Here is a 72,089-nt window from a genome sequence, read left to right as displayed (position 1 = left end):
GTCTCTGGGCTTGCACTACAAATGGCCACAAGCCTTTATCTGATGAGCCATCCCACCAATCCTTAAGAAAACTTTTTTGAAATAGGTATTTAAAATTGAAACTAAAGCTATTTTAGATATGACTAATATATGCAGTTCCTCTTTTTTTCCTGAAACAGGGTTTCTCCTTGCAGTCCAGGCTGTACTAGAACTCACTCTGTAGACATGGCAGGTCTTGAACAGAGATTCACCTGCCTCTGCCTCTTGAGTGATGGGATTAAAAGCATGTATCACCACTGCCTGACTACTTTCTTTTTTTTTTTAGTTGACTATACAGTGTTACCATTTTTTTTATTTAGGGCACTTAGGTGAACACTCCCAAGTTGAAGGTCATTGCAAAGTGAAGATTACAACAGAATTTGTTCCAGAATCTTTCCTACAGCCCTTGGACAGAAGCAACAACGCTGGAGTTGACTTGAAGATGGGCAGCAAGGAAAACAATACATGACCCTTTTTACTCACTATAGTATGGGTGAAACGAAACCAAAACAGATACTACTTCTGTATTACTGAAGAAGGACAGGGCATGCTTGGAAATGATCTGTGGACATCAAGGCAGTTGAGGATGATAAACAGGATTCTTCTACACACATTTCTTTGCTTTTCCCTCTCTAATGAGATTGATACACTTGCCTGGAGGATGTCACATTGTGTCCTCATCAACCATTCCCATACACTTATGCATGCTTCAGTGAGCTTCTGTTACTGAAAGAGACCTTGGCATGTTAGGAGGTAAAAAGGATGGGAACATCTGGACTAGAGGCTCTGGTATGGAAAACCACAAACCCTATCACAGAGGCCTCTCAGCCCTGGATGCACACTAGTTTTCAAAAGACAGCAGTGTTCATCTCCAACTCCTAGAAATTACAATTTAAATGATTTACATGGGCTCAGACTGGTGCCTATAAAAATTCTCTTTCGGCTCCTTTTTCGCATGTATGATAAGTGTCAACAATATTAACTCTTTTATTTTTGTTTGTTAGTCAGATTTTAAACAGAGGCTTTCCTAGTCCTCTTAGAATTGTTCTAAACAAGATCCTCTTGGATGCGTCTCACTCTCTGTTAGCCTTCTTCATAACAATCTATGCTAGACCAAAGAAAAGAATTAAGCAAAGCACTTGCAACTGCTGTGACCACTGCTATCACAACTGCTCCATTAGTCATTGCTGGAGGCTGAACAAGTGATGAGCCCATACACCACATCTCCCTTAATCTCACTGACAGGGCTGTCATGAAAGGCTTCATAATGCCAAACCACGTGGTCCCACTCCCGGCTGTTCTCAGAATGTTCTGGCCTTGCCAAGAGGCTATGTTTATTGAAGAAAGATTAAGTTTCTTTTGCTACAGCCTTAAAGGGCCTGGAAACTAGAGGTGGAGCTAGGCATGACTTGTACCTTACAAAGTATCCCTTAATGTTGATAGGATGTACATGAAGTAAAAACTAATTATGTCTTTAACATGCATCACCATATTATTAGTCAAATGAACTGAGTGTTGTGTAGCCTAATGAGATCGTCATGGAAGCCAGCACAGAGGGATGAGCATTGGGTTGCATAGGATGAGGCATGGGCCATATCTGGGCTGTCACAGCCGAAACTTGTGTCACTGAGTTCTCTGTCTTTGGCAGTTTTCTTTCATCATCTGAAGAGACCTGGATTAAGAAAAGATGAACGTAGGCTTTCACAACTCTATAATCCTTCACAACCTATTGATAAAGAGAGGCGAGACATTGGAGGAAACATACTTTCCCCAACCATTTAAAATTCTGTAGAACTCAGGTTTAATCAGTTGTGTGTGTGTGTAGTAAGCACCTACTTTGTGCAAAAGGTTGAACAAGAATTGAAGGCTGACCATCAAAAGAGGCCAATTATGGTCTCTCCCTTTCCAAGACTGTCATGGCATAAGAGTAGAGAAAATTGCAGCAATATTCAAGAGAAGACAATTCAGATGAATGCACTGAAAATAAGATGCATAGCTCAATGAGACCATCTCTGAGAGAGAATTCCATCATAGTGGCTAAGACTGCATTTACCCAATCTGGCTTACACCTTGGGAGATGATGTAAAGGAAGTTTGGTTGTGGTGGTGGACTTCTCTGGGAAGGTACTGTATTTTCTTTTTTTTGTAAGTCCTACTGTGTAGCCAGACACCTGCACTGGTAAAGTCCTTGCTCCATGGGGTTCTTAATGGATGGCAGGACAGAAGCTATTGTCAGTATTGTTTTCACATGTATCTGTCCAAGAGTAGCATTAGCCACGTCCTGCTGCCTGCCAAATAGATTTGTCATCGTGTTACAAGAAGCAGCGCCATTTGGCTGTGCCTCACGCCAGGGCTCTTTACTGTTCTGCACTGGATTCTCAAAGTGTAAGTGCGTTAGCATGCCAACGTGCTCAGATGGCACTTTCACAAGTCATCCGGGCTGTAATCAGATCCAGAGATCATCCGACTGGAGCCAGATGAGCAGCCTGCTGTACTTCCCACTGCATCCAGCTCTCCTCCCATAGTGCTAGCCACTGAACCCTGCCACGACGGGCCCCGCAGTGACAGCGCCAGCAAGGATTAGGAACAGAACGTACCCCAAGAAGCTGGCGGCACCGCGGGTGCCAAGAAGAACAGATTGTACTGCAGAGGGTGTTTAAGAAGGCCATTAGGACAACTTAAGTTATCAGAAGACTGACAGGAGATGTGTGACAAATGACAGAAACAGGCTTATGTAGTGAAAAGACAAAGAAAGGGAGTTGATACAAAGTCATAGTGAAGATAGCAAAGGATATATTTGATGTGTGTCATAAAGTCCAGAATGTAAAAACAAACAAACAAAAAACCTAATGCATGGTGTTTAAGGCCTATGCTTATGTTGGGAGCAAGGAGGAATGTAGACGAAATATTTTTTGTACAAGAAAGCCCTCTCACTGGCAAGAGTTGCTTAGCATTATTTGGCTACACAGGTACGGCTTGCCCGAGTGAGCTTGCCAAAAGTATGCAATAGTCTGTATAGAAAAGGAACTGTCTTAGCTTTCTTTGCTTCTTGACGCTGTCACCAGTGGAGAGCTAGTGTATTTTCACGCTTCAGCTAATGCCAGAAGCCCAGAGACCAGAGCAGAATGCCTGCATTTGTGGTGTTTGCACTGAGCGAGCAGAATCTACATTGTGTTGAGATTGTAAACCAGAAATCCACATGTGAATCTTGTAGAAATGAGAATTGGGCTCATTGTCCTCAAGGTCTCAGCTCATCTCTCAGCTTTGTAGCTGAAAGGCCCCGGTTACGGTGGGAGACTACAATGCTAGATAATGGCTCCATGGTACCGACAGACTCGGGTAACTGAGCTCTTTACGTGTAGCAGTGACAGTCGCCTTAGAGTAAGGAATTAAAGAATGTTCACACCTGAGAGTGAGCAAGCACAGATCCAGTAAGAAGCCATTACGAGTCAAGGCCTGTGTGAGGCCAAGTAGCCAAACACAAAAATGAGCCCCAAATCACACCTGTCTCTTCTCAACCTATGCCACCCAATGTTCGAGGCCCAAACAGCTAACAGAAGGCAAGATAGATAAATGATTTAGTAAAGGGAAAATGTCTGTGGGTAAAAGACAACAATCTAGGGTCAGATTCTTCAACTAGGTGATACAAAGGAGTGTCAAGTGGTCACAAAGGGAGCTGATGGCAAAGCAGGGCCCGGACCCATCTCCTCCAGGAACATGTGTTAACGTCACCATCACCATTGGCCTCTGGATGGCAGGACACTTTAAGATGCTGCAATCATTTATGAAGTTGCATCTTAATTTTTATTGAGGCACTCATCCTAATTGAAAATCTCTGTGGTTGAGTAAAAACGTGTAGTCTTCCCAAGTCACCATAGTGTAAGTTAAACAGAATGGAAGCCACAAGATAAGCTATATTATGCTTTGACTGTCTACATCTTCAGATGTGAGAATTCCTGTCTGAACTGGTTATCCCTCATGTTGGCTGGAGCCTTGCTAGTCAAAGTATTGTTTTGGGGCCAACACCACGGTTACCATCTGAAAACAAGGAGAGACGAATTGCTAGTCTTAACAATGACTTACTGAATCGGCACCTTCATTTTAACAAGAACCTATAATGACCTCTGTACTCACTGAAGCTCTCAAAGCTCTAGCTTAGAGTTTCCTAGACCCCGCATTTGTAGTTCTGTAGGTTCCTCAGACTTCTTATGCAAAAAGGGGCATTATCGTTATTTATCCAAATGGATTTTCTTATATCTTGAACTGGTGATGAACATCGATGGTAACAGATGTGTGCTCAATCCTAACCTTCCCATATCACAGCCATTTACAGCTTTGTGCTTTTATCGGGACAATTTATAACCATCACATCCTAATAGAATTTGTCACATCCCCAAATTGCCTCCCTAACCCATCATAGCATCCAGCCCCATCTCTTTTCCTTTGGTTAATAAAGTGTTCCCAAGAGCGAGGTCTCATTTTCAACAGCTCTACCATTCTCCCCCCTCCACCATGGCTAACTCACTTGATTTCCTTGGCATGTATTTTTCCAGACTGTGAGTCATCAACCAAAGCTCTTCCAGGTCTTTTGGAAAGCTGTGGTCATCGCTTGCTTCTTTCTAGCAGGATGTGTACACAGTTTTCCCCCACTGATTTTGCTCCTCATATGTGCGGACACTTCTCCCGCAACTTCAAATCCCAGTTACAGTAGAAAGGCAATGCCCAAATGGATCACATTAGAAACGATTGCGTGGTCTGTTTGCTTTAAAATCATCACAATGTTTCAGCTAAGGTTTCGCTATGATAGTGAAAGTGAGCCCTTTTTCATATCTGAGCTTGGAAGTTTTAGTGGAATTCTACATTTGACCATTTTAAAGTCCCTTCAACTGTCACTTTTATATACTTACCTTTTAAGAGAGAAGTTATTAAAAATTATTCAGGCTTTAACAGCATTTAAAAAACACAATACTTACTTAATACATTTTAGTGCTCACGTTTAAGGTGATGGCTTATTTCCAAAGGTGAAACGTTGCAAATTCCTCTTCGGTGGAAGTTTTGGTTGCATCTGTGACATTTATCCCTCCAATATTAACTTTAATGTACATTTGAAATTACTTGAAGGCAAAGCCAGCAATAGAGTGTCCATTGCAGTATCATGTGAGCCACTTGTATAAACAAAGCTCCGTCCTTGGCAGTGATTCACCTACAGTTTACAGTTGGAATTTCTTTTTGTTTAAAATACATATTGGAGGAAGTGCGTTGATTGCCTTGCAGGTTTCATGAGGAACAAAGACTCAGAAGTCATTTATTCCTGTGTATATCAGATATTTATTACCCCTCCACCCAGCGTGTCTGTGTTTTTCCTGTATGTTAGGCTTGGAATCCTTAGGTGTAGTATTATTGGTTTATTTCCTTTGCTATGTGATGCCCAATTTAAAATGGTGCTTTTACCACCCAATTTCAGTGTTCATTTATTTATTTAATGAAAATATGTACCCTGTACAGCAACATTCACACATGTTTAATGTTTAATGCAGTGAACATGAAAAATGTATCAAAGGTATCACTTGCAATAATATCGGAATCCAGGTCTGGTCTGCTCAGTGTGGGTGATAATGACCCCACGTGGTTCTGCAAGGCCAGAGTGCTTGTTTCACAAGGTTTTTAGCCCCAAGGTGAAAGCCATCGACAAATGATTTCACACCCCCCTCAGGAGTCTTGCATTAGGCTGGCTGACAGCTAGGTACATGGGGCAGGGAGGTGTGCTGGGGGACTTTGTTCAGACCAGAAAGGGTCCATTGTTCAAATGCAGCTCAGTGAAGCTACAGTCTCTCCACTTCATATCCCTCTCCCATGTCCATTCAGCTGGGCTTTATACCCAAGCAAAAATCCTAAATGCAGTTACACATTTATCATTTTCTAACAGAAAGCATACTCTTGCATTCTTTTCCTTTCACAATTCCATTTATTTATGTAGCTAGTTGTGATCTGCCCAGTTTCTACTTCCTTACCCCTTTTGGCCCTTACAGTAACCTTGGTGGTTATTGTCTTTTTGTTCTCATTCTTGTAGATTATGACGTGGCTCTGCACTTAAGTGATTGCCCAAGGTCACCGCGGTGATAATTGAAGTCAGGACTCAAACCCAGATCTTTCGACTCCAAGCACAGCCAAGGGCTCTTCTGACTATAGAACATCTCACAGCAGGGTCCTATGTCATAACCTCAGCAATTGTGAAAAGTTTTCAGAATTTCCGCTTAATGTGCACAGAAATACCATTTGTGTGGAGTGTCTGTGAGGGGGATTTTCTTTCAGCTAGAACCAAAAGTATGTCACTTCATTGTTTTCCCTGAGAGTATTCTCATTCATCATTCTCCGCACAAAACGCAGTGTTTGTCACATCTGACAGTACTTTGGGGAAACTTACTTTTAATATTAAATATTTCACTGGTGAATATTCAAGGGGCTTATGTCTGGCCTTGTTAATAGCCTGCTGTGTGACCTTGATAAGGTGACTTAACCTTTTTATGTCTCTGAAAATTTAGGGTAAAATCTTTCTCTTACTTGGCAACTGTAATGCATAATTAATTAATGCAACCTGGGTGAAATCAAAGGACTTGGCACTAAAAGCAAGGGAAATGCATCACACAGTATTACCCCAGATAATCACTGAGGCTAACTGCCCTGAGCCTGAACCTATGGCTACAAACTTGGGGCTGAGAAGCTTTTGCTGTCCCTGAGGATAGAAGGAATGCAAGGCAGGATTTAGACTGTTTTTACTACTGTCTGCCCCCACCCTCAAGACCTCAGGGAACTTGAAAACAGGACAAGAAGGAATATGAAATTCCCCTTTGTTCTTATCACCCCGCCTCTCATGCACGGTGCTTGTATTTAGAGCATTGCTTATGACAAACTCCATCTTCTCAGAGGGGTGTAACCCAACTTTTGATGTATGGTTATTTCTTCCTACTTCTTATTTTGGTAGCTTATATTTTTATATTAGTGGTATTGATATAATGATGGGTATTGAAATGGTTTAATTAAAAGCCTCTCTGTTGATAGGGTCTGTTCTGCTATGGAAAACATCTGGAGGTATCTTTTCTGTCCACACTACATCATTATGTTGTCATAGGCAAGACTTTCCAGAAAGGGTAGCAATGGAGATAGAGTCTAAGAAACGATGTGCTACTGTCCAGATGTTATAGAGGAGGAGACATAAACTAAAAGGTGAAACAATAGATAGAAGTGATTTAAATTAATTAAATTAAATATTAATTAAATTAATTTAAAAAATTAAATTAATTTTTGTCCAATCTTTAAGAAGACCTGAAATAAAACAGCACAAAACTTTGAGATACTGTAGGGAATTGGGAGATAAAGTGATTTACCTGTGTTAACAGCTGAGAGGAGATGTAAGACTCATGGAGGAGTCACAACTGGAGCTCCTCAAGGAACGGAAACTGGAGCTGGGCCTAAGCAGTACTGAAATATCGGTAGGCCATGATCAGGGAGACTCTGTTGTCGGTAGCGCTGGAGGAACACACAATGGTCCCGAGATGTGGCAGCAATTAGAAGACTGGAGGCGAGATTGTGGGGACTTCAGGGTCCAGGCTGAGTTTCCTTTGACCTTGCAGATGACTGTGACCTTGATCCTGCAATAAGCTCCTGCAGGTGACATCCTGTTTCATATTCAAAGGATCACTCTATGGTTGACATGAAGAATGGAATGGATAGTAGGCCAGAGATAAGCAGGGTTATGGTTTGAATTTGAAATGTTTCCACAGGTTCATGTTTCCAACACTTGTTTTCCAGCTTTTAGTACTGTTTTGAGAGACTGTGGAGCCTTTGGGAGGTGGGGCCTGGTGGTGGAAGTAGATCTTTGGTGGGGGTCTGTGAACAGGGTAACGCAGTCCTTGTTTCCAGCTTCTTATTGCCTTCTGGTTTACCTTGGTGTGGATGGTTTTCTACCTCATGCTCCTGCCACCCAGATAGACTCACTTTACCTTCCTTGCCTCGATGAATGGAAATTACTGAAGCTATAAGCCAAAAGAAATCCTTCCTCCTGTAAGTTTCTTTCTTCCTCTGTTGTATATTTTAGTTATAGCGACATGAAAGTAACTAACACAAATATTATTCATGGAAGTGGAATCCAGGTCCGAGAGAAGGTAAGATTAGAAGGTGGATCACTAAGACAGGATTGGAGGCAGGGTAGAGAGGCAAACTCTTGTGCCTAATGAGATGTGGGGGGGGGTGTGGTGCTGGAAGCTGGGGTTGGAGGGAGGAGTGAGAACTTATGTCTCACAGAGCCATAGCCTTCTTAGCCTCAGTACTAGCATCAGAGATAGTGGTTTCCGGTTTTTAGCTCCCCAGCAGCCTCTACAGTGGAACTTTTGGTTACTGGGAAAACATATGCCTAGATTTAAGGGACAGTGCTTCACAGCTCTCTGTGGGGTGTGCACTGATCCACACTCTGCTAGGAACATATTTGGCAGGTTCTGTCCCTTTCTTTTATTTGGGCCATTTTAGCTCAAATATAATGTTAACATGGTTTTGATTTGTGTTAAATGCCATTTCATAAATTTAATTTACCATTGGTTAAATGCTTTTATTTTCTACTTTGTGAGTGCCTATTTTTATCTATTTTTTTTTAATTTTAAATTGCACTGTCTCTCCCCTAATTTGTAAGTGGTTTCATATGTTAAAAATGCAAAGCCTTTGATTGTGTGTACTGAAAATTTCTTCTACTTTGTTGTAATTTCTTCTTAAATTACTGTATATCAGTTGTACGAAATAATGTTTTACTGTGTCATTTATCCATGCACATATGTATTTTAAACATATTCATCCATATGGCCTTTTATTTTAAAATTTTGTTACATTTTCTATTCATTTTGTGTATGTATGTGTGGGCATGTGTGGATGCCAGAGTCTCTATGAAGGTCAGAGGACAAGCTTTAGAAGTCAGTGTTCTCCTTCCTCCCTGTGAGTTCTGGGAATCACACTTGGGTCCTCAGCTTTGTTGGCAGGTGCCTTTACTCACTGACCTCTGTTATCTTTTCTTGTCCCCACTCTCTTGGGTACCCTTTCTCTTCCTTAGTAACCACCATTCTGTTTTTGTGTCTTTATTTTTATTAATTTCTGGATTTTACATATGAGAGAAGATGTGCTACTTCTGTATTTCTGAGTCTATTTTTTCTTTAACATAAATATAGCCATTTTCTTTAGTTATCCAATTATTGTTGGATACCTCTGCTGACACCATCCTTCAGATGCTGTGAATAGCACTGCAATTAGCATTGCTATGCAGGTGTCCCTTGCAAGTAGGTTTGAGTCTTTTGGGTGCAGAATTAGGAGCAGTAGAACTAGATGACGAGGCGGTTCTATATTTAGGACATTCCACCCTGATTTCCATAGTGTCTGCACTGATTTTATGTCTTCCCCAGCAGTGTTTAGGGCCTTGTTCTTTCCCCGAATCCTCAGCAGCATCTGTGTTCTGTTTTCTTGATGATAGCCATTTTGAGTGGGGTGAGATGGAATCTCAAAGTGGATTTGATTTGCATTTCCCTCTCAGTTGAGATACTAGACATTAAAAAGTGTATTTAGTGCAACTTTAGTGAAAGAATGTCTGTGCAGTTCATTGGCCCCCATGTTGATTGGATCGTACGTTATGTGGTATTTGACATTTGAATTCTTATTTTGTGGTTATTAATTTCATGTTGTATGAATCTGTGACAAGTATCTTTTCTCATCTGTAGGCTGTCTCTTTTCTCTGGCGATTGCCTCCTTTGCAGGAAGATGTTCTCCCTGCTTGTTGTTGCTTTTGTTTCTTCTAATGTCCTCTCATTTGTCAATGCTTGCTAATCTTTCTGGAGCTATTAGTCTTATTCAGAAGACCATTGCCTATGCCTGGAAAGGGAATTTTTTCTCCTCTCGCTTCCCTCAGTAGTTTCAGATTATTGGGTCTTACATGAAGGCTTATGACCTATCTTAAGTGGATATTTATACTGACTAAGAGACAAGTGTTAGTTTCAATATCCTATGTATGGATATCTACTTCTCCCTGGACCATTTGTTGAAGAAACTGTCATTTCCTCACTGTATTTTTTTTTGGTACCTTGTCCCAAATCAGATCACCACAGTTGTGTGGGTTTATTTCTGGGTCTTTTGTTATACTCCCTGGTCTATGTTTCTTTCTTTTCTCTTTCTCTTTCTTTCTTTCTTTCTTTCTTTCTTTCTTTCTTTCTTTCTTTCTTTCTTTCTTTCTTTCTTTCTTTCTTTCTTTCTTTCTTTCTTCTTTTTTTTGTGCCAGTCCCTGGCCATTTTTGTCACTGTGGTTCTGAAACTTCAAATCAGCTACTGTGTTACCTCCAGCATGGTTCCTTTTGCTTGTGATTGCCTTGGCTATTAGTAGTTATTTGTTCTGTAATATTGGATTATATGTTATGTTTCTGGGGATAATGGTTTTGCCATTTTGATGGAGCTGGCATTGATTCTGTGGATCACTTTTGGCAATATGGTTATCACAATGTTTTTTTCTGCTGGTGTGTGAACACAGGGACTCTTTCCAATTCAGCCTTTGCTCTTAGTCCCCACTTCTTCTCATTGTAACTCTTGATGAACAGAAGCTCTTAATGCAGATTGATTTTTCTCCTCATGTGTGCTTTATGTTTTATGTATAGTCACCTTCCCTTCTTTAATGTCATGGAGTTGTGTTCCTCCAGAAACTTAGGATCCACACATAGACCTCTAACATATCTAGAAATAACTTGTTGATGCTTGCATCTAGGATATATATATATATATATATATACTTTATAGATAAAATATACTTATTCTAAGTTCCACTTATTGGAAATATAACCATGATACATTTCACTGAACTGTTAACTTTTAACTAAAAGCTGAACCCATTCTCCCTATGGGATTATTTTTGCTCTTTCCATTCTGATTCATTAGCTAAGTTCTCTGTCCTTGTGTTCAATCACACACAATGCTAACTAATAGAACTTCATTATACATATTGTTGATGTGTAGTGTTTTCCCCTGGTTAAGCTTGAGTTTCAGAATGCATTTCTAAATCACTTCCGTTTCAACTGTTGTGCTTCCATGCTCCGCCCCCAATTCCATGCATACACAGAAACAATTATACATTCACACAGACAAATTTACTAGCATTCCGACTGACCTCAGTTTGAATCTTTAAATTAGTTTTAGGTTAGGAGGCTTGCTTCAGTAGCACATATAGTAAGATTTGCTTGTGGGGAAGTAATGTCTTTTGAACACCGAATCATAAAATTCATGTTCATGGCATATTCTTGCCACTTAACAGTGCTTCGATATTTCTCAATAATGTTTCACAGTCTTCAGTTTCTTGTGCAGTTTTCGTTCTTTCTTTCTTACAAATTGTACCTTTGGTTAAAGACTCTTCTTATGAATTCTTAAGCCAGCTCCTTCTCATGCCCCTTCTGTGTTCTGTGCTCTGTGCTCACAAACGTTAGGTACACTCTCAGGAGTTCCATGTTCACACTGGCTCTTTTTATTTTATTGTTGGGATTATATTGTAATCATATCATTTCTCCCTTCCCTTTGATCCTCCTAAAACCATTCATATACCCCTCCTTGCTTCCTTTCAATTTATAGTTGCTTTTTAAATTGTTAGATGTTTGCACACGCACACGCGTGCACACACACACTCCTGATAAAAGCTGCTCAGTTTGTATAATGGTAATTCTATACATCTTTTCAGGGTTGACTAGTTGATATTGGATAATCACTTAGTGTGTTAGTCCCTGGAGATTTCTCCCATACTTAGCATTTCTCGGTAGTTCTTCATGTAAAGTTGATAACTTGTGGTCTTTTCTCCTGTCCACTGTTGCTATCTATTGTCATTGTTACTGTTCAGCTCATGTTTAGGAAATCATGTTGTGGAGACTTTGTATGTTTAGCTTCTGACACACAATTTTATACTAAATTTCTGGATCCTCTGGTTCTTACAGTTTTTCTGTGTACTCTTCTGCAGTATTTCATGATCCTCAAGTGCAAGTGTGTTTTGTAGACTGGGAGTGGGCTTCACAACTCTGAACACACACACACACACACACACACACACACACACACACACACACACACACACACACACACACACTATGGCAGAACTGCTTGCTAAGAAGTCTGCCCATCTCTGAATTTCCATAGCTCTGAAACTGACTCTGACTGTAAGATACTAATTGTCACTTAGATGCAAACTGAAGTTTGCAGCATTTCAATTGTCTCAGATCTGCTTTTGCTATTCACTGCAGGTATTTTACTTTCTCCCACCCCCCTCTCTCTCTCAATCAGTATGGATTTAGATTGAAAACTGAAAGATTCTGAGTTTTGCATTCACTATTGCTCTATACGGAACCAGCATCTCTATTCAGTTCATATCCCATCCCATCCAATCCCTTCCCTTCCCACCCCACCCCACCCCACCCCACCCCACCTCACCTCACCTCACCTCATCTCTTCTAATCTCACCTCTTCTCATCCCACTCCATCTCATCTCATCTTATTCCATTCCATTCCCTCCCATTCCATTCCACTCAGTTCCATTCTTTCTTTGTGAACCTCCAATACTTAATGTGTGTTGTTATCCTACTTCACAATCTTCAATTCTTTATCACTATTAAGCTATTAATAACATCCCGTTCTCTTATTATTGAGAAGTTGCAGGAACATTCTACCAAATATTCTAATTGGTTCCAAACATTTTCATTTCCTCCCTGTTATAAGGGGTGAGCATTTGTAATACTAAAGCCATGACATGAAATTGTTTATTATGTTTACTTTCTAAATCAGCTACTTTAGAGCACCTCTATTTATTTCTCCATTTTTGCATGATTTGTTTTTCCTAAAAGTTATGAGTTGAAGTGGGACTGTCCTCCAAAGCCATGCGATAAAGATTTTCTCACCAATGTGACACTACTGTGATGAGGTAGATCTCTGGTGATGAGCCTAGTGGAAGTCAGCTCATGGGGTGCTGCAAGTTGCAAAAATATACAAAGTAGGATTTTGGCTGATCATAACAAGCTAATACCTGGAAGAAGCCAAGGGCCTTCCAGAGGTCAAGTCTTGGTGATATTGGTTTTTAATTATTAGTCGTTTCCTACTATGAATTTCTCATGTGCTATTGTAGTTTTTCCATCATTCTTTGGGCACAATTTCCCCTCTTCTAATGGAATATTTATATAACCTTCTGAGCAGTATCACAGCCAGGATCCCTAATTTCAGGCCTTTCTATAATTATTGTTATTGGCAGCATCTGGTCAGGACCATGCCCGGAGGGATGAAAGTATCTTATCAGAGATACCTCTGCACTCTCTAAGAACAAACTTAAGCACCCAGACTATCTGTTTGAGAAGGCCTGGCAGATGTGCTAATTAAGCTTAACTTTTTCCTTTCTGAAGTCTTATCTCTAGTTTTAGATCCACCCTTAACAATTAACTCAGAACTAAAGGGTTCCAACTTGCTGGTACATCCAGCTGTAGGAAGTTGCCTAGCCAAGTTGCCTACTGACCAAGCACACTTGCCAGAAACAGTGGGAGCAGAGATAGCTTGGAGAGATAAGGGCCAAAAGGATAAAAAGGCAGTTTTATTTTCAGAGAATGAGGAGACAGAGAAGAAAGAGGAGAACAGGAGAACTAGATGGAGAACTTGAGGATGAGATGGAAGATGAGGAAGAGCCAGATGGGGAAGTACTAGATGGAGAAGAAACAGATGAGAAGAACCTAGCTGAGGCAGAATTAAGATGAGAGAATTAAGATAGAACTTAGAGGGGACTGTAGATAAATATAGAGAGAAATCAGGCAAGAAAGGAGCTAGGCATGAGAACACAACTGTAGCTGTGTAGGTAGGATTTTATCCCAGAGGAATAAAGTAGATGGACAAAAAGCTTGGTGTACTTAGATTCTTTTCCATTCATAGTTTCTCTTCTGGGCCCCTGGGAAGTGTATTATTAAGGCTGGCCCTATAATAATATACAAGAATGGGGCATTGCATCAAAGACAATTTTGAGACCCTGGCCGCTTCTTTTCTGTTTGCTCTCTGGCTGCGGGGAGGGACTAGCTTCCTCTATCAAGCACTCCTGCTCCTCTGAGCAGGCCCAGAGTTACTGTGCTATCCATGCACTGAAACCTCAGAAACAGAGAACAAAAATAAACCCTTGTTTTATTTATACACTATTTACCAAAGGAATTTTTTCACAGCAATGAAAAAACTAACACATATATTAATTGGAACTTAACTGTTACAAGGCAAACATACTCCCCTTTTATAAGAAATTAACTGAAAGCAAGCCAATAAAGCAAAGTGTTTTGGGAACTCACTTTCTAATTACTACATTTTTTTTTTTTTTAGTTAAACTCTACGCAACATGTCTGTATTCCCTTACACTCCTCTTATCTCACATAAGGCTTTGATTTTCCTCTTCCTCCAAACTTGCCGTCTTCACAGATCTAGACTGCTGCTCAGTTGCAAATCCAATAGCCGTGCTTTGGTGCTCACCAGGGCACTGGTGCTCAACCATTCAGCAGGCATTGGCACAGTTGGTCGCTCCCCACTTCCTAAGCAATGACTTCACCTGCTCCTCTGCACAGGTGTCTCTTGGCTCTTCTCACACTTTGGGGGAGGGGTGCTCCATTGTTAACTCTTTTATTATTTGTCATTTATATTTAGTTTTTCCTACGATTTTCCATTCTAGCTTGTGGAAGGCCATAGTGACCAGTCCTGGAATCCTCTCTTCCAAACCTGGAAATGCTAAATTCACAGTTCCTATCTTGTCCCATGATTCCAAAACGACACATAAAATGCTACAATTCTCAATGTTTTAGATTTGTGAATTCCAGACTCTCATATTTGGTTATCTAATTTTCCCCTGAAATCAACAATTAACATATCAAGCTAGCATTCCAAATAATTACAAAATCCTTCCACAGACTCCACTGTAGTCTTCCCTGAGTCGGCGTGATAAGTCCATCTGAGCTAATGATGCTTCTCACAGAGCTTTGGGTTTGTCACTCACCGCTTTGTTTTCTCACAGCCCATCTATCATCAGTTTATTTGTTCTGTCTTTGAAATATGTCCACAAGCGGTGTGATTGCTTCTCCCACAGTACCCCAGCAACTTACATCTCTTTCCTTAATTATTGAGGGAGACTGTCACTGACCTGCCTGTTTCACTTTTGTCTCTTACCATCCATTGTCTACAGCTGCCTGATGGATGCTTTAATAAAAAGTCACCCTGGACAATTTCTCATTCCAAGACCCTCTGAAGGCTTTTGTCCCATTTCCGGAAAAGGCCAGGAGCGTCCCATAACCGACAGTGTTTATCCTTTGCTATGTCCCGATGTTTTTCTACTTCACTGCCATCCCAGCTTCATGTTCAGGTCATGCTGACTTTTCGGTTGTGCTTCGGCCATAGCAGACACACCTGGCCTCAGGGCCCTTTCACTTGCTCCTCCCACGGATTCTTGTGCAGGTCTCAGCTTGTCATTCCTGTCTTCCCTACATTCCTGTTCTCGAACTAAGGGCCAAAGAGACGTTCTTTGTCATCCTCAGCACTTTATCTAATACAGAGCTTGTCACACATGCTCCTATCAGCCTTTATCTGTCCATAGAGTGGGTTATTGTTATGCGTTCATGTGTGTGCCTACCTGAGGCCCCTATCCCCTGTGTGTGTGTGTGTGTGTGTGTGTGTGTGTGTGTGTGTGTGTGTGTGTTTGTAAGCAAGAGAAATTCTGGAAAATAATAAGACACTAGTGAATACTCATTAGATGAATAAAATTGCTTCATTGAAATGGATATATTTTCACAAAATTTCAAAATGTCCTATGAAAAGACACATCTGCCAAGCTCGGCGTGTTGAACTGTGATCTAGATTCATTTTCATTTTGTCTGTACTGAGCACAATTCTGAGCAATGGGAAGCTGCATTGGTTTCTTCGGAACACCTTTCGCCCTCTATCCAGATGGCACTTTAGGCTAACGTGAGGATTTGGGTCTGCATGGAAGGCATCTCATCTCACCACTTAGCTCAGAGTACCTGAGAGCATTAAACTTACTCCATTGGTACTAACAAGATTTTCAAAAGTACGGCTTCCTCTGAGAGAATAATATTCACACTAGAAGACTGTCAGCTTTGCCTCTAAGATAACAAGGTTCTGTCTGATAACTGAGTTGTGGATGTTGTAGAAATTCTATAATTTGGAAATACACTTGGTTTTTTTTCTTTTTTATTTATTTCTGATGAAACCTCTTACCTCATTATTTTTACCATAGCTTTATGATGACTACCTGGTTCTTGCTTTTACTTAACTTGAATCTCTCATTTCTCTTTCATCACCCTGCTTCATGGTTGTCCTGAAATGAGAAACGTTTTATGTTTTGTTGAATGTTGGTACTGTGGCAGGCTACTTCTACTGTGGATCATATATGTCAGAATGCTGCACATGGTAAAATATGTAATATATCAACACAGGTAGGCTATGATTGGCAGTATTATTACTGCTATGAACATAAACCTTCCTCAGTAAATTCAGGAGTTCAAAAATATTAATAGTGCATTTCTTCTTATTTTTTGAAAACCAATTTTAACTTATTTTGGTGCTCCTATTTTGCTTAGTGTGTAGGAAAAATAATTTGTATCATTGCTGCTCTTATCTATTCTCACTCAGAAGTGGTATCAAAATTCTCAGGTCTTCTGTGGGAACAGAGTATTGAGCTGGGCCCTTTGGTCAATGGCAGTTTTAGTCAGATTAATAATGGCTATTGGTGAAATGTTTGTCCTAGTCCATAGATTCCTTTCCACAGGTTTGGTAGCTTGCTTTTTAAAGACGTTCTTCAGTATCATTGTGTTATTTATTTAGTTAAAGAAAATATATTGAGCTGGCACATAGAAAAATAAAAATTATGCATAATCAAGGTGTAACTTAGTATTTGGACACATGGATGCCTTATATATTTAAATAGGCTTGGCCAAATGCATCTCTTCAGTCATTCGTCATTTCTTTATGGCTAAAAACTGTGAAAACCCTGTCTTCTCTAACGTGAAAATGCATAGCACACTATTATTACCTACAGTCACTCTAACTTAGACATGTGTAGCACACCATTGTTACCTACAGTCACTCTAATGTGCAGTAGCTCACCGGCACTTTTTGCTTTTGTCAGAGTCAGTGGAGCATAACTGTCTTTCTCCAATTTAAGTAAAACATGTACACATATGCAATAATGAGTCCAGAGGCTGAGATTACACTTTAGTATTATTGCCCTTGCTTAGCATTCTCAAACCCCAGTAAACACAAATAGGCAGACAGCCAGCCAGACAAAGACACAGTCCATGAGAAAGGTAGTCAGTCAGACACACACACACACACACACACACACACACACACACACACACACACACAGCCAGACATACAGATAGACAGACATAGAAACAGACACAGGCACACACACACATGTACATGCACACAAACACAGACAGATGACACAGACAGACACACACACAAACACAGCCAATATATATAGGTCAATAGACACACGGATAGACAGACAGACAGACAGACACACACACACACATACACACAGAGGATTATTCATAACCACAATAACAGCAACAACAAATTTACATAATCTCTCAAAAGGCCAGTAAACTATATTTGGATGCTTTGGAACCAGTAAGTGTACAACACAGCAGGACAGACAAACAGAGCTGGGCTATAGAAGTTTGTAATTTTAGACTTTTCTGAAGGCCCAATGTCATTTGAGGACAGAGACATATATACTCATTTAATAGGGAAATTTTCAATTAAAATGTCTTGCTTATTTGGCATCTAAGTAAATCAGTGAATGTTCAGTTGCACAGGTTTGAGGCTCTTTTCCCACAGACTTTTAGGGCAACCCCAGAAGAGGGTTTGATCTGTATCATCAAACATCACCACATTGTTGGAAGGGGAATAGAAAATTCTCTGAGAAATGTCATCTTGTTAAGAATAGTTAGTAATTTGCTTCAAGTCAGGCAGACTAAAGCCTTTAGTGTTAGCTTTGTTGATAAAAGCACAATGATTATTTTATGCAGGTGTTCTTTATCACTTTAGTGGACATTTCCAAATGACTCCATTTCATGGTTCAATTCATAGAATCATCTGAGGGAATATTTTTGTAACCAGTGTAATCTTGGTTGATCAACCAGCGGAGAGTCTGCTCAAGAATACATTTGCTACAGTAGCCATACTCAGACCTTTTAAAGGTTAAGGGCACTGATTCGTAGCTACTACAGCAATTTTTAGGTCAATATTTTCTTCTATGGAAACTCATAGCTTTAATGGTTTATATTTCCATATATTTAAGCAGAAGCAATGTTGCTTCCAAAGGGAAGTCTTAGCCTTATCCTCCTATATAACTAGAGTTTTAGTACTTAAAGGGAAAATGTCAATAACATTTTAGTCTTGAATTTTCTTTGAGAAAATATCAGCTTTTTGCTACTGAGAACTATCAGGTTAATAAACATCCTTTAAAATAATATAGAATAAGTATGATTATTTTTTGTCATTCACCCACAATGGTAATTCTATTTTGTGCTTTTGGTCTTTACTCTTCGGCACAGCATTAGAAACATTTTTGAATTGTCTGCTAAAACTTGAGCACTGGGATGTTTTGTGTGCAGTTCTAAACCTGGGTTTTCTCCTGAAAAGCTGGAGGCTCTGGCGGTGGCACAGAGGCCGCTTTGCCCTCTGACACTTGAAACAAGAACCAAGAAGTTCGAGCAGACACTGTGACGGTGGAGTTAGAGCTTGCCTGAACTTGAGTTTCACGCCTCCTCTTCCTATCTCCTCATCTCTTCTTGGTCCCTTTACTTTGAATTGGCTACCTCTAGTCTTGACCTGGTCTATTGACTTTCTTCAAGAGGTAATTTTGAGGAGACATTTTTCAAAATTAAGTTCATGTTCTTTTTACACTTTAATGTGAAAAAGTGTACACATGTGTTTTTCTTGAAAGAGAAGCCATCATTTTTATCAAAATTTTCTGAAAAGCTTAAGAACAACCATTTCCATGTTGCAACACTCTCCAAATGTCAACGGTATAATTATATTTATGTTTTGACACAGATGCTCCAGATCTTCTTTTGGAAGAAGACATGAATAATGTAATGGACATAATTTTAATTGTAATCATCAAGAGAAGAACACTGTTTAAAGCTAGCTTAACCTTAAAGCACATTCCACACTTTGACTCTCTAACTCTCTCAGACCTTAATTTAATCTTGGGACAGTGTTAGTGAATTGTAGAGCTCCAAATACAGCAACAATTACTTTTACTTATATTGACTCTTTGAGTGTAAAGATGACTAATCCTGTAGAACTTTTATCTAACAAACATCAAACCTCTGAGTAGATTAGCATCTCACTCTCATGGAGAACTCCCCATCAGGATATCCAGGTATAAATAAGGAACTTAAAAACAGAGAATTGAGGTATTAATATTGAATAAATATGTCAAAGGACACAGAGTGGAGGCGAGTCATAGGGAGTAGAATGTGATGGTCCGTGGCTGCTTTCAATTAGAGCTCCCTTGGGTCCTCTTTCCTCTTTCTCAGTGCTGTTCACGTTGTTTTTCAGAACACTTAAGTTGTGAGTCAGGCCCATTCACCTAGAATTTCTAAGAGTTAGATAAATCAGAACACGGTAATGACTTTTTTATTTAGTGATATACAGATCCTTTAGAATGCTTCTAGAACAAGTTGCGATTTATCCTAGGGGGAAAATGTCTTGACTTTCCTTCACCCCCTTTCGCGTATCAGAAGTGTAAGAGTGATTCATTTTTCCACATGAAGAAACACACGGAGTCTATGGTAAGTGACTTGGGATTTTGCCAAACTTCTGGTATGCATGCATCCCAGCATGCCACCAACCCAGCTTTTAGACCTGTGTTTATGCGTAGGAAGCTTACAGACTCATTCATAGACAGAATGAGCTGCCTTCCAGGATATTTCCAAAGAAGCATTCATTGTGCACGCAAAGAATTTTAGGATATTGCTTCACAAACACAGAGCAGGGAAAGAAAGAAGGATGATGCACTATATTTGCATAGGTTTGCGTATAACTAAATCATTGCTGTTTCTCAGCTTTGGTAAAGCTACTTTGTATTTCTGATGGGGGTCCTTAAATGACTTTAAAAATGTAGTGGTCACTGTGAAAGCAGTAAGCACCAGGAAAAGTGTTTCTTTGGTGATGGCTTATGCTGGAAAGTCAGTCATTCTATGTCAAAATTTCAGCACCATGCGAGCAGCTCTTGTTCTGAGAGCAGAAATGATTATTGATATGCATCATCAGCTGAAGGTTCTGCTCTCTCACAAGAAGGAAGAGCAGTGGGTGGGGCAACAAAGCCAGCATCCTTGGGAGAACAGAGGCTGCCACAAGACAAGAGGAACAAGATATAGGAGCTAGCATATGTCCTGGCTTAGGCTTGCCTACTAGGATAGGAGAGGGTGTAGTGGTTCCTGCTGTTTTTTTTCCTCTCTTATCCTTGTGCCTGGTACCAAGGAGCAAGAGTAAAGTTTCATCCCTCATACATAAAGACAGCACAGTACCCCCAGACCTAGTTCTAGGGCCAAGCTACTTCCACTGTAGTCCCAGTTGCAAATATTTTCATGAAACTGAATGTGGGATCATGCCAAGACTGGCAACACTAAAAAAGGTTTCTGGACCCACAATGACACAGATAAATTCACAATCAAATGCCTAGGTCTGTTCAGCGTGTTTCTGGAGGGTTCATCTGTGTTGTAAGGGCCACTTTACTGTCAGCCTTGTTTCCGAACATGCACAATGTGACCTCTGCACCACACAGTGCCAGGGAATGCAGCCCAAGGGCTGAGGTCGGAGTATTGCAGGCTAAGAGCTAAAGTGTTTTTACCATATGTTCAAAGGTTTTGTTTGTTTGTTTAATCTTATAGAAATATAGTCATTTAATTGTGGAAAATAAAGATGTAGCTGGTTTCTCTTGTCACTCGTCAGTATGTTAATATGAAGTTAGTATGTATTTGGATCATACTGTGTTAGACTGATTGATTTGAACTTTTATTTTGTTTGTTGTGAGTAAAAATTTAATAAAATTATAGTTGTCTTTGTCAGTGTTCTGTTGCTGTGAAGAGACACCATGACCATTGTAGGCTGAAGTTTCTCTCCCGCCTGCCTGTTCCCAAATACCTGGCAGCCGCTTTTTAAATAATTGACTCCAAGGCTTAATATTAATTATAAATGCTCACCTGGTAGCTCAGGCTTATTATTAACTAGCTCTTACACTTAAATTAACTCATAATTCTTATCTATGTTTAGCCACATGGCTTGGCTTCTTTTCTCAAAATGGCATTCTCATCTTGCTTCCTCTGCATCTGGCTGGCAACTCCTGACTCTGCCCTTCCTCTTCCCAGCATTCTTAGTTTGGTCACCCTGCCTACACTTCCTGCCTGGCTATTGACCTATCAGCATTTTATTAGACCAATTCCAGTGACAAATCTTTACAGTGTACAAGAGAATTATTCCACAGCATTTCCCCTTTCTTATCTAATTGAAAAGGAAGGTTTTAACTTTAACATAGTAAGATTATATACAGCAAAACTGTCATTAAGTAAGAATTAGAGTAACACTACCTAATCCATTTGTATTTGGCAAATGAGACAAAATACTTGGTAAGTCTAAAGTTTTGTATCTAATTTATCTTTTATTATCACTAAAGAAAACTATAACTATCTAGTTTTTTATTTCATCAAAGACTCCAGAAGGATGTAATGTTACCTAATTACAGAGACATCAGGCTGCCTGGACAGTCACCCAAAGTTCCTCTGCAATGTTAGGGCATCTATCTTTGGCCTATAGGCCTAGCATATCTGATAGACTTATCTCTGAAGCAAGATTTTTGAAGGACTTTCCAACCTTGTCTTGGCAAAGTTCTGCAGTCACTTTCTTTTGTGTCTTGCTTGTCCAATTTGGACAGTATACTGTCAGCATTTGAGGTAAGGGTACTTTCCTTGCCCATATAGCTAGCTTTTGCCATAAAGTAAACAAACTCCATGTGGAGTTTCTTTGATGCCCATTATTGTCTTTGAAGTAATTGGTACTGCCAGGAGCAGAAGTTTCTCACTGTCAAGAAAAATCTAAGTTCTTAAAACATTTTAAATACCATATTCTGTAGATCTTTCAAGTGTTTGAAGACTGCCTATCTATCTGAAATATATCTCTGTATGACCTTGAAAGCATACCTAACATGACTATAAGTTTGCTATTATAGATGACTATTTATCTGTATTTCTTAATTATATATTACATTTTTAAATGAGCTGCATAAGCATAATATCCTAAACAAGAGTAGAAGTATACACACAGTATAACAAAAGTAACTTTAAATTTGTATCAATAAACTAAAACCCACATGGATGTAAAATATGTAAGATTAACAGTTGTTTTTTTTAATTAAAGTAGATTCAATAATCGACCCTTTCCCCCCCATGATTTCTATATCATACCTCCATTTTTTCTTTTAGAAAGAGATTGACTATGACCAATAACAATTTGTAACCAACTCCCTTAAACCAAGACTGGGAGCCCACAGAGACTCCATCTTGTGGCTTGGTTCCATCTTGACTTAAGTTCAGAGAGTTCAAGCTAGTTTTTGCTCCTCAAGGCGGACTATTGGGATGTTTGGCCAAAGGTGTGGTTATTAGATGTTTTGCTCCTCAAGGCCATGTAACAGGATGTTTGGTCAAAGTGTGGTTACTAGATGTTTTGAGAATTAAGGAGATGCTTATGCTTGTTTATTCCTTGAACTATGGTAAGAATGATCTCCACACCTTCTTGCTTTGGATATAAAAAGACTATGAGCAATAAATTGGGGCTGCTGCAGTAGTTACTGAGAGCCTTCCTGAGTCTACCTTCTGTCTCTATCTTTTTTAATCTTTATTTCAAGTGCTATATGACAGGTCAGCTGGTCTTGACAAAAGACAATCATCCACAATCCACTTTTTGGGAATGTGGCCTTAGTTTTCTAGGCTACTTCCTGCTGATTGAGAGCACTGTTAATCCTATGGGGACACTGAAAAAAAATTAAGATCTTGGTCAAGTCCTGACTGGAGAGTTCTGTAAAGCTGGATCATCTCATCCAGCAGCCTTGAAGCCATTCTGGATGAAGAACTCAATAGAAACTTCAATGGAGGTGCTCAGAAATGTTGGATCATCTGGGTCATCCATTCTCATCAGAGATTTTTCAGGGAGTCTTCCTCAATCAAACTGGAATTTTTTTTTAACCCGGAATGAATCCAAAGCCTCTCATTTCCTGTGGCAATAAAAGTAGAGTTTCTTCTCCAAAGCAACATATCTTTTGACTTAAATTTTGAAGTCAAGGCATTGTCAAAATATATAGGCTGGATTAATCCAGCAACATTTATAATCAAGTGTCTCTTAGCAGCTCTTGCTCCTCTCTCAGCTGTCAAACAATTCAAAGACAACTCAATAACACACACTATCCAGACTCTCTGTGTATTTTGCATTTTATGTGGCTTTTTAAAAAATAGTACTTTATTCTCTTTTTAAGGATTTTACTTTATTATTTTAAAACTACATATTTCTTTTTTATGACTGTCTATACCTTATTTTTCTCTCCCAAGCTTATGTATAGCTTTAAACACACTGTGAACCATTTAGTGTGCTTAGAAACTCTTTTCAAGCTTTCTCAGATATCATGTGGAAATTCCCGCCAAATGTTTGGGCCCCACATGTGTTTAGAATCCTTTTTTTTTAAAGCTTTCTTTTTTATGATTGATCGATCGGTTGATTTATAAATGTTTGGCTAATGGCTCAGGCTCCAGGCAGATCAGTGTTTCATTAAACCAATTCAAGTGGTAAATCTTTACAGTGTGCAAGAGAATTATTCCATGGCAGACCCTGGCAACTGTTATGAAAACAAAGCAATTAATTGGGGCTGGCTGGCTTACAGTTTCAGAGGTTTAGTCCATTATCATGGTGGGTAGCATGGTGGCATGGTAGATATAGTGTTGGATAAGTAGCTGAGAGTTCTATGTCTAGATCTGCAGGCAGCAGGAAGAAATAGCAAATGGGCTTCTGGGCCTGACTTGGGCTTTTGAAACCTCAAAGCCCACCCCCAATGACACAATTTCTCCAATAAGACCACACCTACTCCAGCAAGGCCAGGTTTCCTAATCCCTCTCAAGTTGTGCCACTCCCTAATGACTAAGCATTCAAATACATAAGCCTATGGGGACCATTCTTACTCAAACTACCGTAATAATTCTATAAATTTGTCTTGTGATTAGGACAGATTTTCCAGCAGTTTCTGAAATGACCCTAACCATTCTTCTGAAAATGTGTACTATAAAATTATGAGGTGACATTCTCAGTGTTTCCTACACTACTCTGCGACTCCTTGAAATTCTTCTACATTCTGTAGTACCAACCATCCAGCTGGGATTGACCTCTTTATATAAAAATAATCACACAGAGTTTATCTATGTACATAAATGGGTTTTGTCTTTAACAATGGAGAAGTTCTATTTGTACTAAAGAATTTTTTAAAGTAAATTTCAGTATGATTTATCACCAGTAACTTTTATTATGACCACATCACATATATCTGTATATGTAGCAATCTGTGAACATCTCTTGGGTGAAAGGGTTTATACTAGAAAATGCTTAAGAAATACTTTATAAGGTATAATAAAAGAAAATACTCAAATATGATTACTGTGTCTTGCAATGCTCTGGCATTCAGATACTGCAAACTTTTTTTTATCACATTGAAAAATATTCTTTTACTAGAATTCTAAAAGAATCTAAATCACATGGCCTTTAATGTATTTTAATCAAAGCAAGTAAATATATGTTATATACAGACATTGTGTGTGTGTATGTGTGTGTGTGTGTGTGTGTGTGTGTGTGTGTGTGTTCATGTGTGCATGTGTACTGTAAAGATGCAGAATCGGGAATTGGAAAAAGCTAAAAATGAAACTTGGATTTGAGTCTTGTTGAGCACAGATTCATTACAGTATTAGGCCTTTGCAGACACTGATCTGCACTTGGAAAACGTGGTGGTACTTTTTACATGCCTGTTCTGATTGAGAAGTTCTGAGTGGAGCTCTGGCCATGTGATTGCTAGACACTGAAGCAGGAGCTAAGGAGTGCTTACTGTAAGGATTATACCCTTAATTACGTCACTAGCCTGCGACGGCATCCCAGTCTAAAGAGTGGGCCTGCCCTCTGTGCACTTTCTCCTTTTTCCACACTCTCTCCTTCTGTATTACCCCCTCCACACGGTCTTCTCTCTCTCTCTCTCTCTCTCTCTCTCTCTCTCTCTCTCTCTCTCTCTTTCTCTCTCTCTTTCTCTCTCTCTCTTCCTCCCTCCCTCCTTTCCTCCCCCCCTCTCCCAATAAAGCTCTAGAAAAGTAACTATGGCTCGTGACTCTTCCGTCACCCATACATCCAGCACTCTGCTCCATGCAGTGGCCAGACACCAGTGCCGCCGCTTAACCAACACTTACCAGCAACTGAATGATGTTTCTGTTGCTCTCCAGATGACAGAGCAAACAAGGCTCCAAGTGGCCTAAGTTGTGGATGGTGGAACTCTGTGTTTGATGCTTTACCCTTTTGAGATCTCAGGCTAAGCATCACCCTCTCCATCCCTGATCTTTCCTGGTCATGCTGGCTGAAGATGGTAACTGTGCTGTCACTCTGTCTCCTTCCATCAATATTAACATGAAGATTTATTTCTAGTTGGTATCTTCCTAGCAGGGCATCGGCTCTGTTAGGACAATGGATTCTTTTACCTGTTTGTTCTCATTCTTACTGCATCCTCTATAAGCAGAAGCAACCATGTCCCATTCTGACATGGTTGCTCCTGAAAGAGCAAATGATGGAGGATGGAGCAGATGCTCTTCTCATACTTTCTCATGCCATCTAGGACTTTGTCTATGTTTTATTTTTATATTTGACTGGTGGTTAATAACTTTACATATCTATGGAGTAGAATACAGTGATATACTGTGTAATAATTAAGTCAGAATAATTATTTTATACATTGCCTTGAATATTATGTTTTGGTGTTAGGAACATTCAAATCCCTCTCTTCTAGCTAATTAATTATACATTGTATTACTTTTAACTAAAGTCATCTACCTCACAATAGAACATCAGAATTGATTGATTCCAATTGTAATATTTTATTTACTGACCAACCACCTCACCTACCTATCCTTGTTCTTCCTCTAGTAACCACGATTGTATTTGAAATTTCTACCGGATAAACTTTTTTAGATTCCACATAGGAGTTCATGTTGCAGTTGTCTTTCTCTTCTGGGTTTTATTTATTTAATACAATATCTTGCAGGCTCATCCATTTTGCCATAAGGGACAGGATTTCATCTTTTTTATAGCTGAACAACACTCCACAGGTACATATGTCTCACACTTTTTAATCCATTTACTCAGTGTGCACATTTGAGTTGATTCCATCTCACGACTCTAAATAGCTTTTCAGTAAACGGGAATGCAAGTGGCCATCTGACACCAATTTCATCTTCTTCACAAAATACCTAGTAAGAAGATGCCAGAATTTCAATCTAGTTCTATTTTTAACTTTTTAAGGAGCATTCAGGATGTTGGAGCAAAGGTTGGGCGATCTTAACTTTGGGCTGAATACAGGAGGAACAGTATAGACAGTATCTAGACTCTGCTTCTTACAGAATTTCATGTAGACTGAAGTTGAGTTAATTTTTTTTTACTTGCCTGACTCTGATAGTTTACAGTTTCTACATCTTTGTAATAAAATGAGTCCAATCTTGCCTAGAGAAATGAGGCATTCTCACTTTTCCTGAGCTTTAAAAGACAGTTTGTCAGGATTACATGGGTAATTAAAACCTCATCATGAATCATTTTTTCCAAATTATTTCAGCTATTACAAAATGATAGAAAGCCCGTGTGCCCTCACAGCTTTTATTTATCTTGTCTCAGCAGAGAGGAGCCACCCAGGATACAAATTGAGTTACCGTTCCAAAGATCCTCAGGACACTGTCACAGTTGCAGCTTGGAGTAGTGGAAGCCACAGCCAGAGAGGTCCAAGAGCATTGTAATTTGTAAAATTCCCTAACAGGCAAAATAACAACAGTAGGGAAATTCAAGGAACCATTGCCTGTTAGTAGGTAGCAAGCAGGCAGGAAGGGGTGTGAGCCTGAGCATTATAACTTTCATCCACGTGACATGCATATGTTTTATTTAATAATGATGTAATTTGTAGAAATTCACATTCATATATAGTCTTTCCCATTTTCGGGGTCAGACATTATATTTTAGTCTCCTCCAACAAATGTCTTTATTCTGCGGGTGGCACACAGCCGAAGACAGTACAGAGACACCAGAGGTCACTGAGAGAGCTGTTAGCTAATCTGGGCATTTTGCAACATTTTAGCCTCAAGTAAAATTCGAAATATTTTAATTAAGATGCAAAATCCTATGACAGAAAGACTGTGTTTTGAATTAATCTTTGTCCTTATCTCTTGTCAAGGGCGAAAACTATTTTTATCCTTCTAAAATTCGAAGAATTGGGCAAATGAGCAAAGCAATGATGTCAGCCTTCCTGTCTTCTCTTCCATCACACGCTTGTTTTCTTAAGTGCAGAGAGAAGCAGCTCCTGAAATTGGTGGGTGATTGCTCCCACCACAGAGGGCCTTCAAGCACTGCTGACAACATGCTACCCTTCACTTCTGGTTACTCCAGGGAACCTGCAGGGAAGAGAGAGAAGCACAGTGAGACTGCAAGCTAATGGGGCTTCTGGGGAGACAGCATTTCATCTTTTCCTGAGTCTCCTTAAGCCTCAGGCCATGGGGGAGCCTTATCCTGTGGGACTTTGGGATTCATTGTCTGTGGGAGTTTAGTCTACCTGTCACATTGTAAACGTCCTGCACGTAGAACTGGGTTGCTGACAAATCTGAGCTAAAGACAACACAGTATTGACATTTGCTTCTAAGATTTATCTACTGAAAAAAGGGGCAAAGTCCACATGGCCATGATATGACCAGTTAGCTGAATGCAGTCCATTATTACATCCTTGAAGAAGTATAATTCACAGAAAAACTAAATATTCAAAGATAATAAGGTGATTAGGAAATCACTAAGCTCTACACAGTCACTCTGCCAATGACGAAGACAGTGTTATCAAGACAAAAAGAGAAACACCTACACATGTAGACACAGAGGTAATTTCCATAATTAATGACAGAGAATCATATTTTTTAAGTAATTCAAGTGCACACAATTTTTTTTATTAGGTTCAAAGTATCCTAAGAACACAACTGATGAACCATTTTAGTGATTTTCAGTTATGGAATAAATGTTACATAAACTAGTATTTTTTTTATATCTTTGGTTGCAAGCCTAACCTTCAATGGCTGAGTCATCTCTCCAGCCCTGCACACACCTTTAATGTCAACACTCAGGAGACAGAGGCAGGTGGATCTCTGTGAGCTTGAAGCCAGCCTGGTCTACAAAATGAGTTCCAGGACAGCTATGGCTGTTAAACAGAGGAACCTCGGCTCAAAAACAAAACAAAACAAAAAACAAACAAATGAACAAAAAAACAGGAATAAAATAGTGTTTTCTAAAAACATTTAAAATATTTCTATTTTGTATTTCTGCATCACATCATGGAGTTGAAAGTAACCTTGTGAGATAACTAACAGAGCAGTTAATGCTCACAGCTCTAAGTGACCTGGGGAGAGGACTGATCCCCCTCCCCCAGATAACTAACAAGGAGTGGTTAACCCTCACAGCTGTGGCTATAATCTGCTGCAGGAGGCTTGCACTGGTTAGTCTTTGTCCAGAAAGAAGGAAGAAGGTATCTTAACTGAGAAGATTATCCATCAGACTGGCCTGTAGGCAGGTCTGTGAAGCATTTTCTTGTTTAATGATTGTCTTGAAAGGGCATAGTCAACTGTGAGGCACGCCACCCCTGGGTAGTTGGTCCTGGGTGTTAAAAATGGCTTTTAAGGTTTTTAACACCTAGGAGGAGGCAGCTGAGTTTGCTGACAGGCTTGGCTACAACAGAAGGCTATGCTCCAAGCTCAGGACTTGTCACCTGCCCTGAGGCCATTGGCACCCCCACATGGGAGACAAGGGAAGTACACAAGGCTCCAGCCTCCTGGAGCCCAGCCAAGTCAACTCCACCAGTGACCTGCTTCAAATGTGGCCAGGTAGGCCATTGGTCCTGGTGCTCCTCCGGTCCTCATCGGTCAACAAGGACATGCCATCCGTCAGCAGGCTGGCCACTGGAAATCAAAATGCCCCCATGTGGGCTTGTCCTCTGTGACATGCCATGAAAATCCAACCTCACCAACACATGTATCTGTGATTCTTCCAGCCTTCGAGGTCCTCAGCCTGGCAGAGAACTGAAGCCACCCAGACCTGGAGATTCCCATCACCCTCACAGAGCCTAAGGTAATGCTCCAGGTAGTGGGTAAGTCTATCATCTTTCTGATGACCCCATCTTTCTGATGGACATGGAAGCTACCTAGGCTGTCTTGACCTCTCACTCAAGTCCCACAATTCCCTAGCCAATTTCTGTCATGGGAGTGGATGGAACCTCCTCCTTTCTCCTTAAGTCCCTGCCACTTCTCAGGAGGAGTGACCCTGTAAAATATGAGCTCAGAGACGAGTAGGATCAAAGAGGGGCTCTAAGAAATGGGACAGCACTTTAGGACTTGTATATAAGGTTTGGTGGATGTCTGAAATGATGGAAAGTATCTGGTCCTGGGTGAGGATGAGTTGGTTAAGTAGAAACATCCATCTTTTGTCTGTCTGGCCCCCTTTTTAGGAGTTTGTCCCTCTCCTTTGGTTGATAGCAGGGCTGAAAGGAGGAGAAAATATGTCTGGTAGATCCAGTGGACCTGGAGGCCAGTCCCTGGGCTACTGAGTCAGCCTTGGTATTGCCTAAGGTCACTGGGTCCTTGGAGGACTGATGTCCTTGGCAATGGATTATGGCTACTTCTGCAGGGGGCTGGAGGGCCTAAAAGAGCTTGGCTATAAGGGGTCCATTAAGTATGAGAGTGCCCTTGGTAGTGAGGAAGTCCCTTTCCTTCCAAAGGTCAGAATGGGTATGGGCTATTAAAAAGGCATATTTAGAGTTGGTATAGCTGTTAGCCCACTGACCTTTAGCTATTTGGAGTGCTCTAGTCAGGGCGATTAATTTGGCCTTTTGTGAAGAGGTCCCCATTGGCAGGTGGGTTGCTTCAACTGTTTTAGCGGAAGCTGCCATTGCATAAGCTGCCTCGTGGTTTCCTGATCTGTCTATAAGAGAGCTGCCATCAACAAAGAGGGTGAGTTGGGGTTCCATGAGGGGTTGGTTTAGCAGACCAGGCCAGGGCGAGCATAAGGCCTCTGGGCAAGAGTGAGAGGGGGTACCAGAGGAGGAAGGGACAGGGAGGAGGGTTGCAGGATTTAGGGCAGTGCTGGAGGCCAAGGTAAATTTGGGGGTTTTCTAGGAATGGTAAATGAAATACCTAGACATGTGAGGACCCAAGGAGGGAAAGAGAAGAATAACTCAGAAGATCTGAGAGGTGGTGGGTGAAGTATACAGTGATTGGCTAAAACAGAGTGATCTTGAGGGCCTCCTGGGTGAATTAGGCTGCCGTTTATTAGGGCTTTCCAGCATGGCTGCCATCCACACATGGTGGAGCCTAGTTGTTTAGCTAAGAAAACAACAGCCTGAATCAAAGGCCCAACTAGTTGGGCCAGAACCCCAATGGACAGCAGAGGAACTCTTGACTGACTCCTCTATCAAACTGGCCAGGAGATGAATCTGTGGACAGCTTATTGCTGAATGATTGATGGGGGAGGACCCACTCCACTAGGCAGGTGTTCTTGGCTTGTATAAAAAGCAGGTTGAATAAACCATGGTTAGCAACCAGTACTCAGAATTCCTTAGTGATCTCTGCTCCAGTTCCTGCCTCAAGGCTCCTGTCCTGCCTGAGTTCCTGCCTTGGTTTCCCTCAACAATGGACTATGATGAGGATGTGTAAGCCAAATAAACCCTTACCTCTCCAAGTTGCTTTTAATCAGAATGTTTTATCACAGCAATGAAATCAAGCCAGGGCAGAAGCATGCATTTTGCCTTGCAAACTGAAACTAAATAAAACTGAGGTATATTAGGACCATGATGGCAAATGATTACCATGTGAGATAGTATTGGTTAATAAAATGGTTTTACTAATTGTTAACCAAATTAGTTTGGAATATTAGAATAACCACAATAGATAATGATAGTCAGTGCTGTGGTTTGATTGAGTATGGCCCCCATAGCTTCATATATCTGGGTACTTGGTTTCCAGTTGGTGGAATATTTTGGGAAAGATTAGGATGTGTGGTCTTGTTAGAAAAGGTGTTACTGGCATGGACTCTTAGGTTTCAATCGATTCCTGTCATTCCAGGTCCTTAATCTCTGCCTTGTGGTTATGGATCAAGATGTGAGCTCTCAGCCATTCTTTTGCTCTGTCATCATGGACTCTAACCCTTTGGAATCATAAGCCAAATTAAACATGTTCTTGTGTAAGTTTATTTGGTCTTGGTGTTTTATTACAGGTATAGAGAAGTAACTAAGACAGTCAGCAACAGTGCTGAGACATCTCATTTATCTTCTGTCATCTACTGGAATGATTACACGATTTCCCTCATTGTTTGGTTCAGAGCATGACTATTCAGTTTCCAACAACTTCCCCTTTTCACACCAGAATAGAGGTACTTAAAGTTATATTTTTTCAGCATGATGACAAATGCTTCTCATCAACCTGTTACCATGGCCTGAATCTACAGAAAGCATGGTTGACATTTGGGGATAAAATATGTGAAATGCTCTTTTATCTGAATATGAAGACAGGCGATTAGGTCCCTTTTTATCATGTTATCTAAACACAAGTGTCTTGTTTAGCATATTTTTCAATCACTTTCTAGGCAGGTTTCTGAGTGATACCAGAGTGTCATGAAACTCATGTTGAGAAGGGTCCTTTTCACTCAGCCACGGCCTCTCCTGTGGAATTGACATTGCACAGTGCTCATCACTGTCACTGTCACAGCATGAGCTGCCCATTTTTGGCAAAGCCTCTTTCATATGGATGTCAGCTACTTCAGTCAGTTGTACATGTTCAGAATACTGATCTTATATTTTAGGGGAAAATCCACTTGGTTCTATTGTTTCTTGAAGATCTGTTATTAAATCACTTTCACTGGACTCTATAATTGGAAGCCATTGAAAGACATCTCATGTAAACAATTACATTTTATAGCAAATTAAGTAATATTAGCTTGGTTGAGAAATATTCATTATTTTAACATCTTGGGATTCAAGACTTTGTACAAAGCATTCATTTATGTATGTGCATATGTATAATTACCTTTCTTATAGTATTATTTTTTTTCTATTTTTTATCTAACAATTCCAGTTTTATGCTATTATCTCACATACAGAATAAGATAAGAAATCCATGAAAAAATATATAATCACTTAATACAGATACACTGAAAATATTCTTTGTAATTTATCTATATTAAAAATTAAAGTCTTTTTGCCAGCCAGCAAGAGGACTCAGAAATATTTGAATATACTGGCTTGATCTTTTAACCAGGATGACATTTGGTCATTCAATGTTAAGTCTTAAGGCTGGGAGATACCTAGTGCCTTGGGGATTACTAGCAATGTGTAACCTTGGGAGAATATTTTAAACTTCTAGAGTTTTTACTACACCTATAAAATACTGAGTCTGTAAAGTTTAAAGAAAACTGTTTTAGTAGCATCCATTATTATTTAGACTGCATCAAAGCCTTTCAAAGAAAAAAAAACCTTAAGTAGATTTTTATAACTTTTTATTCACATCTAAACTAGAATTTCCTTAGGGAAGAGGTAGGATTGACATATTTGTGAAGGAGGGTGGTGGCAAGACTGACTGGAATGCATTATATACATGTATGAGATAGCCAATGACCAAAGTTAGTTAATGAAAAGAACTTCCATTGAGAAGCTTACTAGATGAGGAATATTTCTTTCCTTTGTCTGAGATGCCATGAGAAGAGTTGGATGACTGACAGAGGGTATTGCAAACACAAAGAGGACATGGTCTAGGAGAATTCATTGCATAGCTTTGCTCAGGTTGATCGGGCTGCCTGTGCTGAAGCCTAAGCTTTAGTTGCCAGAGGAAACAGACAAACAATAGATGTGGAAGCCAGCCATGAGATTTAATGTGTTGCAGCACTATGGTTACCTAAGGAAGGTGGAGCAGTGTCAGGTTTAGATCCATCTATGTTCTTAATATAGACATGTGCGTTTGGCCATTGCCAGGAAGGTTATTCACCAGCAATAGATAGAGCATAATATTTAGCAATATGGTAGATGGGAGACTAGATGACTGAAGAATATTAGACTAAAGTCCTGACCAGATTCACCAGACAAAAGTGAAGGTTATACCTGAGTAAATAACAACAACAACAGCAACAATTATAATACCTCCATAAAGTTCCAAGAACTTTCTGTGATGCAGATTTGCCTATAGCATCATCTTTGAGTCCTAGACCCCTAATTCCAGTGCCTGGCATACACCAAATATCCAAGAGAAGCTTGTTAAAGGAAATAGTAATTTAAAGATTTCAGGAAAATGGTGCAAATTTATTATTAATCAGAACCATAGAAGTAAACAATATTTGGCATTCTGAATATTTTGCTTTGTTTATAAACTGCAGATTAAATATTTTACATGAAAAACAAATATGAATTTTGCTGATAAATAATGAAGTTTTAAATATTTATTGGATTGCTTGTGGGGAGTTTTATATTCATAATAATGAATGCACTGCAATTAAGTATTACTTTTGATGTTTGGGACAGAATTATGATGTGGTATATATTAAATAAGTAAAGAAGATTATTTTATAGTATGATTTTTCTCTAAATCAACTTATTTTGTGAAATATGTGAACAAGATACCGTAATGAATCCCCATGAGAAAGATGGGACATATAATTAATAATGACCAAGGAAAATACACTCTTGAGTTAGCTATATAGTATAAGTTAATAAGGGGTTTTGAAATTATTTTGCTCATTTCATTACTTTTAGGCAGAGCTCCTTATTATTCTTTTCTTTCTTTCTTTCTTTCTTTCTTTCTTTCTTTCTTTCTTTCTTTCTTTCTTTCCTTTTTTCTTTCTTTCTTTCTTTCTTTTTTCTTTCTCTCTCTCTCTCCCTCCCTCCCTCCCTCCCCCTCCCTCCCCCTCCCTCCCCCTCTCTTTCCTTCCTTCCTTCCTTCCTTCCTTCCTTCCTTCCTTCCTTCTTTCCTTCCTTTCTCTCCTTCTTTTGTAGAGAGAGGTGTACTTTTTAAAAGCATAACATTCATAAACAGTAGCCATAAATTTTTATAAAATGTGCCAAAGTTTCTTAAGTTATATGTTTTATTGACATTTAAGATATAAATTTATTTTCATCTTTTAACTTTGGCAGATGTGGCTCACAGGGTTCCCAACTATGTGCAAGCCTACTGATGACCTTTCTTTCCAGGTCATCTGCATAGCACTTCTGACACTGTGAGAGGTAGCTAACAGGGAGGACATTTCCTGGTCAGTACAGACCTGACTGCTCCTTTTCCTTTGACCAAATTGTATGGTGTCTTGAACAATACAGTCTTACCATGAAGTCTTTTTTGGGGGGGGAGGGGGGAGGCAAATAATCAATGATAATGGCCTGTAATGTTTTGTGAACATCAACTGACATCAATTCTCAAAGGAAATATATCCCATACCTGGTATTGGGCATTCTATTTGTTAACTATGGCTTCTAGTGGGACCATTCCTTTTTAGAATAACTCCAATTAAACAGGCATACACACACACACACACACACACACACACACACACAGAGAGAGAGAGAGAGAGAGAGAGAGAGAGAGAGAGAGAGAGAGAGAGAGAGAGAGAGCGCTTATAAAATGATTCGGATTTACAGAGACGTTTTCAAACATTCTTAGTGTCCCTCCCTTACAGAGACAAGCACATGGACCACAGATACATGATCATTACGGAGTTAACAGACAGCTTCTTTCTGGTTGGATTTAAGGCTTACTGCACTGCTGGTGCTGTAAATCTCACCAAGAACCCCTGGTTAGAAAGCTGATAGGCATAAGGCTGAACCTGTGACTATTATTTTATTAGATGGACATTGTATGGAACTGCATTCTACATACTTGCCTCTATCCAGTTAAATTAGTGCATTTCTCAGTCGTTATCACAGAACCCTCTTTGTGCAGTATATGGCAATAATGAAAAAAAACACAAATGGATAAAGTACAGAGCATTATTATCTCTGTGAGGCTCAACCATAAATAAGCTATCCCTATCACACCTCTTCCCTTCAAGGCTCATGGAACAGTGAAAATACTGTAAAAGCCTGTGGTCATCAAAGACAGGGTGAAACAGTATTTTCTGGACATGTCAGGACTGCTGTGCTCATGACAGGCAGCTGCAATTGTCTGCATAAGACCTGTACATGATCGAACCAGTCAACGTTACAGCATGGAGGGAGAGAAACTTAGAAGCCTCCACCCCTAGGCCAGCTATTGTCAGTTGATGATTGATAGGGAACAGGGAGTCATTTTTCTTTATGGTTGTGGTTTCTGGCAGGTTGATCATGATCCAGTGGGTAGCCCCATACTCACGTGCAGCAAACTGGACCCAATGGGTTAAAAATAAAGAGTGCAAATTTGATGGGTTGGGGGAGAGCAGATTAGGAAGGATTTACGGTGAGGAGTGCAGATGAATTTGATAAAATACTTTGCATGTATATATGAAATTCTGGAAGAATTAGTAAAAATGTTATTTAAAGAAACTTTAGCACCTGAATATAATGCTGTGGTAGTTTGTGTGTAATTGGCCCCTATAAGCTCATGGGGAGTGGCATTATTAGGAGATGCAGCTTTGTTAAAGTAGCTGTTTCTTTGCAGGAGGAAGTGTGTCACTGGAGGGCTTTGAGGTCTCCTTTGCTCAAGCTTCACTCAGTGTGACATTCAGTTCCCTTCCTCTCACCTGTGGATCAAGATGTAGCTTCTTCTCCACTCTCAATTCCTCCAGCACCACATTTACCTACATGCCACCATGTTGCTCCATAATGATAATGGATTAAACCTCTGAAATTGAAAGCTACCCAGTTAAATGTTTTCCTTTATGAGAGTTGCCATGACCATGGTGTCTCTTTACAAAAATAGAAACCCTAACGAAGACAAATATTTATACATAAAAATGAGATATAACACTTAATATATCATTTATGATAAATTACTTATTTTCTAATATAGTGTGGATAATATTGGCTGTACAGTTTGACTATTTAAGTTAGAGTTCAGTTTTTGAGTCTAGTTGTGGGAGACAAATCCTTGGGAGAAGGGCATGCAGTTTACATGTTGCTGGATTCGGGTTTGTTTCTGAGTTCCATCAACAGCACTTAATGGTCCTTTTCATTCTTCTAATTGGATTTGTTTATTTGGTCTGACATATTGTCACGCTTTCATGAGTAGCTCTGGTGCATCCCGTTAGGGATTTTTGACTTGTTTGTTAATTGTGCTTTGAGGAAACAGACAGCAGCTCTGTGCTGACACAGGATCCAGGTGTAATTATGAGTATCGCAGTATGTTTCTCCTTACAGTGCAGGGTTTCACCAAGTGGTTTTGCTTAATAAAAGGCACATCTGTACCTTACAGGGAAAAAGAAACTTGTAGGGGATTTTGTAGAGGTTCTTTTTCAAAATGTCAAATATGGTTTGAGCATGCAAGGTGCTTGAAAGGGAAAATGTGCACTTTTGTCCTTCATTATAGTGGATATTTGTACTTTCATCTTTTTAGAACATAATTGGGATGATACCAACACCAAATGGCTAATAAATATTTCTGATAACCTCACTCAATCTGACATCATACTATATTAGGCAAAGGAAAAATGTAAGACAGCACTCTGTGAATCCATGACACATAAAACAAAAATGTTTTATAATCCCCTTGGCTTTGGTTAAATAATTTTCATTTAATGATTTTTTTTTCATATATCCTTTTCATTTTATTCTCTCTGTCTTCAGTTCTGTTATCTGTAAAAGCTAGTTTTAATTTGAGTCCCTGTCTAGTTGGGGCATTTCTAATCCATAAATCTGAGATTCCAATTCTCTCTCGCCCTCCTGACACTTTAATGTTTTAATTTTGATGAATGGAGAGATTTGACATTTCCCATTAGTTTCCAGGTTGTCTTGTCCTCTTGAAAGTGATGGTTGTCCTGACCTGCACAGAATGACTATGTCCAAACTTGTTCAACAAGACCCTTATATGTAATGGCATCCATTTTTTACCTTTGGGCTCCATCCTATGGATGGCATGGACAAAGAGTTCACACTATGAAAGAATGTATAATACAGTCCTGTGGTCTCTATCCTTTAAAGATAAGGGCGTGCTAACTGGTGTTTACGTAAACTTATGTTTACGTAAACTTATGTTTACGAAGGACAGTCCCTATTACTAATTACCTGTGCCATATCAATTTTTATTAGACTAAAATAATACAGTATTTGCCATTTCAACCATTTTAATATAGTGTGTGTTGGAATTAATTATAGTCTTAATGTTTTACAAACATCAATTCTATAAAAATATTTTAATAACCCTAAGAAAATACTCATTTATCTGTTATTTATCACTTCTCTCCCTCGGTCACTGAGAGTCTCAGATTTACTCTCTGTCTCTGTACATTTGGCACATCTAGATATCTTATGTAAATAAAACCACAGCATTTCCCCTTTTATATGGTAATTATTTCATTTGTCATAAGTTTTCAAGGCTCATCCATGTGGCTCACATGTCATACTTTTTTTCTTTGAATGTTTCTTTGCATGCAGTTAGTCCATCTGGTATATCTACCAATCTGTTGATATTTACCTAGGTTGTTTCCACTCTCTAATTTTGTAAGTTTTTAATCTTTGTAATTATAGATATACTTAGAGTCTTGGTTTTACATCTCCACTTAGTGTGAAATATTGTGACATGATGTTTCACATTCAATGTCTTAATTTCTTTCACAATTAGGATTGCATTTAGTATAATATACTAATATACTATAATAATACTAATGCCATTACTATAAATGGCATTTAGTAAAACTGTCATTTCACAATACTAATTCTACCAACCCATGATCATGGAATTTCCATGATCCTTCCATTTAGCAGTCTTTTGCTACATATTTCTTAAGAGGTTTTTAAGTTTTCTTCTTTATTAAAGGTTATATATTTTGAAAATATTACACCCTTTTCCAAATGTAATTCATTGTAAATGTCCTTCACTTTCTTGGGTAGGTTTACTTCTAGATATTTTTGTTTTCTTTGAGGCTATTACCAATGGGAGTATACCCATGATGTCTTTCTCAGTATGGTTTTTTTGTTGGTATGTAGAAAAGCTATCGATTTGTGCAAGTTGATTCTGTATCCTGCTATGCTACTGAATTTGTTTATTATTTCTAAAAGTTTTCTGGTAGAATTTGTGATTCCTTACAGATAATCAGACATCTGTAAAAAGAGATAGTTGGACTTATTCATTCCTATTTGTACCTCTTTAATTTCTTTCTCTTGCCTTGCTACTCAAGTTAATGCTTTTAGACCATCATTGAAAAGAGTGAAGGACAGTGAACAGCCCCGTCTTATTACTTATTTTATTATAATTGCTCCAAGGTTTTCTCCATTCAGGATGATGTTGGCTGTGGATTTCTTATATGTAAACTTTATTTATTTATTTTTTTTAATTTGCTTTTCTCTGTTTTTTTTTATTTTATTTTAAATAACTTATTTATTTTGTGTACATTGGTGTTTTAGTACCCTAGGACTAGAGTTACAGACAGTTGTGAGCTGCCATATGGTTGCTGGTAATTGAACCTGGGTCCTCTGGAAGAACAGTCAGTGCTCTTAATCACTGAGCCATCTCCCCAGCACCGTAAACTTTATTATGTTGAGGTATATTGCCATTGTCTAGTGCTATGTTCACTAGAACTTTCATCACAAAGACATGTTGGATCTTATCTAAAGCTTGATCTGTATCTTTTGAGATGATCATATGATTTTTGTCTTTAAGTCCATTTCTGTGGTTAGCTTTGAAATACTTCCCTAACTTCTAAGTTTACTTTCTTTTTCTGATAACAATTATCTTAGCATGGATATTATTTTTTCTGAATATGTAGTTTCAGTTTGTCAGTGTATTTACTTAAATACACAATAAACAATTAACTAATAAGGCCACACCAAAACAACGATGAATATTTATTTGAGTTGAGTTTCTTCTAGAATCATTCCAGCAAAAATGTGAGTCTAAAGTTTGTTTTTGCCCAACAGATTCATGCTTTATCAATTTCTTCCCAAAGGTATGAACAGAATTATAAAATATTGTTTTGTTTACTAAAACCATTTTGACATTAGTCCTTAGAGAAACTACTTAATCTCATTGCAAATGAAATACAAATGTATTTTTTAAACTTTCAAATTTCTATGAATGCAATGTATTTATGGAAGTCCGATTGAAGCAAAAACTGTTAAAGTTTTGCACACAGAAAATTTCCCTCAGAGGCTAAAATTCAAATAAAATGTTTTATATGATTAAATTTAAAGACTTCTTTCTTTGATCAGAATATGAGATGCAGAAAACAGGTAAGCTGTATACTTGATTCTTAGGAGAAAAAAAATAGGTCAGAAACATCAATAAATTAAATTCAGTGAAGACATTTGTGGTAATAATATTAGAATGCCAAGATCTTTAAGAATCCTTGTCTTAGAGATTTCTCATTCTCTTTAATTTACAAAGGAAGCTTAAAGAGCTATTGCCAAGCTGAATCAAAGCAAAAAACATCACTGCTGCACCAGAGCTAATGCAAAATTATTTCAAAGCTTGAGTACTTTCAAATCAAAGTAGAGGAATGTGAGTTTTTTCTTTAATAACAAAACCCAGCTTCCATGTAAAGGATATTTTTCTCTTTATTGTTCATATCAAATGAGTCCAGTTCATATCATAATCATTCTATCATTGTTAACATTATGGATCTGGGTTGGTCATATGAAGATTTAATGAGAATAGCAAAAGGTGATTACAAATATTTACCAAGACAAGGCTGAATCCAGTTTAATATTTCCTGTATTGCTGTTTAGTTTGGAGAGTGACATGGTAGAAAACACACAGAAATGGTACCTTTTAGATTCATTGTCTGGGTGAATAATGTAATACAAAGAAGGACGAACCAATGCTGCTGTAGGCTGACATTGGAATCTGAGGTCTGAGGTGAAGCACAGATGTGGGATGGCAGTCAGCACAAAGAGCGGCCATCCTTTCGCTTGTCTTCACAGTCAATACTGATTTTTGTGGTTTCATTGATCTGGCCACAATCCACACTGAGTCTTTGCTTAGAAAGAGGAAGCGCTTCATCTCTGTCCTTTTCTCCAACGTGTGCTGACTGCTGTGCACAAAGGAAATTCTCAGTAAAAGCTCGTGAGAGAAATAATGAAGGAAAGCCCCATTACTCACTGTAGTTCCTAGTGAAAGCATGATCTAACCGCATTTTACTGTGCTTTTGGAACGCTTGTCCATGTAGACCTCTTCTAATGATTAGTGAAATAGTATGATTATTTTGTTTTACACACTCCTGTAACATACTTTGTGGATGCACAACAAATGCTAAATTAAATACAGAAACACTGTGTATTAATACGTTAAACTTAACTTGCTCATTTTTGTTCACTTTCACTGTGTAGTGCAGAGGCTGTGAGCTGAGTTTGTGGGCCTGAAAATGCCATAGATGACAAGGAGCGGGGGAGTTTGGGGACATGGAGACCCTGAAACTCAGTTTTCAGTGTCTTCTTCTGGAGTAATACTAGTTCACAACAAATGAACGATGGTTTCTAGAGTTCCTAATTGTTTGGAACTGTTCTGAAAAGGTGCATGCGTGTGTGTGTGTGTGTGTGTGTGTGTGTGTGTGTGTGTGTGTATGTGTGAGACTGTTTGGAGGTTAAAGTTCAATCAACTAAGATATCTGCCTCGGTGGCTCTCTACCTTATTTTTTAAGATAAGGTTGTTCACTGAACAGGGCCGGTTTGTCTAGATTTGTCTCTACCTGCCCAGCTCTGGGGTTACAGGCTCACCTAACATTTCTTCTTGGGCATTAGGGACTGAACCCAGGTCTTTATGATTTTGCTGCAAGTACCTTATCAAAGGAGACCTATCCTTAGGGCTTCTGTTCCTTTTCTTTTTATTTATTTGATCATAGTCACCCTAGGATTTATGTATACACAACCTTCTTGTTTGAAAAATAAATAAAAATCATATGCACAAGTTTTCATTGAACTTTTTCCCAGAGAATTCTAATATAAGTTACAGCTGCATCCAAATTCAGAAACCTGACTTCAGAGTCTGTGCTTTGATTCACCATAAATACAAGTCTGTCTTTTGATAAAGAATTGAATTTCAACACTTTTTTTTTAATTTTCAGAAGAATTTGTGACTAAATCATAATGCTATCTGTTGAGCTAGAGAGACATCTTGACCACTGAAATTTGAATTCATTAGTCAAGCTGTTGCTGATAGAACAAGGGTCTTGCCGTATGTCAGAACTATTTGATGAAATCATCTGTGGTCACCTAAGTAGGTTTCCTCTTATCTGTTTATAAATGTTCCAATTGCTTACTCCTTTGTTTTGGCCATTAAGGATGTTATTTTCAACAAAGCATATACTCAAAAGGATAAAAAGACTCAATATTCTTGGAAAAAAACATGGAAAATGATCAAAATCTAAGAGAAGGTTTAAGTTTGAGAACTCATCGCAGGATTAATTAACATACAGATGTTTAAATTGGGCGTAGATTTCTTAATACCCAAGAAAAATGTAAAGCAGAATTAGTTTTGTGATTCACATGATTTGAAAACCTATCATTTCCTCATAGGGAACCATATATTTGGTACGAAAACAGTGATAGATATTTAATATGGATATGGGGTAACATGAATGTAATCACAATGCTATGACTGAATCATGTTGTTTCTCAATCTCAAGCTTACATGCTAAGGCTCTGACCTACAGCGTCTGAATCTGAACCTGTATTTGGGGATACATTCTTTAAACAGGTAGTTGAAATAAAACAGACAAATGGTTGGGACATGATTGAATGTGATTAATGTCCTTTAAAGAAGACAGATCAGAACAATGACATGCTCGATGTAAAAGACAAAGCAACTGTGGACACAGTAACAAGGTCCTTTGTTATTTGTGGAGCAAGAGAAGAGGGATCTGAAAAAGCCAAACCTGCCTTCAGCCTCTAGAATTGTACAGAATAGATTTCTATTGTTTAAGCCACCCAGCTTGTGGCATTTTGTTACAGACATACTAAGGGAAGACATAATTGGTTTCCTTATAGGCTGAAAAGTGGCACAATCTTGCCTATGATTACTCCTTTTCTGGTTGCAGTTATACATAGCCTGCTGTGGTTCAGACAAACATTAAATGAAAAGTCAGAATAAAGAACTGTTAAGTGTTGAGTTTCACACCCTCTACAGTGGTATCTTTTCAGTCCATTTAGGATATGAGTACTCCATTATCCAGTAAGCCGTGCACAATCTATACTACATCCTCCCTAATGACTTAGTGGCTGTCTTAATTATCAGGTTAGCCATCATGGTCATAAGCTTATGCTTACTAGAAAAAAATAAATACATAAATTTAACCTTTTGGTGCATATTACTGTGAGTTTTGGTAAACACACTGAGTTGTGTTAGTGTTTTGGTAGACATGGAGCTACAGTACTCAAGATAAAAACAAGTCCATCATTTCAACCTCACAAATTCCATTGTACTCACTTCCTCTCTCTCTCTCTCATATATATATATATATATATATATATATATATATATATATATATATATACATATATATGTGTATGTACATATATATGTAAATATATTTGTAGTCCAAGACAGCTACTAATTCACTTTGCCCAAAATTTTGTATTCAGGAATAATATAATGTTCAGTTTTTCAGGTTGATGTATTTCACTGAGCATAAAATTTTTGACAAATATTTATGTTGCTACATGTTTTCTTGTGCATTTTTTCCAAGTGTTTGGTGATTAAGAATGAAGCAGCAGTGAACATTTGCATGAAGGTTTTTGTATGAGCATATGTTTTTGTTTATTTGTTTGTTTAAGTTTGTGTTTCTCCTGTATAAATTTCTAAGCGTGGAAACGCTGGATTGCATACTAAGTATATATTTAATTCAAAAAAGAAACTGTCAAACTTTTTCCAAAATAAGCGTTACCATACTGCTTTTCAACTGTCAGTGCAGTGGGTGGGGGAGGAGTTTGGTTGCTCATGGTAGTTTCTGTCCTTGGCTGTACTTCTGTCAAAACAGCAGGTATGCAATGGAGTTTATTTTTGTTTCTGCATGCAGATTGCCAGTGGCGACCGCTTTTGAGCATTATTCTGTGTGCTTATATGATGTTGAGTTATGATCTCTAGTTAGTCTAATTGTTTCTTTGCCGATTTAAATTTTGATTGTTTTCTTACCAAAGTTAGCTCCTATACAAGCTATGACAATTATATGTTTTTTGAATATGTTATTCCAATCTGTGGCATATTCTTTTTCTTTAATTGAAAGTTTCATTTTGAAGTAGAAGTTACTATTTTTGATAATGCTCAGAATTTCAGTTTTTTACCATTTATTTAGGAAACATGTTTTATTTCTTGTCTAAATCAATCAGGCAAAGATTTTCCTGTAGTTTTTCTTCTGGGAAATGTTATATCTGAATTAGGAAGTGTAAACACAGAGGAAAGGCTGCAGTTATGACACTGTTAAGGCTATCTACCACTCAAGAGATTCCTCTGGTGAAACTGCATGTGCTGACACTGTGACCTCACATACTGAGTGTCCAGAAGAGTAACATGATACATTTCTGTTGCTTAACTCTCCCAGACGCTGGCAGTCTGTTATGGCAGTCCAAGATGACTAATATAAGGAAGATGAGTTCTTCACTGTGTTCTACGTTTTCAAAGCTATTTTATCTCTTGTAATTCCTTGCTTTCCTGTCCCTGCAGAATCAGCATGAGATTGCTGTATTAACAAATTGAATATTGTGCCTCCTGAATGAGAACATTTCTCAGTTGATTTAGATCTTTTATACCCTTCATAAGTGCATTTTTCAGCATAGGGATTATTATAATGTCAGCTGTTAACTTGACACAAACCCAGGGTCATCAAGAAAAAGAGAACCTTAGCTGAAAATGGCCTTCATCACACCGGCCTATGGAAAATTATATAAGGCATTTTCTTAATTGCTAATTGATGGGGGTGACCAGCTCACTATGGGCAGTGCAGTCCTGAGGTAGGAAGTCCTGGGCTGTATATTAATATAGCTGGCTAAGCAAGCCATGGAAAGGAATCCTGTAAGTAGAAACTCATGGCCTCTGCTCCAGTCCCTCTCTCTAGACTACTGCCTTCAGCTCCTTCCCTGGCTTTCCTTGGTGGTAAACTGTAGCCTGTAAGATGAAATATTCTCTTCCCTTCCTGGGTTGCTGCTGTCAGTCATGGTGTTAACCAAAGCAACAGAATGAGGATTAGAACAGAGGTGTTGAGCATTCTTCACCAAGCATACACCCAAGTATTTGATTTGTTAAAAAATTATTGTAGAATGATGTTTAATGTGTTTGTTCTCCTTGCTCAACTGCTTATTTTCAGTATATAAAAGTCTACAGACAGGATTTTGTGTATTGATTTCAAGAAGCTTGCTAAATTGATTGATGATTTGTGATGGTTAGTTTTAACTGCCAACTTGAAACAGTCTTGAGTCACTTGGGAAGAAATCCCCCGTGGGAGATTGTCAAGGTCAGCTTGGCCTGTGGGCATATATGTGAGAAATTGTCTAGATGATCTTAAATTATGTGTGAAGAAAGACCCAGGCAGAAGTTGTCATAGGCTGGGCCCTGAATTGTTGAGGTGTAGAGAAAGTGAAGCTTCTGCTTCATGTCCTATCAGTGGTGAGGTATAGCTGGAATTTCAAGCCAAATCACACCTTTCTCCTTTACAGTTTCTTTTGTCAAGGGGGTTTCATCCTGCAACAGGAATGGATCTCAGATGTCAGTCATGGAGGTGGTTTTATTGTTATTTTCCTTCAGTTTCTTGGCATTTTCTATGTAAACAGTCATGTCTTCCTTTCCAAACAGTATGCCTTTAAATTGCTCTCCTTGATTCCTGCTACTCTATAGTGCTTTCTCCATAGTGCTAAATGGTGAGAGAGGACACCCTACCTTTTTCTCAACTCAGGAGATGAATATCTGCTGTCACCAAGCATGATTCTCTCTATTGGCATTTTTTCGATAGCTGATGTCAGACAGGAGCTATGCTCTTTTATACTGTCTTCTGAGGTCTTTTACTATGAGTACATGTTGAATGTCATAACAACTTCATTTTCATGCATTTGGTGAGATGATTACGTAGTTTATCTTCTTTGGGGGTAGTATAGTGAGTCATATTGACTAGTTTTAGGTTTCTGACTAGCCTATCATTGCAGGTATTTTGCTTTTTTTGATAGTAATACAATATCACCCTCTTCTATATTCTGCTGAATTTGCTTTGCCAACTTGGCTGGAGAGTTCCCATCAGTGTTTACGAGGGACAACAGTCTGCTGCTTACTTGTACTTTTTCCTGAATTTTATATTAGTATAATGATAACTTTTACAATACACTGGTGGACATTTCTTTCTCTTGTAGTTCCATAAGGTGTTGTTTACAATTAACATTATTCAACTTTAGATACTTGGTGTACAAAGTCCATGAAAGATACCTGGACTTAGGACTGTATTTTAATATTTAAAAGAAATCATTACTTAAAGTTTTTCAATCATGGCTTCAATTCTATATTGCTATAAAACAAACTGAATCATCTCTTCCCATTTGAGAGTAGTTTATTTATTTGTAGTTTTAAAATAATTAATTTTACACAACTTACCAAATTCATGGAAATTTTTATAGTATGCCTCTATTATTATTTCTATATTATATAGTCAAAAAATCAATTCTCTTTCTTCTTGGTGGTTATTCCATAAAGTTTGAAAAGGTTGTATGTTCCACAGTTATAGGGTGGAGATGTGTGTTCGTGTGTGTGTGTGTGTGTGTGTGTGTGTGTGTGTGTGTGTGTGTGTGTGTATGTGTGTACATGTATAGGCCAGGACAGGAAATTTATTACTCTCTCCCTACCTTATTCCCATGAGTCAGAGCCTCTCACTGAACTGAAGCTTGCAGTTTCAGCTAGGCTGACTGGCTAGAGAGGTCTTAGGTCCAACTCTTCTTCTCTCTCAGCGACAGGGTTAAAGAGAAGGTTCCCACAACCAGGTCTGGCTTTTTACATGGGGACAGGAGATTCAAACTCGGCTTATTATGCCTATCGAGCAAGTGCCCTCCCTTGCTCTGCCATTTCCCCAGCCCTGGGCAGAGATTTTCATAAATATTAATTATGTTCCATTATTCATAGTGTCATCTAAGTTTTCATTATCCTTCCTGATATTTTGCCAATTCATTCTGTCAACTACTGAAAATGTGTTTATTGAAAAATGGTGAAGTCATATATATGTCACCGTATTTGTGAATTTATCAAATGTATTTCTCTGTAGTTCCTCCTTTACCTCAGATGCATTTTAAAGTCTCTTATTTGGAATGGTACATTTAAGCCTGATGTCTTCTTGGTCATACGAAGCATCTCTTCCTCTTCTTTTCTTTATCTTGTTCTCAGGGCTACTTCTCATATACCAACGCCACAACCCCATTTCACATTCAGGTATTGCTTTTTTGGCTTTTCTACAGTGGTTAATTTTTACATATCAATTGAACTGGCTGTGGGACATTGCAGCAGATGGCAAGAGACATTTCCTTGTTATGTTCTTCAGGATACTGCTAAAGACAGTTACCATTTGAACTGATACTAACTTAGTACTTTAATTGATACTAATTGAATAAAGAAGATTGCCCTACTGAGATTACTCACTCAGTCCTCTGGGGGCCTGAATAGAAGAGAAAGACAGAATAAAGGTGAGTTCACTCATTTTTCTTGATTCCAGGATTTACATTGTCTACCTTAATTCCTCACTCCTCACCTACAGAAATCTGGAGCAAACATTCCTTCAATGTCTGTTATGCTTGTCAGCTCAGAGATGGTCTGTGTGAGACTTCTTTGCCTCTACTGAAAAGCAAGGCATTTCCCCATCTCTCCCCCTCTTCCATTATTCATTGATACATATCCATATATATGTAGATAGAGTTGTAACTGTTGATTTTTTCCCACTGGGTAATCTTGCCTAATATAGCATACTTTCCCATATTGCTGCATTTACTCTACTTGTCTTTATATAAAATTGGGTTTCTTATAGACATAACGTAATTGTTTTCCTATTTTATCATTTATTACTAATGTAATTTTTATGATTAGATGAAAAATTTTTCTTCTTGACATTCTATTTATGTTTTTCCATTGGTCCTTTTCTTATTATTTTACTCTTTATTTTTTATGTTTTCTCTTTTTTATTGTTTTAGAATTTTATAAGGCATATAATATCTTTTGATGCTTGTCTTAATATTGAATATTTTTATAATTGCATTATCTCCTTGGCTGCATTATTGATTATATGTCCTTTTAAAATTTTAGCAATTTTATTGAATTTTTAATAAATTTAAACATTTGTTGTACTTGAATTATTAACTGGTTTTATTTTTTCAGTTTTCTTTCTTTTTGTATATATTTTAAAAATTTGTTTTATTTTTAATTATAGGTATTTGTATGTGCCAACAAGGAGTATGTGAACCTGAAAATCCGTGCCTACAGAGACTAGACAAAGCTGTCAGATTCTCTCTGGAGTTTCAGACATTTGTTAGTCACCCAGTATGGACGCTGGACCTGAACTTGGTCCTCTGAGAGAGGAGGGTGAGTTTCTAACCACTGACCCATCTCTCCAGTCCCAGTTGCTTTATATTCTGATGATTTCATATATATACACACACACATTGTTGCTGCATTTGCTGCCCATTACCCTTTCGTATCCTCTCTTCACTCTCTCAGAACTCATTCTTATTTACAATAAGTCTGTTCTAGTCTTTCTTTTTATGACTTTTTTTTCCTTTTAACTCACAGAGTTTAGTTGGGGTTGCTCTCACAACTGCAAGTATGCAGTTATTTACTAGAAAATAAGCAACTTGCTGGTGGCTACACCACTGAAGGAAATGGCCCCTTAGCCTCGCAACTCTTAACTGCCAATAACTTCTCAGCTAGTTGTGGGGCTCATGAGTTTCTCCCCACCCATAACAGAATGAGACCAATCTTGTGCAGGATTTTGCAGACATCCCTATCTGGTGTGTGATCATGACTGTAAAGGCCATGCCATATCTAGAAGATGGCGTTGCATAGTATTCCTCCCCATTCTCTGTCCCTTTCAATTATAGAAATGTCCTGGATTTTGCAATGTCTCGAGTCTTGAGAGTTGTTTTAGATGATACATATAGGGCTGAACAACAAATAGTCACTCATTCAGATGACTTTAACAAGTCATGAGTCTGCATTGATTGTCATCCCAAGAAAAAGCAGATTCTCTGTCAATCTACAATTGAGGGCAGCACTAGTCTATAGGCACAAAAATAAATATTTAGAAGTCAGTTTGGCAGCAAACATGTTTATTTATCAAAACAATACTATACTAGTACCATAGGACTTATGGCCTCCAAAAACAGCTTATTTTGACTGGATTTATAGTACTAGCATGTATTCCCTAAGGGATGAGTTCCCTAAGGTCGAACTAAAGAGTCATATCACTGTTTCTTGGCATATCCTGCCTAGCAGATCAATATTGTACCATGTGTCATCAACACATGTGTAAGGTCATTCATTAAACTTCTCCCAAGAAGTCCACATAATACCACTACAATGCATTCTAGCCAGCAGGCAGGAAACTTTCACTGAAGCTCCATCTTATTCTAGTAGGCAACCAAGAGTATTTACAACACCCTGTAATGTTTTGGGAGCCTCCAAAACCTCCCTGGCTAACAATTAGTAGAGAGATTTCTTGTATCTAGTGCTGAGATTTTGTTTCAACACTCATCACTTCTGGAAGAAGCAGAATTCTCCCATACAGGTACCTACATTGAAACATTTTTAAGATATAATTTTAGTTTATAAAATAGTAGTTTACAATACAGCTTTTTATACATATTTATTTTACTCATCGTTTCAAGGAAGCAAATCTTTATTTCATTGGATTTTTGTACTTTTAAATCTTTATTTCATTGATTCCTTGTATTACTTCTTGTTTCTATTACATTGATGTCAGTTATTTCGCCTCCTTTTCCTCATCCTTCCCCTCCTTCCCTCCTTTTCTTCTTCATTTTGATGTGGTTTGCTTTTGTTTTCTCAAGGCCATCAGGTACATCATCAGGTTTTTAACTTGAGATCTCTGAAATTGTTTAAGGTAGACACTTAGTGGTATAAATTTTTGTTTTAGGACTACCTTGTTTGTGTACCAGACATTTTGCTAAGTTGTGGTTTAATTTCCATCCAATTTTAAAACTTTTTATTTTTCCTTCTTTATCTGCTTCTTGACTCAATTGTCATTCAGTGGTGTGCTGTCTTTATGAGCTTATTTATTTTCTGCAGTTTCTATTGCTGTTGATATCTAGATATATTCCATTGCCTTCAATCAGAATATTTTGGGTTTTTTTTTCAGTTTTTCTATGTTTGTTGAGACTTACTGTTTGTCTTAATACATGGTTTATTTTTAAAAGAGTGCCATGAGCTGCAGAGAAGAATGGGATGTGTATATGGTAGTGTGTGGGTGGGTCCTTAGATATCTGTAGGTCCATTTGATTTATGATGGAATTAATTTCGGAGTTTTTCTCTATTTAGTTTTTCTCTGGATGACCTGTCTATTGGTCAGAATGATTACTGGAGTCAGCTAGCATCACTGCATCATCTGTGGTTTTAGATATCATAGTATTTCTCACAAAATAAGGTAAGCCTGTAATTGATATGTATACTCTAGGGTTGTAATTGGTGGAATTTTTTTCATTTAATGAATTTGATGTGCCTCTGCTTATCTACTCTGATTAGTTTTCGTTTAAAGATTATTTTGTCAGATAATAGAATAGCTTTGCCTGCTTGTTTCTCAGTTCCATCTGCTTGAAATAACTTTTTCCATTCTTTTAATTGAAGGTAGTTGTAGATCCTGTTTTCTAAGCCAATCTATTATCCAGGGTCTCTGTATTAATTCTTAATTCTTGTCATTTTGTTACATTTGTGGTGTTTTCCTAGACTGCTTTGGATTAACTGTTCTGGAATTATTTAGTTCCTGTGCCTTCCTTGGTGTTTAACATTTTCTTTAAACATAAGTATCTCTTCTAGTATCCTCTATAGAGTTGTCTTAGTGGTCATCTATTTTTATGTTTTATTATATTTTGAGATTATAACTGCACTATTTCATAGTTCTATTTACTCCCTCTAAACCCTCCCAGATATCCCTACCTTTTCTCTTTCAAAGTCACTGCCTTTCTTTTCATTAGTTGTTAAATACATATATGTATATCCATACATATTCCTAAATATAACCTTCTCATCCTGTATATTGTTACTGATTCATGTGTTTTCAGGGATGACCATTTGGTACAGGATTACTAAGAGACACAATCTCATATAAAATTCCATCATTCTCTGCATCTTACAGTCTTTCTACCTTCCCCTCCACAGTGCTCCCCAGGCCTCGGGCGTGAGAATATTTTGTAGATGTATCCATTGTTACTAAAGTCCACAGCTCTGCATTTTGATTGGTTCTGGTTTTCTGTAATCATCTCTATTTGTTGTAAAGAGTTTTCTTGAGGTGTGAGGTGAGGCCTACTTTTACCCATGTGTATAAAACAAATATTTAGAATGTCATTATTCTGTTGGTTTAGTTAAAGTTGTGGTTGTAGGTTCTCCTCCAAGATTCATGACTATACTAGCCCTGAGTAGTTGGCTAGGTTTCTCATAACATTTATGCTTTCCTCTTGTTGAGGGGGTCTTACGTCCCATTATAGAGTTCTTGGTTACTGCTAAGATACATGTGCCAGTATTGCCCCCTTGGAGTTAGCACACCATGCTGGTCCTTGTTGTAGTTCATAGGTGTCAAAGGTGGGTAGGGCCACTTGTTTTATTCTCCCTTTAGAAGCTTGCATGGTGCCTTTTGGTAAAAAGTTGGGAAGGAGATGTTTTAAAAATGTTAGGATGTCTGAAATAGTTACAAAGAATCATACTATTATCTACCAATAAAAGAGAAATTATGTGTAAGTCTGTATATAAATATGCATGTATGAATGAAATTTTCTCATATTTCCTCTAAAAGCCAAAGATAATCTAACAAAAACCACAGTGTGAGGTAAGAGGAAACCTTCTTTTGAATTGTTGGTCACGGTCATCCAAGAGACATCCCAAAACATCACTAGCTATTTTAACTGCCCTTTGTTACTTCCTGGAGGTTAAATGTCAGTCCCTATTGCTGAACACACTTTAGATGCAGGGCCCAGAGGCCTCTGAGGTGGAACTGACCTGAGAGCCTCCTCCCCAGGGTCATTGATTTCTTAAATCTGTTTTCATCATGAAAACTTTTCTTTTCTCTGTTGATTATGATTGATAGTTTGCTGGATATAGTAATCTTGGCTGTCATCAATTTGTAAATCATGTGGGCTTTCATAATTTGTAAATCAGCAGTTTAAGCCCTTGTGGTTTTCCAAGTCTCCACTGAAAAATCAGCTGTTAATGTGAAGGACCTGTCACTATACCTGACTTGGTCTTTTTGTCTTGGTGCTTTGAATACCTTTTTTTTTTTTCTGTGCATTTGGTGTTTTGACTTTACATGGCATTAAGAGTTTCTTTTCTGCTCCTGTTTATTTTGTGTTCTGTATGGCATGGCTCTTATATCTTGATAAGTATGTCTGTCCTTAAATTAGTGAAGTATCTTCTGTGATTTTGTTGAGAACATTTTCTGTGCCTTTGACTTGGGTTTCCTCTTCTCCCATGTCTATGACTCCTGGGTTTGGTTCTGTTTATGAAACCATTTATGCTTTTCTCTTGTTGAGGGGGTCTTAAGTCCAATTACAGAGTTCTTGGTTACTGCCAAGATATGTGTGTTTTAGATTTAACATTGTGTTTGGCTGAGTGATCAGATTATTTTACCCTGTCTGCAAGATATGTTTTCTCTTCCACTTGATCTAATTTATATGTAAGGTTTTCTTCTGAACTTTTTATTTGACTTTCTGAATATTTCATTTTGAGTTTTATTTCAGTTTGGCTTTTCTTCAGGGATCCTATCTCTTTTTGAAGTTTTATTTTCATATCTTGAATTATTCTTATTATTTCATTCAATACTTGTGTTTTTGTAGTTTCCTGACATTTATTCACATTCTCTTTGAGTTTCACGTTTATATTTATTATTGCTGTCTTGATATCCTGTCTTGTCCACTATCTAAGTTGTTTTCTCGGGGAGCATTTGAATGAGAGTAATAGCTTTTGTAAGAGACATGCCGTCTTGTTTATTCATGTTTGTGTTTTTTGCAACAGATTCCAAGCATTTGGAGTGAGGTCATTGGTAGCTTTCTGGTGTGGATTTCTTGTCTCTGCTTATTTGAGTGGGAGTTTGGATCTCTGCTGACACCCCAGCTTTTCAGGTTGTAGGCCAGCTCAAGGGGACTCAGGATTCAGTCTTGAAGCAACTCAATGTGGTTGTTTGAATGGGATATCAGCAGGAGTCTTGGCTCAGCAAGGGTGAGGGGAAGCTTTTGTTTTTGGGAGCAGATCTATTGTAAAGTTAGAACATTGCAGCCAATTCTCAGGACTCTGAGAGAGGTATGCAGGGCTTGTCCTCAGATGGTAGGGGTGGGGAGAGTGGTGTGAGAATTTGAGCTTTGTGCCTGGAGAGCCATACTTAGTTTTAGAGGCAGGAAAAGCTGGGATCCTATTTGCTAGTCTTTTGATGAGGGATTAAATCCATGGGTATACATAGTTATTGTTAAAAATTGTTTTGATTCCTGTCATTTTGTTGATTCTTTGAATGTTACAGAAATTTATTTTATCAGATACATAAAACATAAAATTGCACATATTAATATTATACCAGTTTCTTGATATATATTTCTTTTACATGTTTAAAATATTTTAACAAATATGTAAAACATAAATTATATTAATATAGTGCCATATAATGATTCAGTACATGTATGTGCTATGCAATATTTAAGTTAGATTAAACCCAAATATCTCTTCATTTATCAGTTTTCTAATATATTTCAGAGCCTCTATTAGGATTTTCGTTTTCTTTTTCATTTTTTTTTAAATTAAGATATTTTCTATTCACTTTACATATCAACCACAGATCTCCCTCTTCCCTCTTCCCACCCTCCAGCCTTCCCCCTCAACCTACCTCCTATCGCCACATTTTCCAAATCAAGGTCTCCCATGGGGAGTCAGCAGAGCCTGGCACACTCAGCTGAGGCAGGTCCAAGCCCTTGCCCCCTGCACCAAGGCTGTGCAAGGTGTTATACCCTAGGCACTGGGCTCCAAAAAAACCTACCCATGCACCAGGGACAGATCCTGATCCCTCTGCCTGGGGGTCCCCCAAACAGTTCAAGCTGAACAACTGTCTTCCATATCCAGAAGGCCTAGTCTAGTCCTATGGGGGCTCCATAGCTATTAGTCCACAGTTCACTGGTTTCCACCAGTGTGGCTGGTCATCTCTGCTTGTTTTCCCATCATGATCTCGATGTCCCCTGTCCTCCGAGTTCCTCTTCTCTCTCATTGATTGGATTCCTGAATCTCTACATCTGCTTCCATCAGTCACTGGATGAAGGCTCTATGATGACCGTTAGGGTATTCACTAGACTTGTCACCAGAGTAGACCTGTCCAGGCACCCTCTTGACCATTGCTAGTAGTCCAAGGTGCGGTCATCGTCGTGCATTCCTGAGATCTTCCCCTGTATCCTGCCTCTTCCTATTCGCATGTCTTCTTTTATCATGGTATCTCTTTCCTTGCTCTCCCACTCTGTCCATGTTCCAGCTCGACCCTACTATTTCCTTATGTTCTCATCCCCCATTCTTTGTCCTCCATTACCCCCCCCCACACACACACACAGTTTGCTCATGTAGATCTCATCTATTTCTCCTTTGCTGGGCTATCTATGTGCCTCTTTTAGGGTCTTTCAGAACTTGAGATAGATCCTTCGTCAACCTTCTGGCTTTTAGAGTTTGCATTAAAAAAAAAAATGATATTACCTGCCCCAGGTCTCTGGATTTGGGGCAGGAAGAAGTTCACCCAGTAGCCTGCCCAGCACCTCTGGTGACAGGCAATCAGGCACCATCATGATGAATAAGTGATGACATGGGACACAGAGGGAGAGGAGGAAAGAGAGAGAGAGAGAGAGAGAGAGAGAGAGAGAGAGAGAGAGAGAGAGAGAGGCACAGGAGGGGCAGCTTTGAAGAGGCAAGCGTGATGAGGAGTGGGCTAATGCAGATGCTCTACTGGCCCCCCAGGGTCAGATGTCTGGGTCTGGGCTGCTGCCAAGGGCCATCACTTGGTCCATGACCTTGGTGCGGGCAGAGAGGATAGGGCTGTATAGAGTTGGCCCCGCCCCTCGCCCGCTTAAACACTCAGGAGAGAGGGTCCTACCTCTCACCTGGGCAGCACAAGAGAGCTGACCCTGTTCGCAGGGGCATGGGCAAGCTGGCCCTGAGGGTGGGAGAATGATTGTGCCCCTCTTGTCTGTGAGTGTGTGTGAGGGAAAGCTGCCCTCTTTCTCTTGTCCTTAGGCACCCACAGCAGGTGGGGGACCTGATGAACCCCCTCCAGCTGCAGCACTCAGGAGAATGGACCCTCTGCCTCTCCTGGTCAAAACAGTAGAGTTGACCCTGTAGAGGGGGGGGGCAGCGTTGAGCCAGCCCTGAGGGCGTAAAAAGGGTACAGGCAGTACCAACTTCCTTGTCTGTGGTGTGGTAGTGGGGACAAGGGAAAGATGCCCTCTCCCTTTTCCCCTACCACCTCCAGCTGGCGAGAGAGCTGACCCCCTGTTACCAGCTGTAACACTTAGGGCAGCAGGCCCTGACCCTCCCCTGGGCATCACAATAGAGCCAACCCTGTTGTCTGACCTGTGGGTGAGACAGCCCCGAAATGATGACCCTGGGAGAGCTGTCCCCACTGCTTGTCTGTCATGGGGCGGTGTGGGTGGGGAATCGGTTCCCTTCCTTACCTCTTGCCCCCTACTTCTTGAAACAGACTAGCTAGCTGACCCTCCCCGTTAGCAGCTGCAACACTTAGGAAAAAAGGGCCCTCCCTGCTCCTCACCTAGGCAGCACAGTAGAGTTATCCCTGTTTGTAATGGGCAGCCATTCCAGCTTTGATCTGGAAGTTCCAACCCCCATTGAGGCTTCGGCAACTGTCACGCCTACAAGGCGTGGCCAAGGGAGTCGCGGAGAGACCAGAGATCTGGATGGGCCAGCGCTCTTTGTTCCTGGACCCTAGATGGTGGAGGTTGACCATGCAGAGCTCCAGAGAACACCGCTGGACTGCGATACACTTTCCCCAGACCCCGCGACCTACCTATCCCTTCATTTGTAAGCTACCACTAAATAAATCTTCCTTTTAACTACGTAGGGTGGCCTTAATAATTTCACCAGTACCTGTTGGCAGGCACTGGTGAGATAGCCCTGAAGGTCCGAGAGTGGGATAGCTGGCCATATCCCTGTAGTCTGCTCTATGGTGGTGAGGGCGAGGGACAGCTGCCCACCCCTCGACCCTGCTACTTGTGGTGGATCGGGGAGCTGACTCTCTCCCTCACCAGCTGCAGCACTTGGGAGGCTGGCCCCTACACCTCTCCTGGGCTGACCCTGAAGGTGTTGATGTGGGAGAACCCACTCTGAGGACCGGAAAGCAGAAGAACTGGCCCCACTCCTTGCTCATGGCTGCAAGCAGTGCACTAGCCAGGGCAGTGCTGGAGAGCTCTCCCTGGGGGTGAAGACAGGGAAGAGCTGAGAGCTGACTAACCCTGCAACTACCCAGGCCCAGAACCAAGGTTAAGTGTTGGCCCACCCCAACATCCACCTCATCAGTGATCTACTGGAGCACAGGGGTGGGGTGAGGGGTGAGGGATTAGGGGGTGGGGGAGTGTAGTGGGTAGCCATTCCAGCTTGGATCTGGAAGCTCCAACCCCCATTGAGACTCTGGCAACTGTCACGCCTACGAGGCGGGGCGAGGGGAGGTGCTGGAAACCTGAGAGCTGGATGGGCAAGCGCTCGCTCTGGGCGCGCTCTCTGCACCTGGACCCTGCATGGTGGAGATTGATTGTGCAGAGCTCCAGAGAACACCGCTGGATTGCGATACGCCTTTCCCAGAACCCCGCGACCTATCCATTCCTTCATTTGTAAGTCATCCACTAAATAAATCTTCCTTTTAACTACGTGGAGTGGCCTTTATAATTTTCCCCAATAGGGGAGTAGGAGCGCGGTGATGGGGGTTGGTCCTGTGGACCCAGGGCTGCAGGATCTCTAAGACACAAGGCAGCAACAGGGATATCCTGGAAGACAAACAGTGAGAACCTCACATCAACGGTATAGCAGAGACAGGAGACTTGAACCAGACCAATGATCTTTGCAGTAAAGAGCTGCATGTAAAAATGTATGGATAAAGGGGTTTACTGCATATCACACAGTTTACTGCATATCACTGTACCACACAGCAGCTTCCATGATGAGGTTTTCCCTTTCTCCTTCCTTTCCCCCTTTTTATATCTTAAATTTTGTTTTGATTTATTTTGGGGAATGGGGAGATGGTGGGGCCGGGAAGCATGATGTGAAAGACACAAAGAATAAATAAAAAGAAAGTTAAACTAGATATTATTCTGTTGGACCAGCTTTGGGATATAAATTTGCCTTGAATGTTAAATCTTTCAATAATCTTTATTTGGTCTGTATATTTAGTTTTTTTTTTTTAAACTATACTATGACATGAAGAGTTTCTTATTTTATTTGGTCCTGTTTAGTGTTCTATATGCCCCTCTGCCTGGATGGGCATCACATTTTTTGGATTAGAAAACTTCCTTTTATAAATGATTAAAAATAGTTTCCATGCCTTTGGCTTGGTATTTCATTATCCTTCTAGGTCATAATTTGTAACTTTGGCCTTTTCATAGAGTCCCAAAGAAATTGTCATTTGTTACTTTTTCTTCAAGCTGCGACAGTCTGTCCTCTACACAATCTATTCTGTTAGTCAGGCTTTACATCGAGCTTCTTATTTGACTTGTTGAGTTTTCATTTCCAGAGTCCTTTCTGTTCAGTTTTCTTCAGCACTCTCATTATTCATATCTTGAATTATCTGCCTTATTTCATTTAATTGTTCTTTTTGTTTTCCTGGAATTAAGTCAGGAGATTATTCTTATCCTATTTGAATTAATATGTATTCTAATCAGGTCTTCTTGGCATTCTTTAGATATGTTCATGGTCATTCATTGAATTCTTTGTCTGAATTTCATCTGCCTAGCACTTATTGGCAGCCATGATTATGACACTGGCAACTTTGTGGAGTGATATTTTGTCCTGACTTTCCTGTTACTTACCAGTTAGCTCGTTAAGCCTTTTTGGCATGCATATGTTGATTGAGTGTTCGGTTCAATTTGGTGTTACCTCATGTTGGCAGATCTAGGTTCAGCTTACTGCTGTTTGAAGTTCAGTCATGAAGATGCTTGGTGATGGTTTGTATTCAGAAGGTACAAATCTCGACACGAACAGGAGAACCTTCTGTAGCCATTGCTTATGTCTGCAAACAGATCACCTCTTCTTCTGTATTATGAAGGTGGATGGTTGAGTCTATATCATTAGGGCCAATGCTAAGGTTTTGCTTTGGGGTTACTTGGATGGTCTCACTGCACCGTTACCTTTATGTTCTTCTAGTATTATCTCTTGATTATAGTCATTTTTGTGCATCAGCCTCAGACTTCATTCTTTCCCTGATGTTTGACCTTGGAGGGACTTTTGTCTGTCTCTTCATTTTTCTAAGATTGCATGCTACGTAGTTGTTCTAGCTCCTTATTTCTTTGAAGGGTCTTAGAAAAAAAACACGTACAGGACATGCCTGTGCAAAAATAAATTGTTTAATAATTTAACCTGTCTTTAAAATTCCTATTTTAGAATAGAAACATGCTCATTTAATAAGTGTTAAGTATCTGGAAATACCTACATAAAATTATTTTTTCTTGTCAAAAGATAAAATTTTTTAAAATATTGGATATATTTTAATATATCACCTGTCTTATCTTGTCCTTAATCACACAGTGCATATTTTCCTTTTACTAACTTTATGTTTGAACAATATATGAACTTACTGAAAAGTAACTTACCAAAGGATTATTAATCAAAAGGTCAAGTTCATGAAGTTAATTCAAAAATATGTACTTTCAGTTAATTAGCAGAAAAGTACACAGAGTTATTTTTTCCCACAAGAGGCTTAATATATGTAGTTATGAATTAAAATATTTATGTCTTTGGAAACTCAGACTCAGATTTCTTCTTTAAGATGAAGGAAAGAAAGGTAAGCTGACTAGGATGGTTTCATTTTTTCCTACCATATTTGACTCATTACATAATATCCTTCAGGATCATTAAAAGTCACTCTAAGTGCTTTACTTAAAATATTCTATTCTGATTGTAAATTTTAAGTGTTCAATGAAAATATGTTTTAGAATTCCATCTGAGGGAGACACTTGGGAAGTAATGTTATTTGTTTAATGCATTTGATATTATAATGCTACCCCAATTTCTTCAAATACACCCCTTGCTCCTTTTGTGGTTCATGACCTGTAAACAGTCCAAAGATTCTTGTACCTTGGGTTCTTGTCTTGTTCTTCTGCTGTGTTTCAGGTAGCTTGGACACAGAGATATGGGCAAGAAAATGAAAAATACTCCACTCCAGCAGGAGAGACATTAAATTACCTGCACAAGCAAAAACTTAGGGTGTGATGAAAGAGAATGCTCACCTGTAGCCCTGTAGTCCTTGACTCACATGAGGCAGGCAGATTATGCCGTCTGATAACTTCTGTCCCTGTGTGCCCTAGTGATGGTTTTCTGTTCTGGTTGATCTGTTGAAGTGGCCAGCATGGTTATGAGGAACTGAAACTGGGGGGAGAAATAAGAGAATGTCGAAAAGCACTATGGCTTTCCCAGGTACCAGTCATAGTATTGATGTATCTGAGATTATAAAGATCCAGTACTCCCTAGAGAACCCAAGTCATCAGGTGCAAGAAAACATATTGTAAGGGCAAGTGACATTTCTGGACAGTTGAGGTATAAAAATCTCAGAAGGACCCTATTGGAGAAACTGCCGTTCCAGTTTTCTTCTTAAGCAAGGACATTAGCAAAACATTTTAAAGTAGAAAACAGAAAAATAGAAGGAGTTTGGTGAAATATTCCCAGGGCTTCTAGGAATAACCAGAAAGATTTTTAGGGGAGTACAGTCTGGAGGAAGCTTCATTATATCAGTGAAAGTTAGAACAAGTGAAATGGAGTTAGCATCATAAATGCAATCAGAGAAGGGATGCCTAAAGAATACAGGACTGTCAGATTTGCAGGCAATGGAATTTCCAGAGAAAAATTTTCAGAATTTCAGGGGTGGATGGGGTCTCTCCCATGTTTATCCTTGGTCTCATTTGCACTTAATGTTTAACAGAATTTCATCAATGTTCGATGAACATATTTGTTAATATTACTCATCATACTTTAAGAGCGAGAGGACGGTAGCTATAGTGATGGTAGGTGCTCAGTTTTCATCAGTTATTAAATAATTGAGGGGTTGGCAGCACTTTGTCAGCCTTGAGAAAGCTGTCAGAAACTTTTCTCTCATGTCTTCTTGGTTTTTGACCCATACACATGTCAGGGAGAGGCTACTTCTAGATTCTACTGAGGAGAGTAGAGTGTGAACACAAGGACCAAAGGCATTGGTAGAAATGATGAAAATTGTCATCAGCAAATTTATTTGAATAGCTGAAAACCTGATAGCCAATTGGTTAGCTTTCTACCCCTCACTGAACTGACTTAATTAACAGCTTGTGCTCATGCTGTGTAGCTATCTCCACTTCTATTGATACACAGGATTATCATTTATAGGTAACAAATGCTCTCTGCTGAGGTCTGAAGTATGCCCCATGTTCTTTGTACCTCCAATTAGAGTTTCTGTTTTGATGATTTTGCTCTTCTTGATGCAAATGAAAATTATCAGTTTAAACACACATTGAGTACACGACATCTTGTTTCTAAATTTCAACATGTAAGTTCTCTTAAGTGAATATGCCTAACATTAGGTATTACATTTATAAGTAGCCATAAATAGGTTGTGAAGAATTAATTTATCTTAGTTTCTGACCGTTTTGCAAAATTTGATGCAGTAAATAGCCTACTAATATTAGTGAAATCATACCAGATGATAGTTACTTCACTCAATACTTCAGTTACTTTTTAGATCTCCTTGTAATTTTATAAACTGATACTTCAGAACTGCTTATACACATTATGTGACTCTTAATGCACAAGATTGAGGACAATAGCTTACAATCACCTTGCTCCTCACCAGGTAATGCTTTTGCATACCTTTAACACTATTGATTTGTATGACTGTGATGTTTTAAAATAGCAGAAAATCCCATTTGTCTTGTGCCATAAATGAACATGAGGCAGGATACTGAGGATTCTGTAAACTGATGTGTCATGGGTCTAGTGGAAGCTTTTGACTCAAGTGAAAGCTTCAACATACTATGGCTAACAGGAGAGGCTTGTTTCTGTAAGTGAAGTCTGAGTTGATATTATGTTCCTCAAAATATATTATGCACCCTAATAAATTTATCTGGGGTCAGAGATAAATCACTGGTGCAAAATATATTATGCACCCTAATAAATTTATCTGGGGTCAGAGATTTATCACTAGTCAGACATAGAGGCCAGAAAATGGTGGCACTCACACCTTTAATCCTAGCTTTCTGGAGGCAGAGATCCATCCGGATCTCTGTGAGTTTAAAGCCACACTGGAAACAGCCAGGCATGGTGACTCATGCCTTTAATCCCAGGAAGTGATGTCAGAAAGCAGAAAGGTATATAAAGCGTGAAAACCAGGAACTAGCTGGTTAAGCTTTTAGGCTTTTGAACAACAGTTTAGCTGAGATTCATTCTGGATGAGGACTGAGAGGCTTCCAGTCTGAGGAAATGGGATCAGCTGAGGAATTGGCAAGGTGAGGAAGCTGTGGCTTGTTTTGCTTCTCTGATCTTCCAGCATTCACCCCAATACCTGGCCCCAGTTTTGTTTTATTAATAAGACCATTTAAGATTCATGCTACAGAAGTCACTCTTATTTGTCTGTAGCAGGCAAGTAAATGGAAGAGAACTCCAGAGTTTGTACTGTTTCTCCATTTTATTTTCAGTCAAGAAATTGGAGCTTAAGTTTTAAAAATCGACTGTCTTTCAAACTGTACAGATCAATGTACAAATTCTTGCTCTGTCACTCTAAACACAGAGAATAAACCTGTCATAGAAAACCTGTAATTTGGACTTGCAATTTTTTTCTGCCTTACTCTGAAGATACTCTACTAGTATTTTAATCTGATGTGGGTAAACATGAGTATGCGTGTATGCTAGTAATTGTTTTAAATTACTAGAATTTCTTAATGTATGTAGACAGCAATTGGACAAAAGGAAAAGTATGTCTTTGGTGTCAATTTCTGTAAACTTCTTACCCCAGAAACAAAGTGCCCCATCATCATTTTTCTTGGATGTCTATTATCTACCAGCTACTGCATCAAGATTCATTTGTTATGTGCCCATGCTTGGCTCTCCCAGGGGCTTTGGTAAGTGATTGAGACAAATCTGATGAATTAAGGTTCTAGTGGGGTGTAATAGCTTAGTGAGTCCTCTCTTCCGGGTAGCTTTTGCATTTGCTCATAGGTCTTCAATGCCTTGACCCAATGAGGTGTGTAATAAGATTAGAATGACTGGACTAAGCCCTTCCACCTGAAAGCATGCAGCAGTCAATATCTGTGGGCTGATCTGAGAGTTCCCATTACTGACAGAGCTGCATAAACATTTTTGGGAAGGAAGATATTTCAATTCCTTTAAGTCTATGTATTGAGTGTGTTTACTAGGGTAAATACCTTCTGCTCTGGGGTTATACATAAAAGTAAATATTGGTCTGGCATATTTCAAAAGCAATTTTAGTACATATTTAAACAATAGTATTGTCAGTTGTGTTAGAATTACATGGGGCGTTATAGGGTCACTTACTTTATTAAGCTCCATTTTGTCTAAGTTTTGCTTTCTTTTACTCTACTAATATTTCCTTACTACAAATGTCTTGTTAACTTTAACAAACAGTATTTTTATTTCATCTCCAATTATACAACCAGTTTTGCTACAAAGATCCAAAAGGTTTTAAGACTCTTGTTAGATGCCACATTTGCATTCACAAAGAAACATTCGTTTCTTTTTCTCCATGTTTATCTCTGCTGCCAAAGCTAAAACCCATGGTGATGCCTCACTATTCCACTCAATGGCCTGCATACCATCGAAACCATTTTTCTACTGTACACCAAATAACTGCTGAATATCCTTGCCCTCCATACCCCCTCACTTCCTCCTCTGGACACCAATATCCTTGACAGGAACTGTTAATATCTTTACCCATGAGTTGTAGCCTCTGAGGTTCTGGATTGTTGTTATGCTCTTGAGAGTCCTTGATCCTCAGTGCTTGCAAGGGCAGGTAGATTACTTCTCTCTTGCTGGTTCCACTTGGGCTTTCAAAGCAGAATTTTAGATGAATGGATTCTTTCAGTTTTAATTATAGACTCTCTTCTACTTGAGTTCATATAAGCATAATTTGGGTAATAAACTCAAGTGAGGCATCTTTTCCTGCTTAGAATAAACAGTCTTTCTTTAATGAGTTTTTCTGTTTAATGCTTCTGTGTATCTGACTCTGCTCTCTTTCAGTAATATTTTCTCCTTGGGGAATATCATAATTGACCCCTAAGCAGTCATTCTGGTGACCAAGATACAGCCTCTTCCCAGGAGGGACACAACGTATGATCCAACTGGATTGACGTACATCTTTGATGGTGACTTTTCTTATAATCAGAATTCTCTCTCTCTGTTTTTTTTTTTTTTTCAAAATTGTACTTGTTTAAGAATAGAGAATTTATGGTAGTTTGGTTTCACAAAAGGTGATATTTTTTCCTTCCTTTATCATAACCTATACAAACAGTTTCCTCCTCTATGTTGCAAAATTTCACATAACAAATGACCAGAAAAATTATAATATTATAATTTTATATAAGTATATATAATTTTTATTTTAATTTTATATATTAATAAATAATAAAATATTTATTATTTGTTAATGACAAATGCAAAGTTGTTTTCTAATAAGATAAATGTGCTTGTTTGTCTAATCCAATCCTAATGAATTCCCCCCGAGTGCCTGCCTTGAGGAGCTTTCTATCAAAGTCCAGAACAGATGCTATAAGTGGCTAAGGATATTCATCTGAGGGATATTAAATGAATCTAAGCACACTGAGTTCTTTAGTCCATTCACTTTATTCTTCTAGGTCAATTCTACCTACACAGTTTCTTTTATCTTCTCTTACTTAGCTCCTTTCAGTTCCTCCTGCTCTCAATCCCTTCTGCTGTTCTCTCATGTCTACCTAGTTGTTTCCATCTTCATCCTCATCTTCATTCTTCTAGATCCATTCTGTGAGGGGACCAGTATACATACACAGACAGTAATTGTTTGGCAAAGCAGTTCAAAGCTTGAAGTTTTCAGTGACACACAGAGAGGTGATAAGGATCCACACATAAAGCAATAAATGTCAGCTTCTAATTACAACTCAAAAGGGAAGTGACTAAAGGGGAGTTCTCTGGTAGGGTCAACTAAAGGCTAAGATCAGTTAGGGAATCTAGGAACAGCACCTGGCTGAGGAGGAACTGAAACTTAATTTGCACAAGAAAGAAGCTTGGCACCTGGCACCTATGTCTGCCTGGCGTTGTAGGCAATCTCCTTGGGACAGTGGGAAGTAACTGCCTTAACTCTGTAACTGGCAAGTGGCTAAAACATCATCCCAGGGATGTGAGCAGTAAATCTCTTAAGTGAGAGTCTTGTGTAAATAACCTGGGGTGAAGGTAAAGAGTTGAGGATTTAATTGTTAGTGGTTCTTTTCTCTATCTGTGCATGGGATGAGCTAATGTTTATCTATGTGCAGTTTTGTCCTTGGAACAAGGTATCTTTGCTGAAATACTTCTGTCTGGAGAATGGCCCTGGCCAGATATATGTTAATGAAAAATAAACACAGCTGGAGACAGTTATCCAGTTACCCCAAATATATAGGGAAAGTTGTGCCCAAGATTGAGATGCAATCATGAGATTACATGTACACATGCATGGTAAGTGGGGAGAATCATAGCTGTTATTGCACAAGAAGTTTAAAACAAGGGACAGTCAATTCATTCAAAAGGCGGTAATTCCATAACACCTTGCATGATGGCTTCCTCTAACAGGACCCTTAGTTCTGATAGGCTGACCTTCTGAACTCTAGTTGTCACTGTTGTATATTCTCATCGACTTTTGCTACCAGCAGCTCTCAATACAATCCAAAGGCATACACTAATTGGATGCTTAAATGTTAGAGGCATAATGATAGAGAAATAATAAAAGTCTCAGTTTTCCAAAATTAAGTCTTCATATTCCTATAAGAACAGAGTACTTAGAATGTACAGTAGAAACACTGCATTTGCCAGCATGCAGGAGTCTACCTGTGTGAAAGCGTTTAAACTAGGTTCCTTGGCATGGCTTGCATGTTTAGAATCAAGGCTGCTGTGAAATATGGCTCAACATAGATGAGCGCTTCCAGAAAAAGCTTAGACTCATTATGTATTTGATTTTGGGTTAATTTTTGGTCATTGTGTGTTCAGAAACCACATACAGCTGCCAAAATGTTCAGAGCTCTCACAGTAAGTCACGACCCACAGTTTAAGAAGTTTGGGGCTACATCACGGGTCAACAAACAACAACTTGTCTGCCAAATCCAGCCTTGCACCTGTTTCTGTAAATCCAGCTTCAGAGGAACAGGCACTGGCTGCATTGTCTCCCGGATGCCTTGTTCACAGAAGTAGACAGACGGCTGTGCGTAACAGAATCGGGATGTAACTGAGCAGGAGCAGTGGATGGCAACACTTACCATATTTATGGTTTGGTCCTAAATATCATTGTCTGTGGACTTCTGCATCAGACGAGTAATCAATTAGAAGGTTCTCCTCTTGTTACATCTGAAGTGATAAAATCCTAACTCTTAAGTATCTGCATTTGGTGCGATAATAACCACATTTTATGCCAAATATATCCATTGAGCCTTGACAAATTATTTTGTAATGAACAGATATTAAAAAAGATATATTTTAATTTACCTCAAAATCTGGAGAATACTTGAGACGAAGGAGAGCCCATTTTAACTGCAGATCAGCTAATATAAAATACCTTCACTCCTTTCTTTCAGAGTGTTTTATGAAAGCGCCAGCTTAGTGGGTGAAGCACTACTTTTTTACAGCTATTTCAAGGGGTGACATTTGTGCAGACTATGTAAACCGTTCAGAGTTAAAAAGCATTCTGTGGCCACCTCATTCTCTTTCTTCAGTCATATAAGAAAAGAACAAATAATGGTCCAGACCTCAGTTTTAAAAAGAACACCTTTCAGTAGATGTCACTCCGCCTACCCTTAAGGAGACATAACATCACAAAGTGGAAGGAGCTTTATCGTATGAAGAGAATTAAACAGACGCTCATGTCCATACATCATTTGTGAATGCATATAACCCAGACATAGTCATTTAAAATTAGCGTTATTAATGTGTAGGTCTCCTGCAGATAGAAACATCCTTTCCTCATAGTCATGGAAGTGTGGAATAGAGCCTTAGGGCGGCCCATCTCCTTCCATATGAGGACTCTGCTGATGCTACTTCCACCGTTTATGATTAAACGGTATTGAAGGATTTCTTCTTTGATTCAAGAAGATTGTTTTTTAATATTTGTTTTAATATGAAGGAAGGACATGCTCATTCATCTTAGAAATGTTACAGCCGTGCTTCTTACCAGCCACTGATGATGAATGGGAGAATCTCTTCTTAGCTTGGGAAGAGAATATTACACAAATCTTCTTGAGTCTCACCACAAATCTTTCTTAATAAAACTCAACTCATCAGTTTCCAGAGGAAGAATATGTTTTCAGCCATAAAAGGTATACCAATAAAGAGAGATGTCTCGAAGAAGGCCCTTTTCATACTGTGCTTTATGTTCATGATTATGTGCAGGCACAGCTGTGGAAGCATTTTCTTTTTACAGAGAAAAATTTAGGCTGATAAATTTGTTTTTCAAAAGGACAGACTGTCAAGTTGTTGTAGAGTCTCTGATATTTATTAACTATCAATTGGATTCAGGGAGAGTACTAAGTATTGGGGGAATTTACTGTGAAAAGAAACCAATAAATAGCATTGTTCAAGAGTGAAATATATTTTATGCAAAAGATAGTGTTATGCCCACTGCAGTAAGTACATCTATACAGAGCCCCGGAAGCTAAAAGAACATGTTATAGGTGGGCTCCCTTTCCATGCACATCCAGAACAATCTATCTGCTGTTGTCATAGGAGTAATGTTCAACTTGTCCAAGGTATTTTCTCCTTGTCATCTGTATGTCTAGTCAATATACTTCATCATATTTTCAAATGTGGAAAATTATAATTTTTGTCTCTTCAGATCTCATAATTACTGCTCAAGTTGATCTTAATTTAGTGACGTAAGCAATGCCTCCCTAACTCGAGCCCATCACTTAGAGCTTTCTTAGTGATGGGGCCACAAGTGCACATCACCATGCCTAGCCTTAAAAACCAGATTCTCAATCTCACTAGCTGCTAAGCAATCCTAAGAAACAAAGACAGGGGAGTGGTGAAACAGAATCTTTGGGACTCTCAGTAGGTCAAGTTTGAATCACTGGTTCCATTTGTCTCTCTCCATTCTATTACTACACAGCTGAGCAGTATAGCCATGAAAGTTAGTTAATCCACAATGGCAGATGGAAAGTAAGTAGATGATCATCACAATATAAAATTACCCATGGTTTCATGGCTGCCAGCCCTGGCCACTGAGAAACTGTGTGTCAATCAGTGTTCAGAGCTACTGATTAGAAAATTCAGACCTTTTTCACCTGAAAGCTAAGCCAAAGGGCTTGGAAGTGTAAAAGACAAAATATTTGAATACTGATACACTAGCTGGGGGGAAATTAGATGTAAATGTTAAACCCAAAGATGCATATGGTGCCTGAGTCAGCATGAAGTCTTCACCAGGAACATCTCCTGGGTCTTACTGTTAATAAGCACTAAATCTGTTACTGCCAGAGACATTTGGTTGAATATGGAGGTTGACTAGAATGTCTCTGGATGCATAAATCTGTTCTAAATATTCCCTAATAAGAAGCAAATAACACAGGGCTAACTCCAAAGGTGTAATGTATCCTTTAATATAGCAAGAATCCAGGTGCTTATCCTATAAAATTTCTTACCACTTGGTGAACAAACTTTGTAATGGAAAGTAAAGTCTGCCTTAGCAAATTGAAAATAGTTGCACATTGAAAAATATGAACTTAACTTTGGATTAACATGATTAATATTGTTTTCAAAAGCTATAGAATATTTATGAAGAATCTCTATTTAGATGATTTACAAAATATGTCATAGACTGTTAATGATGAACAAACTCCTTTACTGAGGCAATATTAAAATTTGCTAAGACACACTAATCAGAATATTTATTCACAGTTATAATTGCAACAGATACAATATATACCCACGTATGAATATTAGACATGTTTCAATCTAGTTAATTTATGGTTTCTTAAGTGTCACATTTCCACCATTACAGAGTATATATCCTATTTTTATGTGTTTCCCATGTGTTATATAATATTGTAATAGCATCTCTGACTTATAAACCCTTGAATCAGTGATACTGTCCAAGGAAAACACACAAAATACTCAACACATACTGAAAAATGTCTTAATTGAAAAGCACTGAGTCAACTCCACCCTTTCTGTCTTGTATTAGCATTCAACATTGCAAGTTATTATGCATTAGTATGTTAACACAGTGAGCGTGAAAGAGAGGAAGAGTTGTAAATGGGTGTAATGATTAATAAACTATTCATGTTTGTAGAAAATTACTGCTTCTTGAAGTATGTTAGCAATTTCATGAATGAGAGAGTATAACAAATTCTTGCTTGACATTAAAACCAAGCAGAACATAGTCAAATCTTATTTCTAATATCCAGAAAGGGCTTTAGGTTCTTGGAAACTTTTTAGATATTATTTGTCATATCACCTTCTTATCATAGATATTCAGGAATATGGTAAATATTTATGAACAGAACAATAAAAGTTGTAATTTCATTCTTCTATGAACTCAATTTATAGGAGCTATTGGCAAGCATAGAGAGAAGTATTAATTGAAAGGGTGAATATGAACAAAGTACAAAGATATATGTGTAGGATAATGCCATTATCGTATTTGGTATCTAAAAATGAAAAAATATTTGTGAGGCACCAGTTTAAAACAGAAGTGCTAAAAGCTAGACTACAATACTTCATGTTGATTATTTGTATGTATCTGTGTGAACAAGTAAGTTGACCAGTAATTTTCTACCAGAAATAGACAATGCAATCCATGATGATTTTTGTGGTGGAAGACAAGCTTGTTTCACTGGCCTGGCTGACTCTTCATTCCTCAGGCCTCAGTTTCAATATCACTCATTTTAAAAGTTGTGCATTAGGGCTAGGGATGTAGCTTAGTTTGTAGAGTGCTTGCCTATCATGAACAAAGACCTTACATTGATATTCATCCCAAATAGGCAGGATGGCACACACTTCTAATCGATCACTCAAAAGATGGAGACCACATCTTCAGGCATGTAGTGATTTCATGGGGCCAGCTTGGGATACATGAGCTCCTGTCTCAAGTACTTTTTAATTAAAATCCTTCTTTTAGTACTCATTTAAAGTAGTTCTATTAATTCCCCTGATAACATCCTATCTTTTAATTCAGTCTTTATCACAATGTACAATATAATATTTATATGTGGTGGTTTGAATGAGAATGGTCCCCATAGGCTCATGTGTTTTTAATTCTTGGTCTCCAGCTGGTAGAACATTTTGGGAAAGATTGGGAGGTGTGACCTTGTGGGAAGAAACCACTGATATTGTGCTTTGAGGTTTCAAATGTTCATTTTGTTCTATTCTCTCTCTCTCTACACCCTGGTTGTTGGCTCAAGATGTGACTCTCAGCTACTATTCTAGCATCATACTTGCCTGGCCTCTGAAACTGTAAGCAAGCCTTCAGTAAACTTTTTCTTTGTAAATTGCATTAGTTGTGGTGTCTTATCACAGCAAGAGAAAGCATCTAAGACAAATATGGATGAATATTTATCAATGATTGATTAATTTTAATGTATTTCCTAAGAAGAGGAGTCTTAGTTCCTTTGTTCACAATTGCATCATTGGCACTTTGGTTAGAGTCTAGCTCAGTATTCAGTGCTGTCCTGAATACATAATAAGTAATGTATTTTAGATCAGGCTTCCAAAACGAAGCACAAGAGTGCTTCCACAATCATTTTCAATTTTTATCAGCATTGGGTTTGGAGCTGCTGACATTGGCTTGTGAAAGCCAACAATGTTAATTTGTTTTGAACTGCGAATTCAGTAAAACCAAGAAGGCAGCTGGAAACTACTGGGAATGGGGATGTTTATAATGTGGAGATACACAAACGTGAAAGCTTAGATGGTTGTTAATCATCTTCCAACACATCACTGATTTTGAGTATGTATCTATATCAGTAAAACCACTGGAAAATGTGGGCTCTACAAGCTGTTTCTGGTATGAGTCTTAGACTTTGCAAAAGGGCAATACTAAAATTCCACCTTGGGAAATAGAGATTTAGAGTGTTTGGGACAACTCTTATATTGAGCATAGTAAGAACTACCAAACATGCCATTATAGACAGAATTTTGAAAGATAACAAAATGCAACCAAATAGTGAGAATGCCTGGGAAAGGCACCCTAAAAGCAAAGCCCCCAAAGTGATGATTCAACATTTGGTACAGTGTTCTTTCCCAAGCAATCACTAATTCTACAGTTCAGTCCATGGGCTGAGAAGCTGAGCAGAGTAATCACACCAGGAAGGAGGTATGGAGTGAGAGATACCTCTGCTAAATGTGAAGGCTTAAATTAATACATTTGAATAAAAATGAAACTGAAATAGAATCCTCTTAACAAAACTAAAACTAATTTGTGATTAATCTAAGTCCTTGATTGGACTAAAGCTATCTACCCTTAACCCAGCTGCCTGCTGAAATCAGAATCAATCCTCTTTGAGCTTCAGAATATCTCTTTATATATTATATGCAATGTCAGATACATAAGTGAAATTGCCATGACAGTATTTACCTAATATAAAAGAAGACTGACATGCGTTGACCATGTGTTTTAGTAGTATATTATTTATTTTGTAATCTTTTAAAAAATTTTAAATTAATGTATTTATTTTACATCCCAGCTTCAGTTTCCCCTCCCTTCACTCCTGCTAATCCTTCCCCCCATCACTCATTCCATCCCCACCTCCCAATCCTCTCCTCTTCCATTTCTATTCAGAACAGGGCAGGCTTCTCATGGTTATTAACAAACCATGACATATCAAGTTGGAGTAAGACTAAGCACCTTCCACATGTTAAGGCTAGGTAAGGCAACCCAATATGAGGAACAGGGTCCCAAAAGCCATCAAAAGAGTCACAGACAGTCCCGGCTCCCACTGTTAGGAGTCCCACAAGAAGACCAAGCTATACAACTGTTACATATATGCAGAGGCCCTAGGTCAGTCCCATGCAGACTCCCTGGTTGTCAGTTCAGTCCCTGTGAGCTCCTATGAGCCCAGATTAGTTGATTCTGTGAGTTTTCTTGTTATGTCCTTGACCTTGTGGCTCCTTCAATCACACATGCCACTTTTTGGCAGGATTTCCCAAGATCTGCCTAATGTTTGGCAGTGGGTCTCTGCATCTGTTTCCATCAGTTGCTGGAAGAGGCATCTCTGGTAACAGTTGGGCTAGGTACTAATCTAAGAGTATAGCAGAATATCATTAGGCATCATCACATTGACATTATTTTTTTTCTCCAATTGTATTTGATTCTATCCTAGGTCTCTGGGCCATCTAGCCTCTTGTTCCTGGTGTTCCAGGCAATGTCAGGGTGGGAGCTCACTCTCATGGCACCCCAGAGATTCAGGGATGGTACAACAGACAAAAATCTGTCAATGTAATCCACTAATAAACAGAAAGAAAAAAACACATGGTCATCTCATTATATGATGGAAAAAAAAAAAACCTTTGACAAAATCTAGTACCCCTTCATGATGAAAGTCTTGGAGACATTAGGGATATAAGGGACATACCTAAATATAATAAAGGCCATATATAGCAAGCTGATTCAAGTCAACATCAAATTAAATAGAGAGAAACTCAAAGTAATTCCACTAAAATAGGAAACAAATCAAAGCTGTCCACTCTTTCAATATTTATTTAATATAGTACTCAAAATTCTAGCCAGAGCAATAAGACAACTGAAGGAGATCAAGGAGATACAAATTTGAAAGGAAGAAGTCAAAGTATCACTATTTGCAGATGATACATCAGTATACATAAGTGACCCCCAAAATTCTACCAAGGAAGTCCTACAGCTGATAAACTCCTTTAGTGAAGTGACAGGATACAAGTTTAACTAAAAAAAATCAGTAGCCCTCTTATATATAAA

At 38.8% G+C, this 72,089-nt stretch overlaps 1 long non-coding RNA gene across 1 annotated transcript; it reads right to left on the bottom strand.

Moving 5' to 3' along the window:
* Positions 1-26,392: 26,392 nt before the first annotated feature.
* LOC143268953 (uncharacterized) lies at positions 26,393-55,697 on the bottom strand. The gene is made up of 2 exons (XR_013045203.1): positions 55,521-55,697; positions 26,393-27,829 (listed from the first exon to the last, which is right to left on the bottom strand). It is a non-coding gene; the product is annotated as an uncharacterized LOC143268953 (long non-coding RNA).
* Between the last annotated feature and the right edge of the window lie 16,392 nt (positions 55,698-72,089).

The sequence above is a fragment of the Peromyscus maniculatus genome, chromosome 16, assembly GCF_049852395.1.
Source record: "Peromyscus maniculatus bairdii isolate BWxNUB_F1_BW_parent chromosome 16, HU_Pman_BW_mat_3.1, whole genome shotgun sequence".
NCBI classification, from domain to species: domain Eukaryota; kingdom Metazoa; phylum Chordata; class Mammalia; order Rodentia; family Cricetidae; genus Peromyscus; species Peromyscus maniculatus.
The sequence above is the reverse complement of the archived record's forward strand: the minus strand, read 5'-3'. Positions and strand labels throughout refer to the sequence as shown.